Source organism: Papaver somniferum, unplaced genomic scaffold (assembly GCF_003573695.1).
Source record: "Papaver somniferum cultivar HN1 unplaced genomic scaffold, ASM357369v1 unplaced-scaffold_107, whole genome shotgun sequence".
Lineage (NCBI taxonomy): Eukaryota > Viridiplantae > Streptophyta > Magnoliopsida > Ranunculales > Papaveraceae > Papaver > Papaver somniferum.
The window spans coordinates 10,888,322-10,960,410 of NW_020619603.1; the positions used below are offsets into that span (position 1 = coordinate 10,888,322).

The 72,089-nt window shown below is 38.1% G+C and overlaps 2 protein-coding genes, 1 long non-coding RNA gene and 1 pseudogene across 6 annotated transcripts; 1 reads left to right on the top strand and 3 right to left on the bottom strand.

Annotated features, from left to right (window-relative positions):
* Positions 1-2,579: 2,579 nt before the first annotated feature.
* Positions 2,580-44,632, bottom strand: LOC113328051 (annotated as a pseudogene).
* LOC113328177 lies at positions 7,365-11,497 on the bottom strand. Its single transcript, XR_003349287.1, has 5 exons — positions 11,081-11,497; positions 10,401-10,510; positions 10,013-10,116; positions 8,866-9,569; positions 7,365-8,200 (listed from the first exon to the last, which is right to left on the bottom strand). It is a non-coding gene; the product is annotated as an uncharacterized LOC113328177 (long non-coding RNA).
* A 3,552-nt stretch (positions 44,633-48,184) lies between the features above and the next one.
* LOC113327848 (uncharacterized mitochondrial protein AtMg00810-like) lies at positions 48,185-56,256 on the bottom strand. Of its 4 annotated transcripts, XM_026574968.1 has the most exons (7): positions 56,074-56,256; positions 55,736-55,801; positions 55,077-55,430; positions 54,456-54,609; positions 53,787-54,128; positions 51,972-53,042; positions 48,185-49,333 (listed from the first exon to the last, which is right to left on the bottom strand). In XM_026574968.1, exons 6-7 carry the CDS (start codon positions 51,995-51,997, stop codon positions 48,223-48,225), a joined length of 1,137 nt encoding a protein of 378 aa, XP_026430753.1. In that variant the 5' UTR covers positions 51,998-53,042; positions 53,787-54,128; positions 54,456-54,609; positions 55,077-55,430; positions 55,736-55,801; positions 56,074-56,256; the 3' UTR covers positions 48,185-48,222. The 4 variants fall into 4 exon arrangements, with proteins under 4 accessions (XP_026430753.1, XP_026430752.1, XP_026430754.1 ...); XM_026574967.1 differs by lacking the exon at positions 55,736-55,801; XM_026574969.1 differs by lacking the exons at positions 55,077-55,430; positions 55,736-55,801.
* A 3,091-nt stretch (positions 56,257-59,347) lies between these two features.
* On the top strand, positions 59,348-60,218 carry LOC113328052. Its single transcript, XM_026575144.1, has 2 exons — positions 59,348-59,632; positions 60,060-60,218. Exons 1-2 carry the CDS (start codon positions 59,348-59,350, stop codon positions 60,216-60,218), a joined length of 444 nt encoding a protein of 147 aa, XP_026430929.1.
* The last annotated feature ends 11,871 nt before the right edge of the window (positions 60,219-72,089 follow it).

A 72,089-nucleotide genomic window follows, 5' to 3' on the forward strand; every position in this document is an offset into this window, starting at 1 on the left:
ATCGAAGTTCATCTCTCAACTAATGGAGAATCATAAAAATAAGCTCGACGGTGAATCCGAAGTGGAACCCAGAACTCTAGCGATGTGGCCAGTATCTCACCACGGTCGTCCTTTCGACTTCCATGCTTGTTTCAACATTCTTAGGGTGCTCATCAAATACGATCCCTACATCGCCCTAGGAATTCTACCACCCGCCAAGAACTGACGCCGCCTATGTAGTAGTTGTTTTAATCTGATGTATTTCTTTTATTCTCATGTATGGTGTGGTTGTTCGATGCATTATGTTTTTATTTATGAAACTGATGGTGCAATGTTTGATGGAGGAAAAATTTAAATTACTTGATATTGATGGTTTTAGATAATCGTAATAACACAAAATAAACAACAAATTAAATAACATAATACAATAGTGAGTATATTTGTCCTACAACTTCAATCAGCCCACTCCACCAAAAAACACCTGGGACATTCCCAGAAATGCCTTCCATATGTGTCTTCTTCGGAAGAAGTCCGCAAATGCATAAAAGTCCTGCAACTGGGCTTTGGGCATGAACTGATTCGCTGTGAACAATGTTTGTATTCGTGATCTCCATATCCACAATGCTTGCAGTGTAATAACTCCTTCTTCAATTTGGATTTAAGTTTGAAGTTTTTGCAGAGTGTTGCAATATTTTCTTCTTCTTCTTCTTCTTTAATCTTCATAGCATCATCTAGATATGTGGTTCCTATGGACAATTGGGATCTTGACATTGCAAATACCTGATCTTTTCCGGTTGTGATTCAATCACCATTCTGATGCGTGAACAACCTTCCCGCGGACACTTTGAATACATCCAAGGACATTTCATAAGACTGTGGTTATCCATGAAACATAATGGAAAAACCTCTTTTGCTTCGACACATAATATTTTCTTCGCTTTGCCTTTAGAAACACATGGTGGATGATGACAAAGAAATCGGTTGGTTTGGTTTAGAATAAAACCTAGTGATCAATTTGATCAAAATAGTGTAGGAATCTAGAGTTTAATAAGAGGAACATGTCATCAATATATTGGGTTCAAATTTATTATCATTTGGACTCTAATTTTTTTTGGGTCCAATCTTGCATGGATAGTGCACAACTGTACATATAAAATTATCAATGGGTCCTCCATGACATTATCAAAATTATCAAGAATTCTTCAATTCTATAATTTTGGGTTCAAATCAAAATTATCAATGTGTCTATCAATTCTATAGATTTGTCTACAAAAATGCCTACATCCCACTAATCTGCAAGAATTCTTCAATTCTATAATTTTATAATCGGTCTTCAAAATTTAGGGAAATGTTAATGGTTCCCTCATTAGTTAGTTACGTTCGTTATAATTCGGTTAACATAAAAGTCATGATCTTTTTTGGAAATTTTGATAGCGGTACCCCAACTTTCGGCAGCTAAAACAAAATCCCTAAACGATGGTGATGATCCAAAATAGGGAACTTCGGTATGAGTTGTAATAATTGAGAATCTTCATCCCAACTACAACTCCGACTAGGTGGTTGAATCTCTATGTTGTATCAGTTTTTTTTTTGATCAGAATGTTGGCATTCTAAATCTTTTCTAAGCCCTTATGATTTCCAGTCATGTCTGTCTGCATCTACAAATAAATAAATAGAACCCAAGAATTTAAACATAACGGCCTTGTTTGGTAAAATTTATGATTATGTATTTACGATTATAGATAATCATAAATAGATAAATGATTTTGACATAATCATTTTTAAAATAAATTTTCTCAAATAATTGATTATCTTAGAATGGTGATCTCAAAAAGGAGAGGAAACAACAATGGTCTACCATTTTTTTTATTCCTATGTAGTTTTTGTGTCTCTATCTTAACCGTTTAGAAAAAATAAAAAGAAAAAATTCATCTTGAATTTGTTGGAAAAAATAATTGATTATAATAAATTTTCAAAACAACTTTTTTCTGCTTATGGAAATAATGGATTTTTTCAATTATAATTATTATAATGGTTACCACACACGTATAGAATCCATTATAATCTGCATAATGGATTATGGGCTGATAATCCATTAAAATAATGGTTACCAAACAGCCCCACAAAAATCAGAACAAGGAAACCCGTGAAAGAAAAGAGACTTACAATCGTAATCCTTTCTAGGGTTTCAAAAACAAAGCTTGATTTTCACAAGGTATTTGTTCGGTACTTGGGATCCATGTCTTACCACTCCTTAGCAATGGAAGAGCTGAAGTTGAGGTGGTGTTGCTGTAGGAGAAGCAGCGGCCGTGATGATTTATATTTGATTCTCGGCGAGCTTTTTAGTCTAAAATAAGGTTGGATAACCCTACATCAAATTCTATGTATAATCAAAACAAGAAAATGATATCCCAAAATTTTATTTTATAGGGCTTTTTTTTTATTTTGAAAAACAAGCAATGATCCGTCTATTCAATACTTTGAGCAGCATTTTTCATGACGATTTTCTGTTAATTTGGGGTACAAAGTTAACGAGTAATGGGATTTCTTGCGATAAACCTATCCACGCTGCAGTTTCCTATTCCGTAGTTGCCGCTGTATAACGCCGATGGATAAGCCGTAGTCATGGAAAGAGGACTCTGGTTAAGGCCGCGAACAATAGCGCTTTTTGAGGATGTCTGTCATCCGACTGGGTCCTTTCTTGACACAAGCTTGCCGTAATGCTGGAGCTATGGCGAATGCATAAGGGGTATCGTTAACATTTCTTGGGGGTATATAAAGGAGCGCCCTTATTAAATATTGCCATTATCATCTCTAATAGAAATCACACTGTGGAAGTCAATTGACTACTCTTTCTAATCAAATTACTTTCCATTTTTTTGGTCGGCCGTTTCATACTTAATCAACAAAACTAATTTTTTCGGCCCTTTCTAACTTGTCGGTCCTGTATTTAAGATACCGGCCCTGTCAATATCCAGGGTCCAGTCGAAACTGGAAACTCCTCAGTCCTCCCTCCCACGCTAGAATTTTCCTCCCAATTTAAATTACAATTTTGACCCCACAAGGAGAAAATTTACGATGGCGCCACCGAATCAAGATGAACATACTATACTTGGATGAATAACCACCACTGCAGATATACAACAACTCGAATTCTTCGGATTGCGTGCAATTGCCTCTCCTTCGGTGGAGTAAGAAAGATATAATGGGGTTATAAACACAGTTCCTGCCATCAGTGCCACCTTCTGCAGATATTAGAAACCGTGCTTCAGCGAGGGAGCTGATTACTTGACATATACGCTCCTCTGCCCTTCCCTTGAGCAATTGCATATCAGAATAGTATTAGTAACCGAACAAAATGTAGTTGAAGGATACATAGACTCATCATAAAGAACAAACCTAGTCGTAGAAGCATGAGCCACGATGTTTCCACCAATAGGTTTAAACTGTTGCCCACCAAACATAGCAGAACCGTCAACTTGCGCAACGACTTGGTTAGTAATAACTACAGCAACACCAAACCTACAACAACATAGCAGCAGCCCACGGTGGTTATGGTTAAGAGAAAATATTTCAAATACTAAACTGAGAAGTCCCCTGTAAAAGAAGGATGTATTTCTATTTGCAGCCAACTTCTGCAGGCTCCTTGAACATTTCGCAAGATACATTTGTCTAGCTGGCAGTTCTCCCCTTCCATAGAAACCTGTCCTATAGAGAGCTGTAGCAATATCCACAATCACGAGAGCAAACCTGTGCTCAAAAGAAAATACGTCAAGATACAGAAATTCATCTCATCTAGATAAGATTGTACGCACATTCAACTGTATAAAGTATCAGTTGATGCAGTACACCAAAGATATTAACAGCGTGTTCGTTTGGTAGAATGGGATGGACAAATAATCAAATTACAGGGTAATATGGTTCCAATAATGGGATTACAGGGAATCCATTCCTTGACTTGAGAAATTTAGTGTCCGTTTCAAGTTTTCTGCCAAAAGAATCAAGATATTATATTGTGACTTTAGCATCCTTCAAAAAAAAAAAAAAGTTTGAAAATCAGCTTTGGGTTGTTTGATCTTTAACCTCCTCAATTAAGTTTCAATAGGTTACAGTACAGATACAGGACAAGGTTTCAGAAAATTCAATTGATTCTTAAATCCCAATTGATTGGATCAAACCACAAATTGAATTGAATGTTCATCGATTGTTAAATTCTAACTTAATATATTAGTCTTGAAAGGGCATATTAGTCATTTTCCAGTTGATTCCATTGCATGCATCCGATTAACAATGCAATCCAAATTTCAGTTTTGGGGGTAATCCCACTCCTAAAGAATCGGATTCTGAGATTTTACAGCGCGTTCGTTTGCGAGAATTGGTCCGGTTACTAGATTTTTAATTCTCCCAAATGAACACGTTGTAAGCTTACTTGGGAGGTTTATCTTACCCAATGAGCATAATAATATGCAATAATTAGTTCGGCTCAAGAAACTTGGTTGAACCTACGTTTGTCGTGTTACCAGTCATATGTACTCAACAGAATCTATCAAGTTTGTCTCTCACCCTAATTTGTCTCAAGTGTTGTTCAACATCATTGTTCAGAAAAATCACGAGAATGCGATCCAATACAAAAGAGTAACATACCCCGTCTCTACCATCTTCTGAGCTGGTTCAAGAAGAAGTTTTGACTGATGGGATCCAGCATACACCACATTCTCCAAAACTAAAGAACCAGAAATCTACGTTGTAAAAGGCGAGCGCCTTTGGCGCTTAACTAAGCGCTGGACTAGCGCCTAGGAAAAAAAGGCCCCCAGGCGCCAAGTTATTCTTACATTTGTTGTTTTCTAAATCTTGGGCGCTCGCCTAGGGCCTCGCCTAGCGCCTATTACAACATAGCCAGAAATATTCATGTTCATTCTTTGAAAATCCCCCAAAACCAATTTTCTGTTGTCATGACACTATATTTTAATGAATTGAGTTCGGTTTGTAAACTAATTAAAAATGCATACCTCTAACTTGCATTAATGAGTTCCCAGTGCCGGAGATTTGTGCGGTAGGCTATTTTTCATCCGGCGAATGTCATGACAAAGAAGCACCATTTCCTCTTGACTTCATTCGCATCCAAGTCTTTCGGGGGCTTTTGAAGAAAGAAATTCCTTTTCCACCACTCCTCTAGGGTTGTAAGAAAAGCATCCGCATTCTGTAAAATTTAGATCAATCCAAAATTAAGATTCGAGGGATTTCCGGTAACTATGAAAATCGTCGTGCTTAGGTAAGCCAGTTGTCAACACGATCACACCATGTCTGTATATTCAGTAACCAACATAGAACATTGAATCTCCTAAAATTGTATTCTAACAATAAATCACATACAGATAACGAAATTGAAATAGAGGATTGAGCCGGTCCACTACAAACTCATGTACTACACAAACAGAGCAAACAAACCCATTCAAAATTTTTTTTTTTGTCGGATGTAGGATTTAGAAACTACCCAAGTTTCTAAAAATCAGAAGGAAAGAAAAAAACACAACCGACTACATGAAACCAAGGAAAATTAGATCTAAACTACAACATCATCTATTTCTATAAATACGTGGACACCATCATCAAATCAACTTAACCCTAAAATCCCACCCCACCCCAGAGAGACAGAAATTGGGAATTCACAAAAAATCAAATCACCTGAAAACTGGAATACGGAAAAACACCATCTCGTCGCTTGAAATTGGTAAATCAGATAAAGATCAGAGTGCGTGATTAAACCCATCCCCATCAACTAAGCCCAATATCTCACACAAGAATCAAAAAGATCATCTCCTGGAATTGGGAAATCAGAAGAAGAACATCTCGTCTCGTGAAATTGGGAATTCTTCAAATTAGGGGTGCACCGGATTCGTGGATGAATTCACAGCAACAACGTCATCAACCAAACATCACAGGTACCTTTTTCTATCATGGGGTTCTTAAGATCGGTCTTGAAAAACCTAGGGTTTCACCAATTTACTTCTTCGTTATTACTTTCTTCAGCAAGAAAAAAATTAGGGTTTGAAGATGGGAAATTGTCATCTCTCTTTTCTTTATCCAAGTTGTTGTTTTCTTCTTCTTCGGTAAAGAAATCTACTAGCGTTTACATAGGCTCTGAGTATCCTAAAGTGGTAGAAGAAAATGATCTTTTGAGTTGCTTGTATCTCCGCAAGGACAGTAATCCAATTCCGGTTTTAACTGGATCGAAGCCGCTGTTTAATGAGAAAGTTCGTTTCACACATTAGGCTTTTTACAGAATGAATTTGACAAAACCCCAATACTGGCCTCCACCACCGGTAACACCAGAAAACGAAAAGTACATTGTTACTCATCGCCCATCCAAGAAAAACTGGTACAGATTAACTACTAACACATCCTTATCCAAGAAGAAGGAAGATCCAACTCCATCTCGTCGAAAAGTAGTTCCCAGGGCAGGGTGTGGATGGATAGTTAGAAACTGTTCTTTGGAACCAGTTTGCACTGGCGAACACATGGTATCCGATGACCCAACAGAAGAGATCGATTTCTATGAGTTGTTAACAGTTGAAAGAGCTTCTCAAGAGATGGGGTCAGATTGGCTACCACTTGAAATTTCAACCGATAATAGGTTCGTGATAAAAATATTGGATGACGATAGACTACGACCTCACATACATGACATGGATGCCCTACTACAATTGAACTTGTATGAGAAGAAATATCTGGTCCTATACCAAACCATTATGAAATCTATTGACGCGCAGATCGTAAGCTCAAATGGGAGACGGAACTGGGATCATCACATCATTTGAGCTTACGAAGCTTGAAGCTGATGTGATGATCCCAGTTCCGTCTCCCATTTGAGCTTATGATCTGCGCGTCAATAGATTTCATAATGCTTTGGTATAGGACCAGATATTTCTTCTCATACAAGTTCAACTGTAGTAGGGCATCCATGTCATGTATGTGAGGTCGTAGTCTATCGTCATCCAATATTTTTATCACGAACTTATTATCGGTTGAAAGTTCAAGTGGTAGCCAATCTGGCCCCATCTCTTGAAAAGCTCTTTCAACCGTTAACAACTCATAGAAATCGATCTCTTCTATTGGGTCATCGGATACCATGTGTTCGCCAGTGCAAACTGGTTCCAAAGAACTGTTTCTAACTATCCATCCACACCCTGCCCTGGGAACTACTTTTCGACGAGATGGAGTTGGATCTTCCTTCTTCTTGGATAAGGATGCGTCAGTAGCTAATCTGTACCAGTTTTTCTTGGCTGGGCGATGAGTAACAATGTATTTTTCGTTTTCTGGTGTTACTGGTGGTGGAGGCCAGTATTGGGGCTTTGTCAAATTCATTTTGTAAAAAGCCCAATGTGTGAAACGAACTTTCTCATTAAACAGCGGCTTCGATCCAGTTAAAACCGGAATTGGATTACTGTCCTTGCGGAGATACAAGCAACTCAAAAGATCATTTTCTTCTACCACTTTAGGATACTCAGAGCCTATGTAAACGCTAGTAGATTTCTTCACCGAAGAAGAAGAAAACAACAACTTGGATAAAGAAAAAAGAGATGACAATTTCCCATCTTCAAACCCTAATTTTTTTCTTGCTGAAGAAAGTAATAACGAAGAAGTAAATTGGTGAAACCCTAGGTTTTTCAAGACCGATCTTAAGAACCCCATGATAGAAAAAGGTACCTGTGATGTTTGGTTGATGATGTTGTTGCTGTGAATTCATCCACGAATCCGGTGCACCCCTAATTTGAAGAATTCCCAATTTCACGAGACGAGAAGTTCTTCTTCTGATTTCCCAATTCCAGGAGATGATCTTTTTGATTCTTGTGTGGGATATTGGGTTTAGTTGATGGGGATGGATTTAATCACGCACTCTGATCTTTATCTGATTTACCAATTTCAAGCGACGAGATGGTATTTTTCCGTATTCCAGTTTTCAGGTGATTTGATTTTTTGTGAATTCCCAATTTCTCTCTCTCTCTGGGGTGGGACTTGCAAAATCACCAGGCCCAGGGAGAACATGTCGATTATCGACCCAGATCAGCTTCATTTCTTGCTTAACCACATTTTAGGCAAGGACCGCACTGACGGATTCGTAAAGATGGATCATAAAGCTGCAGTGCAACGTTCTGATTTCGCCAAGAGGTTGAAGACAGCAGCGTTGAAGATAAATGAGGTTCCTCCTGAACCCAGAAAACTACAAGCACAGAAGTGAAATGAGTTTCCACATCTAGCAGAAGATGAAGTAACACTACAAGGAAGTTTCACCCTCAGCTATGGTGGAAGCTATTGATTTTGCACTAAGGAAACTAAACTCTAGTGCTATTAGATTCGCTCACATATCTAGTCACTCTACTTTACTTCAAAACTTAAATTGGAAAGTTCCTAACCTTCAACTTAAATTGGAAAGTTCCTAACCTTCAACTGCTTTTTGGATGCCTTACCGGTCTATTCATATTCCCACTGTTAAGGATAACTAGAAATAACATTCATCAAACTTTGGGGGTCCATCATGGTGCTAGATATGCCCAGATGGCCACCTGTTGTACCAGTGAGTCTGTTGCTCTGTTGAGCACTTTCTCTGTTTTTCTATTAAAAACAAGGTCACTCTTAGAATATTATTAGTATAATTGTTTCCTAATCTACATCTAGCTGAATGATTGTAATGTGTTTCCTTCTCTACTAGATATACCGTGTTGTCATTCCTAGAATATTATTAGTGTAATTGTTACAATGTAGAAACTTCTAAGCTTCGAATGGCGAATTCTACTAGAATAAGCGAATCAAAATTTAGTGAATGCTGTTGAATTTGAGTTACTCGTTCGATGTTAGACTTAGTATAAAAAACAGTGAAAAAGATACCTGATAGACACCCAAAAATTTTGCCAGCCAAGTTGGGCTTCTTGCACTGATTGAATCTGCTGCCACTTCACGCTTAATTTCCAATATCATACTCCCTGGCATGTTTTCACCACTCCATGCTGCATCAAGGTTCAGTACAATCGGGAACTGACTTTCTCAATTTGCCCTCCGCACATGTATTCCAGGTTCCAAAGGATCGGCCTGGGCATTTAAACTTAAGCTAGATAAAAGATGTGGCCCTGGGGTGTTATGATTTGGAATGAATCCACCTGCTCACCACTTCCTTCCAGCTTGCAATTTTTTATCACATCTTGATCTGCAAGTACGGAGTCAAAACTGGGAGAATCTTTACCACCTTGCCTGGAAGTTGAGTTTGTTGATACAAGCTTATCTGCAGTACTTATAGACTCCTCCATATATTCTTGTATAGAGCTGTTGAGCCCTTCCTGGTGTCTGTTGTCTATAATTTTGCTGCAGGAATCAGTCGCTGGTCCCACACATACGAATGGAAGAGCAACTGCACTCTCAATCGATTAATTTCAAGTATATTCGTCGCTATCTCGGTTTGTAGTCACTGAACCAGATTGACCTCTTTCTTTACCCATTCTGGATTTCCGTAGCTGAAATCAAGTTTTGAGGGTGGAAGGTCTACTGAGTGAACGTCAATCAACGCATATCGAAACCAAGCGACAATGTTATGGAACCTGCGTGTGCACAATATAGTGGAACTGGGTGAATGAGGATCAGTGTGAGAAAACACCAAACTTCTCTTGGGAAAAGTTACATTTTATCCAACTGCTTTATCTACTCATAAAGATCTTAAAATAGTATGTCCACTCAATATTCAGTCAATAGAATCTAACATATTTTAGAAAATTCAAAAAGCATCATCCTACAGGCATGAATGTGAAAACTAATGCACCCGTCAAAGAAAAATTTCGGCTCCATAATGCGTCCATATAAAAAAGATCCTATCACTAATCCAGATCAAAGGTATATATACCCTATCAGATTGACAGATTCCAGTGAATGGGTATAGGCAATTTAGATGTGCTACGCTCAAGTTGTGGATTGCATTGAAGTCTACAAGACTACAAGACCCAGACAATATTCTGACAAATTAAGAAAATAGAGTTATAGAACTTACAGTACAACCCAATGACTTGGGGCACTCTTGAAAGAACATAAGTGTCTTCACCTATTTCCTTACTCCCTGCCCAACACTCCCATGTGCTTCAAATGAAATGTTTCCTGTATAAAAGAAGTGAGAAAATAAGAAGAAAAGTTCAAGGAAAACAAAGAAAAACCCCGTCCATATCTACGAAATATGGATCTAAACATGTGCCTCATTATCCAAATTCCAACACAGGTATGAAATGTTAGACACAGTATCTGCAGATACTGACAATCCATGATGAAATGTTTGGTTTGAGTTTAATTTTATCTTTTTAAATTACTTTAGAAGGTATATTAAAGATCTTTCCTCCCATGTACGTTAAACTGATGAGTGATAGCAGAATGTAAACGGTAACAACCTGCTGCCATATGAGCTCCTCCGAGGATAAGAAAATGGGGCTTCTCAATTTTAGAAATCATCCACCGGCTGGAAACATTTTTCTTACAAGTAACTCCTTTAACAACAATACTAGAAGAAAGAAAGGAAAAGGTAATGTCAGTGTAAAATAAAACAGAAATTCTTCTTATTCTTATTTGTGTATATCATCATATGGGAAATTTTAGATTCTAGTAGTTGCGGAAAAATGAGTTTGGCAATGGACAAAGGTATGTTTTTTAGTAAGTTTGCCATCAAATGTCTAATGTGAATATTTTACAATAATTTGCACTTAGTGTCTGAAATGAAATATGGAATCTCATTATACATAAACACGATCTCCTCTAAAACAGCCTTGCATTTGAAGCTAATTCCTAATTCATACGCTTATGCACCTACCTATCTAGGCCGTCTGGGCTACAATTCAAAAAAAAAAATAAAAAATTACAAAGAAAACTCATTTTTCCATAACTACTAGCTCAGTTGTTTTTCACTAGTTAAAGGGCATTCTGATACAATCAAATCAACTACATAAGCTCATCGACTAATGTCTACTCCGAATTGATCATAAAATTGCATTCCCAAATTCTACCAGAAACATCTCAGAATCCAAAATCAAAATTCATACATATCAAAAATCACCACTACAGATCAAATTCATACCTGACAAACCAAAAATCACTAGTCTTTTAAGTGGAGAATCTTCACACTACCAATCAAATTTGATAATTTTAAAATTCATCTCCATACATCAGATTCAGCTTCACATCTCACACGATCTTCTTCGTAAACACAGATTTCAGTTCAATTCGACTGCACTTATATGTCCATTCAAACGATCTGAGCTTGTCTTCTCAGATCTTCTTCAATATCATCTCCATTTACTGAACAATTTTCATTTTGGCTATCATTGATTTCCAAGCATATTTCTCTGGCAGATGGTTTTTGTGATTAGATAGGCGTACGTTGAGATCGAGTAATCCTCCTGGGGTATTGATTTGGAGTAGGTATGCCATTTCAGACGGCGGTGGTGGTGGCGGCGGCACGGGAATGTTTTTTGAGTGAAAAGGCAGAGAAGAGGATAAGTCGAGGGTGGTGGAGAGAGAGAGAGAGTAACGTAGATGTAAACCACAGAAGATGAACTGAAATTACTCATTTACCCTTTAGAAGGCAGCATTCAAACCCGTTCCTCGAGGACCTTCCAGGCCTGTGTGAGTGAGGCACCGAGGCCTTGGCCCAAGTTTGCTATTCTCAACATCACCTCAAAATGAGAATTGTTTTGTTTCAAGAAAAATGGTACTTCCAGAAAGTATGTTATGTGAGGAAGGCGAAACAGACAACACGTAGAAAGAAACTGCAAGTTGGATCCGATAATTAGAAGTGGAAGTATTTTTTTTTTCTCAAAGGAGAAAGGACTCTACAGAGTCCATGTTATTAAACTACCTCGGATATTGAGGTTTGCAATGATATAAAAGGGTGGAAAATTTTCATCCCACCAGTTATTTACATGGTTGTGCATTGTATATTGGCACAAAGAATGCGCCAAACTGTTAGCACTCTTCGGGACATATTGGAACTTTACATTTACAAAAGGCTAAACAACATCTTTAATCTGTAAAACCACATATAATATACTCCATGGGATGTTCCCTTGTGTCACCTAGAACAGCATCAGTCACGTTGGAAGCATCACCTTCTATTATAATGTTGCTGAAATGTAGACGTTTTCCCAACTCCATTCCCAACCTACAAGCATTAGTTTCAGCGAACGACGGAGATGCGGCATCAAAAATGATTGTGCCACATCCTATTGTGATCCCTCGCCACAGCACCTGCCGCACCATTATTTGGGATAAAAGCAGCATATACATTAATTTAAATGTAATTTATATCTGGAGGAGTCCAAATGTCGTTCCTACAAGGCTGGATATTGATACTTCTGTTTTTCTCGACTTCAGTCAAACACATAACACATATTGAGATCATGATACGCATTCTTTATTATCAGTGTCTCCGAGAAAGTTTCTATTGAGAATACAATGTCATTTATCATCTTCCACAGGTTCCAGATAATACATAATCTGAAAATGAAACTATTTTCTATATCTTCTTCCATCCAACTTTGAAGAATATGTTTAATGTTGACCTCATCAGAATTATAAGACAAATCCAATTGGAATCTATTAAATAACATTCTTGTTCTTGGTCAATCAAATAATATATGGGAGATAGTTTCCTCTTGAACATGACAGAAAGTGCATGTGTATCAATATTGAGAATGAACCTGTTGATATTGTGTTTCACCGCTATTCCATTATTAATCACCTTCCATAAATAGATATGAATCTTCGAAATCAGATTAAAATAAGACCAAAACCTTGTGATGGTCCATAGAGGTGAAGCGGGCCATCAAGGAAAAGAAAGACCGCTTCAAAAAGGCGTAGGTCCTAACGAGCGAAGAAAACCTCCAGAATTAAAAGGCTACCATAAAGCATGCAAATAAAATTGTGGCACACATGAATGGAAGGGCCTATGAGGACTTCTACCGAAACCTAGGCACAGAAGAGGTGGAGAAGGAAATCTACAAGATTTTCCGTATGCGGGAAAATAAAACACGAGACTTACTCAAGGTCAAATGCGTTAAGGCGGCTGACGGTCGAGTTTTGGTGGAAGATGCGGAGATAAAGGTATGATGGAAGGACTATTTCGCCGAACTCTTCAATGCGGGTGGCGACAACCCAACTGTAAACCTGGAGGACCATGGTGAACCCGTAGACCCGTCCAAGGAGTTCATCCGTCCCATCTATGAAATTGAAATCAAAAAGGCGCTAAAAGGAACAAAGAGGGGGGAGGCGCTGGGACCTTGGACAAACCTTTCAGATTGTGAATCAATGTTCATAACTTGAGCGGAGGTTACTTTGGATATGGAAAACCAAGCTTCTTTAGCGGAGGTTAGTTTGGATGTGGCAAACCTGTCAGATTGTGAATCAATGTTTGACGAGGAGCCCTGAGGTATGGATGTGGTAGAGACAACCGCGAATCCAGGTATAGTAGATATTGACCTATCAATACTGGAAGGTTTATCGGGCAAGGCAATAGTATGGGATACTTTAATGGAAGTTATGGAAGAGAGGCACCTTCATCAGCAAGAAAAGTAGTCTCCAATACCAAGTAATATGTTACAAAACACCATACTGAAGAACATGTTTAACTTTTTTTTTCCGCTCATCGCCATTGGCACCCTTTAGCAAGATCTGGAAATAAAATTTCCACTCAAATCAAACACCATTTTCAGTGAACAAAAGCTAACATATTAAATAAATTCAAAAAAGCATCATCCTAGAGGCATGAATGGGAAAACTGTTCAGTGAGTTGGAGAATTCTTTTTCAAGTACTTCACAACTATGGTTTTTAAAATTCATGGTGTCAATGGATGCAAACTCTTTTTGAATAAGATAGAATATTAGTGATGATTAATGGATGTCCACAAGGTTTCTTCTCAGTAGGTAGAGGGCTCAGACAACGAAACCCTCTGTCTTCAATTCTCTTTGCCATAATAGAAGATGTGCTTAGTAGATGCATTCATAAAATGGTGGAGGAAGGCTCATTAGATCTAATGGTGTTTAGAAGAGGTATTCATCCAACTCAATTGTTTTTTGCAGATGATGTGCTCTTTTTATGTGATGGTGCAAAGAAAATGTTACAAATCTTCTTAATTTGTTGGAGAAGTATCAGAAGGGTACAAGGAAAATTATTAACAAAAATAAAAGTAAGCTCTTTATAAATGACACTTCAACACTTAGAAGAACTCAAATAAGGGATTTAATGCAAATGGATTTGAGAGTATTCTTTCTCCTGGAAAAGTTAAAATATCTACAATATGACCTATGGTGGAAGTGTTTCAGAAGAAACTAGCAGTTTGGAAAGGGAAGTTACTATCATTCCAAGATAGACTAGTACTTGTCAAGTCAGTTTTGTGCAACATTCCAATATATAATATCAGTGTCTATAAATGGCCTTCTTCTGCAATTAAAACTTGTGAAAAGATCATAAGAAATTTTCTTTGGTCTGGGGATGTAGAAGTGAGAAAAAACAAAACTCTATCATGGAAAAAAAGTGTGTACTTCCTTTAGTGAAGTTGGTCTTGAAGTTCAAAGATTGGAATTTCATTAACAAAGCTCTTCTAATCAAGATGATGTGGAAAATCATAAATTCAGAAGATGAATGACCATTATTCATTAAGGATAAATTCAAAAATTCAAATGGACAGTGGAATGAAAATTTGCAGCTTTCTTCTATTTGGCCTGGTCTGAAGTGGGCTTGGAATGTGTTAAAAGATAACTTCAAATGGTACATTGGCAATGGTCAAAATGTGAATGTCTGGTTTGAAAATTGGATTTATGAAACTCCTCAAATAGATCAAACTGAAGTGACTCTTTATATGAGGAATAATATGAAAATGAAGGTAGCTGATCTTATACAAGATGGCAATTGGAGCATTCCTCAAGAACTGCAACAATTATTTTATTCTTTCAGCTTACCTGACATAGGAGGGGGACAAGATAAACTTTTTTAGATTGGCACTTTGAATGGTAAGTTCACCACTTCTTCAGTCATTTCTCTTTTAAGACATAAAGAACCTAAAATGCATTGTTCTACAAAAATATGGAATTCTTATCAACATCCAAGTACTTCAAGTAATATTTGGAAAATACTTCAGGGAGTCTTTATTGATGATTCAGTTATGGTTGATAGATATTATAGGTTAGCATCAAGATGGTGCATCTGTGAAAATGAACAAGATAGCATGAATCATCTTCCGTGGCATTGTAGTTTTAGTGTCAAAATCTGGAGATGGATATGCTCTATATTTGGTTTTAGTATGCCTGTTGCTTTTGATGATATTTTGACAAATGCAAGAAATTATAGTCCTCTAATTAGAGAGACTTGGATAACTGCAGCATTTTCTGTTATTAAAGAATTGTGATTTCAAAAAGAATAAAAGAATATTTGAAGATATTATATCAATTGCGAAGCAATTCAAAACCAAAATAAAGAAGATGGTTTTTGAAGGTGGATACAGAATGATTAGCAATAAGTGGAACCAGAACTATGATCTACAAATAATTGCCTTCGTTAATCTTAGTGTAAGACACAGTAAATTTCGGTGTATCAAGACTTGTTACTGGAATCCTCCTCCTTTTGAATATCTTATGTTCTGTTGTGATGGCTCATCATTAGGTAACCCAGGAGCAGCTGGTTTTAGTGTTGTAGTGAGAGATCATACATGTCAAGTGCTTGGAGTCTTATCTGGGGGTATAGGTATTGGCACAAATTACATTGCAGAAGTGTATGGAGTGGTATATGCATCAGAATTAGAAGTGGAATGGGGCTTCGAAAAAAATTGTCTTATTTTCAGATTCAAAGACAGTGATTGGGGAAAGGTTCCTTGGTTTCTTCACATCAGAATTAGAAGTGGAATGGGGCATGGAAAAAAATTGTCTTATGTTTAGATTCAAAGACAGTGATTTGGGAAAGGTTCCTTGGTTTATTCACATGAGATGGATGAAAGCAACAAATAAAATATCATATCATATATATGCATAGTTTCAGGGAAACAAATTTTTTTGCTGATTCTGCAGCTAAAAAAGATGCCAATTAGGGCTGGTGAAAGGCAAATCATCATGGGAAAACCTTCCTTCTTAAAAAGAACTGAACTACCAGGAGTGGCATACTACAGATTCTGCTGAAGGGGAGTTTCATTTTTTCCATTAAGTTTCAAATGTAATTGAATCCACAATTTTTTCTCTTTTCTGGGCCTGTACAAGTGGCTGCTTGTGGTGGGTTATTTTTGCTCTTGTAATCTCAATTTTAGAACAATTTTTTGGGGACCATGGTTTTCTTTTTGGGACCATGATTCTATTTTTAGTAAGATATTTAGAAGTAAATCTAGGTCACCCCTTATCTAGATATTTATATTAATACCTAAACTACCCTCCTGATTAATTTTGGGCAATGATTAGTGAAATCATTAGTGAAGTGATTAAGCTAAAGAAGTAGAATTATTGAGAGAGTAAAGTTAGAGAAGATGAAAAACATGGAAAATAATTTTTTTTCCAACTCACTAAGCTTGAGTATTCAAGTGATGATAGCTCATCTGATTCTTCATCTCCATCCTCTCCTAGAGTATTTGTTAATCGTCACAATAATCTAGATATGAGTTATTTCTTAGATGGTGAATGTATTCTTCCACAAACTCAATCTCAAGATGAAAATGATGGATTTTACCAACCACAACCGAAGGAAGAGTATTTGGGTACCCAAGTATGCTTCAAACTTAGATAATGGTGGTTGAATTGGTCCAAATATTCATAAAACTATAAATTTTTATAAAAAAATCATGCTAGGTTCAGGTAGTTCGGATACCAAGTGTGAAGAACAGGTAACCGAACACGGAATTCGGTTAATAAATGTCAAGAACATATAACCTAACAAAGAGTTCGGTTTCTTTCTTCAAACACGCAGGTAGCCGAACTTTAATAATAAGATTTACAGAGGTATGATGGGTTAGTTCACAAACTTCAACGCAACCAAGTTCCCAACCGAACTGCAGGTTAAAAGTAACCTAGTGTTAGAAGTTCGGTTGGTTCGCAAACTTCAACATATTTTGCGAATCAACCGAACTGGGCTTATATATGCATATATTCAATTAGGCAAACTTTCGGTTACTACGAAATATATTTCTTGGCTAATTAGGTAGAGTTTGGTTACGAAGTTTCAAAGGTAGAGTTCGGTTACAAAGAAAACTTAACATTTTTGCGAACGGACCGAACTTTTGGACTTCTCATTATTTTCGTAAAATAAAGTTCGGTGATATTATTTTGCGAAGGAACCGAACTTATGGACTTGTGTTCTTCTAATACAAGGAGTTCGGTTAAAAGTATTTTTGCGAATCAACCGAACTCTAAGTTCGGTTAAGAACAAATTAATTCGTGATAACCGAACTTTTTGCGACGAAACCGAACGTTTTGCGACGTAACCGAACTAAAAGTTCGGCTGAGACTTGTTTTTTGCTACGTAACCGAACTTTTCTCTGAAAAAAACCTCCATTAACCCTCTCTGCAACTTCCATTTTCAACTCATTTTGATGATTACTTCTCATTTATTCAACAAAAAACGAATGACAAGTAATGGGTTTGTGTGAATATCTTTGTTAATGTTTTAAATTAAGCTATATATATAGAGGTGGTGGTAATCGGAGGTGGTGGTGCTAATCGGTGGTTGGTGGTGGTTATAATCGGAGGTGGTGGTGGTAATCGGGCGTGGTGGGCGGTGGTGGTGGGAGGAGGTGGTGGTAATCGGTGGTTGGTGGTGGTGATAATCGGAGGTGGTGGTGGTAATCGGCGGTGGTTGGCGGCTGTGGTGTGAGGAGATGGTCGTTATATATATATAGGTGGTTATTAAATAGGTTTTAAATTAAATTAGATTAAGGGTAGGTTAGTCATTTCAACACTTTAGGACACCCCTTATAACTCTATGGGGAAGGTGGCCTAATAAAACCATAGTCCCCTTAAAAAAACCACGGTCCCTAAAAAATCATTCCAATTTTAATATCAATGAAATGTGATTCGGAAAAGGAAAAAAAAAATAATGGGAAAACTGATGCACACGTCACAGAAAAATTTCGTCTCAATATTGCATTTCAATACAAAATCTATCATTAATCCTGATCAAAGTATATAAACCCCATCAAAGATTCCAATGGTTGTAGGCTCTTTAGATGAGGCTCAATTTATGAATTGGATTGAAGTCTACAAGACCCAGACAATATTTTGATAAATTAAGAAAAATGAACTGTAATGAGTTACAGGACTTACAGTACAACCCAATAGCTTGGGTCTCCCTTCAGAAACATAGGTGTCTTCACCAATTTCTTTTCTCCCTACCCAGCACTCCCATGTGTTTCAAAGAACATCTCCACCTTGAATTCTTCACAATAACCCAGATTTTGAGACGAAAGATGATCAATCGAAGGAACTATTTGTGCACCTGTGCAGCGTGCTATACGTTCTAACAAAGGCCTCTTGATAGTGAGCACGAGAGATATGTCTTTTTCGTAGAGGTATTCTTGAGCGATAATGAAACTGATTTTTCTAACAATAAGAGGTTGAGATGATGAGCAACTATTTTTGCTACTGCAAACTTCAAATGATCTGTTTACTATATTAAAAAAGTGAGAAACTAAGAACAAAATTTCAAGGAAAGAAAAAACAAAACAGTCCATATCCATGAAATATGGATCTAAACATGTGTCTCGTTTTCCAAATTGCAACACACATATGAAGTGTTGGACACAATATCTTCAGATACTAAATATCATCATATAGCTAACTGTGTACTTCAAGTTCAGTTTCTAGTCCATATAATCTATAAAGGCTTGCCATCAAAATGTGTAATGTGAATTTACTGCAACTCACACTTAGTGTCTGAAAAGTTAAATCTCATTTACTTCAAAATCTCCTCTAAATCCTACACCCATAAACTTAGGCCGTCCGGGAGGATGTGTTGGTATTCTTGCACAGATCATACCATACAAACCAGAAAACTTGAATTACAAAAAACAAAACAAAACAAAAAAAAATACTCTGTATCATTTTACCTCTTTTCTTTTTAAAGGTTCGGTATTGAACATTGATTAATGTAACCCTGCAACCAAAAGTACTTGTGATATTCGTGTTCATTTGTTATGAATGTACAAATCGCATAACGAATTTTCTCAAAATATTTCAAAGATGAACCCCATGTTTAGTGTTCTTTCTTACTGCCATTTACAACAAAACTATCTTCAGGTTGACGTTTCCATAAGAAATTGGCAGCCTCAATCCAACTTGGGAGAACCAAAAATTTATTATGCTTCACAGCCCAGCGAGATTTTTCTGTCCCCGAATCAGTAGCGACAACGTGTGTGACAGATGCATCGAGCTCTTTACAGCAGATCATTAGCAGAAGCAGCAGATGAAAATCATCCACTTGTTATTGCTTTAAGGAAGAAATTGCGCACAACAAGGTCACCTTCATGGGATGAATTCCCAAGGCAAATCATTGTAGAGCCTGATAAAGATAATCCTGGTAAGGAAGTGGTTGTCCTTTATGGTGAATGTCATCATTGTCATAAGTAGGTACCTGCTTGTAGTGAACAAGGAACTAGACGCTTGGCTCAACATCTAAAAACCTGCCCCAAGAAGCCTGAAAACAAGCCAGGCCAAATGAAGCTTACTACTGCAGTTAAAAAAGCAGGTACTAACCAAGTTAAATTACTTAATTACAAGTATGATCCTATAGTTACTAGGAACTGCCTTGCTAAAATGATTTCTATTTTAGAGAGTTTGTCAAGTCTTTGAACCCTGCTGCAAGAATGCCATGTAGGAATACAAGTAAAGCTGGTGTGTTGAGGTGTTATGCTGAAATGAAAGATGGATTGCAATTACAATTAGGGAATTTGACTTCCAAATGCAGTTTCACAACTGATATGTGGACTTCCAAACACACTAAAGATGGTTATTCTTGTGTTACATGCCATTTTATAGATGATGAGTGGAATTTGATTGCCAAGACCTTCGCTTACATTGTAGTTCCATCACTGCATACAGGAGATATTCTCTCAGATTTTATTAAAACTTGCACATTGGAATGGAACATTGATAGGATTTTTTTTGCATTGACTGTTGATAATGCTCCAGCTAATAGGGTTATGATGAGAAATCTTATTAAGTGGCTAGATGGTAAGAATTGTTTGTTGTTTCAAGGAAAATTGTTTCACATGAGGTATAGAACCACATACTGCATTTGATTGTATTGAACGGCATGAAAGTAGTTGCTGAGTTTATAGAGGGTATTAGAGATTGTGTTAAGTATGTAAAGGGTTCACAAGCTAGAAAAGAGAAGTTTGAAACAACACTGACACAATGTAGATTGTCTGGAGAAGTTAGTTTAGATGTGGACACAAGGTGGAACTCCACTTTTACGATGCTTAAGAATGCAATTAAACTGCGAGAAGGTTTTGAAAGACTTACTGAGTTCGATTCTGACTTTGGTATTCTGCCATCAAGTGAGAAGTGGGAACAAGGAATAGAAATTTGTAATTGTTTGGAGGCTTTTAATGATATTTCAACTGAGTTTGCAGGGATTAAGTATTCAACTGCAAATTTTTATTATAATGGGGTATATAAAATTAATCAAAGAATCAAAAGTTGGGAAGATAGTACTTTTGGGTATGTCAGAGAAATGGGGTTGAAAATGAGACAAAATTTTAATACATACTGGAGTGAATGTAATTTGATTATGAGAATTGGAGTGGTTCTAGATCCAAGGTACAAGGCAAGATGGGTAAGGTTCACATATAAGATAATTTTTTGGGATAATGAACTTGCAGCAGTTGAGTATGAGAAATTCAGAACAGACTTGACCAAAATCTTCAAGGCATATGAATCTCAAAACAAAACTTCAGCTCCTGCTTTTTTTAGCAACTCTGTCTCTCGCAAGGATGTAAGAGGCCCAGGTACAAGTAAGTTAAGTAACCCAGATTATGCTACTTTTTTGTTGGAAAATGATGAATATGATGGTCAGAAATCTGAGTTAGAGACATACTTAGAAGAACCAATTCTTCCAAATGTGTCACCCCAAGATGAATACAATTTTGATATATTGAGTTGGTGGAAGCTAAGTGCCGCTAAGTACCCAATTCTATCAAAGATAGCAAGGGATGTGTTGGCTGTTCCGGTGACCAATGTAGCATCAGAGTCCATGTTCAGCGATGGTGGAAGGTTTCTAACTACACACAGAACTTCATTAAGTCCAGAATTAATCCAAGCATTGGTATGCTTAAGTGATTGGATGCCAGACTTCTTTGATGCAGGTAAATCTTCTTTTCCTTTGATTAGTTCTTTTCCTTTGCTTAGTTCTTTGTTAAAAATTGAGACTAGATATCGATTTTTTGAGTGAAAGCCTATGTATTTTGCTTGTTTACACTCTTCATAGTAGTGGTATATCAGGTGATTCAGTTCCTTATAATAGTGAGAATGACCTTAAGGTTCCCATGACTTGGGATTTGCTGTTGCAGAACCCCAAATGTGAAAGCTTGAAAATCTGAACCCCATAGAGTTGACCCTTGGGTAGATTTGAAAGGCATATGAAGTTCATTTTTAACTGGATAGACCTTGTGTTGCACTGATAATGGTGAAAGCTTTGAGAAATGTTGGATGTCAGAATTTTCTTATCAAATGATTCTTTGTGATTTGTGAATGCAGAAATGGAAATCGTCGACTGAAGTGAAGTTGATGCAATGATACAACATGGAAATCGTGGACTGAAGTGAAGTTGATGCAATTTTCTTATCCTATGTGATTGTTAGACATTGTTTTTTTCTTTCTTGGATTTGTTGTAGCATGTTGTGTACTTTCTTTTGCATTGACTAGACTTGGAGTAGACTCTTTAACTCTAGACATTGTGCTTGTGTGGGTTTGTACTTCTCACTGAACATTTTGAACTTAAAAAGAAAAAGTGTCTGTTCTTTTTTCAAGCTTTGAGTTTTTTTCCTAGTTATCGGATTTTAACGGATAAAAATCCGATATCCGATAATCCTTAACCTTATCGGAACTTCGAATATCCGTCGGATATCTATCCGTTGCCAGCCCTACCCACAGAGTTTTGGTATACGTCTTCTTATAATTGGATTGATTCTCATTTATTTTCAATTGGTCTACAATGCATTAGAAAATCTATTTCATTTTAGTTCTTAATGGTTAGGTTATGTCTCAATAAACATTTGCATTGGACTTCCACATTGTTACTCTCTTAATCGTTATTGGTCAATATTTTTAGGTGAATACAAGTTCTCAAAAAGTAAGGGAAAAAAAACATGAAGGAAAGCCAATTGGAATTGGAATAGCCTTTCGTTCCAAGATAGAGGTGTATAGAGGAGTAATGTGGTATTCATGTAGTATATGCTTAAGTTGTAGACAGATGAAGATCGAACAACTTTGGGACATACATCAGTCAAAACCAGTTCAAGATATTCCAAAATGATTGGAAGTGGTTTAAGCAGTAATTTTATTCCAAAATGATTGTAATCTACAATTCTTTTAATATCATCGGGATACATTAGCTAAATTTATACATCATGTATTTGTTTTGGTTGTTCTCATAGGGCTTAAGAAAACTTTTATGCAATCTATTTTTCAGTAAAATCATAAGTATAAAAAGCTTTCCATGATTAAGAAAATAAAACCAGTTCAAGATTTTCCCCATGAGTCGCATGTTGAATACAAAAAGCTTATTGGGCCTGAGGGGAGGAATCGGGAACAGAATACACTACATTTCATTGAATGCAAATTCGATATCAGCAAAACAGTTCATTTCAAGGTATCAAATTACCAGTTAACAAAAAAATTACCAGGAAACAGTCCCGTGCGTAGCACGGGTGACAACCTAGTAAGATTAGAGAACGAGTTTGGGAGAAAAGCTGAAATAAACATATGATTTTATTACGGGTATGCAATAACCCGGATTTCAGTGGAAAGATCTCTACCGTGTGTGCATTAGTATCCAACGGCAACATGAGGCTGTCAAAACATGTCAAAGGGAGCCTGTCAATGGATCGCTCCTCATTTAGTTTTATTAAATAAATAATAAATTTATTAATAATCACATACGAAATTAGGGATGACCAAGGTGGTGTTGAGATTGGAGATACATGGAGCCGGTAACGATAGTGATGGTGGTGGAAAAGGTAGTGGTAAATAGTGGTTTTGGTGGTGGGTTGCCGTATGAAATGGCTCACGTTCAGAAATCAATGACGTAGACTGTCTGAGAGTTTTCAAGAATTTGAGATATATGTTTTCTGAGTCGAATGGGTTTCCATCTGAAATGTCTCAATGATATAGTAGCTTAGGTAAGTGAATTAGTATTTATTTGTGTTATTCCAATATAAGAACATGTGATGTAATATGTACTGTAGAGTCCATTCAGAGTTTTAATCTTTTTGAACCATTTTAGAATGGGACAAAATAAACAAGGATTCTGAGCTTATGGGACACAATTATTTATAGGAAGAATGAGTTTGAGTGATGTAATTTTGTTTTATTCTACATAGTTCGATGTTGGTTTTGCGCGATTACTAAAATAAGGGAGATGTAGAAGGGAAATACCATTTCAAACGATCGATAATATGTTTTTGTCTTTGCAAACTATAAACATATCAAATATCGTTGGTTTTGTTGTGAATGAGGGCAAGAATAAACATTATTTGGGAGAATGTCAAAATATCAAAAATACTGGAAAGAAATCATATATGAGTACATGATAAAAGATTTGTGGACTGAAGAGTAAAAATATATATTGGTTTTGTCTTCGTTTTTGTAATCATAAGGAGAGTAAACTCGATAATTAACAAATATTAAATTTAATATCTAGATAAAAATTATGCCCATGCCATTTCAGCACGGGTTAAGCGCTAGATAAATTTACGCCGAACTAAAGGCTATGTATAGTAGTGGCCAAAATTTGTCTAGGAAGAAGATAAATCCACGGTCTTGGTTTGCTCAGCTAAACTATTATAAATGTTTTATTAATTAGTATCCCATTAGTTTCTCATAATAAATTATTAATTAATTTTTCATCATAAATGTCCACTTAATTGATCTAATAAATACATATTTTTATTAGTAAATAATAATTTTATTAAAAACTATATTAATAAATATTAATGGTGGTATTGGATGAAGTAGTGGGAGGTAGAGATATTAAAGACACAAAAATACTATGGTGGGTGTTGGTCTTTCTCTGGTGGTGGGAGAAGTAGTGTCGATGGCTGTTTTTAATGGTGGTGGGTGTTGGTGAATAATAGTGAACAATAATATTTTTGAGTCTTTACAAACGCACAACATTATATTGTGAAAGATACAGTTAGCTATTTTTTCCGTACGATTGGTAAGGAAAAAAAACCAAATATTTCGTGAATGATACCAGATCTTATAAGGAAATATCATCATATACCACTGATCACCCAAATAATACCCGATCAAACAAATCATGACTTTTCGTGTTAAATAAAATTGATTACAATATAAAAAAGAATTTAATAAAAACAACCAATGGAATAAAAAAAAAAGTGCAATAAATTAATTGACGACTTAAGTTTGTTCAATATAAACTTTTCTCATGACGTCTGTGATAAAAAATTAAAAAGCACGTCCAGTGGTTGGGGGTGGAAGCAACGGCGATGTGGGGGAAAGAAGTGGTATCAAGTGGTATTTTGGAATGGTGGGTGTTGGTGAAAGTAATATATTTTGTTAATAATATTTCGCCACAAATTGGTTAACCTTATTGATCGATTAAAGTAATAACTGCAAACGAAGGGTACGAATCAAAATCAATACACAATAAATTAACTTATTACTAAGTCGCACGGTTATGGCACGAGTTATATCATATCTAGGTGATATTTTTTTCATGTTTCTTTGTTCTGTATTATAAAACAAAGTTTAACTAAGTTAACATAAAGAGAGATCTATATTTTCCCTCCCGATTGATAAATCCACCTTCGTGGTTGATCCCATGAATACACGCTTTAATTGGGAAATAATGCGTTACATATTATTTTTTTGCTATCCCAAAAATCAAAAGCAAAGTGGAGAAATTTGATAGACTAAAATAACAAACCTACATTCCCATAAAACTAAACAATTGATTTCCTCACTCACATCCATAAGGAGGAGTGGATTTAAAACGTTAGTTCCCCACTTTTGAGCAAACCTACATCAGAAATAAATTTGGGAATTAGAGATACACTAAAGAGACAAAAGAAATTAAATTAAAGAACATAATTTCGCTCAACCTTATTTCCTTGATGATTTGGTATTATCCTCGAAATCTTTAGTGCCTTAACTTACCAATTGTTTTCAGTATCATCCTCAAGATTTGTTTAGGGAGAAGATAAATCAATGATTTAAGTAAGTGTTTATAAGTGACGTCTACGATTGAAAGTTAGAAAATCATATCTAACGGTCTTAATCTGTGCACATCATTATTATCTCATTAATTTCTCATAGTAAAATATTTTATTAATGTCTCATCATAAATGTCTTATTAATTATCTAAATGAATATATACTCCCACTCAATAGATAACAACTGCGTTAATAATTACATCAATATATATTATGGGTAATCAGGGTGATATTTGTAAGTGGCGGTGCATGGAGCCCGTGGCGACAATGCTGCTGGTGAAAAAGGTAGTTGTAATGGGTGGTTCTGGTGGTTGTATCACAATTAGTCAATATAGCAATATAGTAAGTGCGCAATTTTTATTCGACGTCGTTATGACACAGATAACATTATATTTTACAAGTTGTGCTTGATTTTTTAGGTGTTAAAATAAGCTCGGTCAAATACAAAAGAAAAAATAATAATCAAAATGTATGAAGAACAATTATCACTTTAATAGTAACAGCAAATGAATAACACCGGTCAAAATAATTGTTTTCACTTATTTTCGTGGCCGTGCCGTTACGGCACGAGCTAAGATCTAGTGTTAGTATAAAAAACAGTGTAGTTACCTTCACCAGGCAGGCAAGTTGGGTTTCTTCTGCCGATTGATTCAGATATATAGATACTTAAAATACTCTGGTGCAAACTTGATAAATGACTCAATTTCTGTATGGGATACGCTTTCCCTTGCCGTCATAAATTGGCACAATAGTTTCATGTGTACCAATAGGAACACTAAACCAGACCCCGCATGGCGTTCCGATACAGGATTATAATCATTGAGGGGCTCAAGCTTTGAAGTTTTGTTCTCTGAAGAACTCGACAGAGGTTCATGAAGGGCATCCATAACCAGGTCTTCGACACGTTTTCCAAACTTTAGCATCTCCATATCAGTTTCGCCTTTGGTCAATGAACCTACTTCCATTCAAATGATGAAAACTCATCTGATTCTTCATCTCCATCCTCTCCTAGAATATTTGTTAATCTTCAAAATGATCCGGATTTGAACTGGATTTTGAACAGTTCGGTTACTTTATATGAAGAAAAAGTAACCGAACTCATTTGAAGTTGTAGTTCGGTTGCCCCGTGAGATGAACAAGTAACCGAACTCATCTGAAAGTGTAGTTCGGTTACTTGTTCCAAACACGCAGGTTACCGAACTCTCTAATAATAAAATTTCTAGGAGTTACAACGTTATGTTCGGTTGGTTCTCAAACTACATGCACTTTTGATCTAACCGAACTTTACGTAATATAAGAGTATATAAGTTTGAAAAGTTCGGTTCTTTCGCAAACTTGAACCTAACAGCTAACCAAACGAACTTTGAGTTCGGTTTCTGCGATAAAATTGTGAAGTTACCGAACTTAACAAACAAAAAAAATGTGAAGTTCCGGCGTCTATTGGCTAAGTTCGGTTACTTTGTAGTTTTAAAATTTTTTACGAAAAAACCGAACTCTATTGGCTAAGTTCGGTTATTTTGGAACTCAACATAGTGGCCACAACAACACAGTTCGGTTAGACTGAATTTGTTTTTTTTTTTCGGTTCTAAAGGTGGAGTTCGGTTACTTTGTAGTTTTAAAATTTTTTGTGAAACAACCGAACAGAGAGTTCGGTGACTTAGTTTTAAATCCAATAGAATCGAACTGTTCTTCGTGTTCTTCATTTTCAAGAAGTTCGGTTAGTAAACTAGGGTTTTTTGGAAAATCGGCCTAGCCGAACATGGCTCTGTAACTCCTATTAAAACCCTATTTTGATGATTTATATTCGTTTGAAGCAATCAAAATCAAATTAAAGTGAAGGGTTTGTTGGAAAATACCTCCGGAGTGGTCCCATGGAAGAATCAGGCTGCGACTGACGTCTTTTATACTCGATAAAATTATAATGTAACAGAACTTAATTGTGATTGCATTGATGTTGTTACATTTCTTAAATAGGCGGTGGTGGTGGGAGGAGGTGGTGGTGGTAATTGGTGGATGGTGGAGGTGATAATCGGAGGTGGTGGTGGGCGGTGGTGGGCGGTGGTGGGCGGCGGAGGCGGTGGTGGTAATCGGTGGTTGGTGGTGGTGATAATCGGAGGTGGTGGTAATCGGCGGTGGTGGTGGGAGGAGGTGGTGGTTATATATATAGGTGGTTATTAGGTTGGTTTTAAATTAAATTAGGTTAAGGTGGTGGTGGGAGGAGGTGGTGGTTATATATATAGGTGGTTATTAGGTTTGGTTTTAAATTAAATTAGGCTAAGGGTAGGTTAGTCATTTCAACATTTTAGGACACCCCTTATCACTATAGGGAACATGGCCTAATAAAACCATGGTTCCCTCAAAAAAAGCATGGTCCCTAAAAAATCATTCTTACAGATTGTCATCTCTGCCTCCTAGTTCATCTATTTCTATCTCAATCTCTGCTCTACCTCTCTTGACGGTCAACCGACCATTGGAGGATGTAATTTTCATGGACTGCTCAGATAAGGAGCTACCAGAAACTATTATTGACAAGTTACAAGTCCCCATAGATGATCAACCGAATCAGCAATTACAACTAGAATACTATACAGATATTGACGATGGTTTGAGCAACGGAGAAGAAGATGATGATGAAGAACAGTTTTTAGATCCTTTGGATGAGGATTCCTCACAGACAAGGAAGGAAGTTGAACCAAACAAAACGATACAACAGCAAAGTTTTTTCGACTATCAGAAACAAGCAATGCATAGAGCAGTAGCATCAGTCGCTTCCATCATGGGTCTACCAGCTGCAGGTCAACAATCCTTCTTTGAAGATAGAATTTCGAAAGTCATTACAACAACGCCTAGGCCTCTTCAAACGAGATCTGGAGCAAAAGTGGGAGGGATTTCAGATGATTCTTTAGAGGGGGTAAAGATTCTTCTCGCTGAAAAGGATGAAGAAAGTGACAAAGACGGGCAAGACACTACTTCTACAACCCCGAAGGGAAATGATGGTAAGAATAACAGAGAACTATAAAGAATATCATCATCGCTACAACAAATTGAGCCATCAAGTACCAAGGATGAGAGAAGGAAAAAGGCCAGGGCAAGTAAGTTAAAATGATACGCAACATTATTTCGTGGAATTTAAGGGGTTTAATTCAGTTCTCTTAAAGTGGCGGCCAGATGTAGTCTTGCTCCAAGAAACAAAGTTAGAAATCATCACAGATCAGTTGGTAAGGGAGATATGGAGTAAGCAAGATGTGGGCTATCATTATTTTCCTTCTCAAGGAGCATCAGGGGGCATGTGTATTCTTTGGGATAAAAAAAAGTTAGAAGTTTTTGACACTCTTGAGGCCAGTCACACCTTTGCTTGTGCTTTTATATCAAGAACCAATCAGTCTGAGTGTTTTGTTGCATTGGTTTATGGTCCTCAAGAAAGGAAGGAAAGAAGAAATCTTTGGAGAGAACTTGGGGATGTCATGTCTCTGTGGGATATGCCTGGTGTTATTGGAGGAGATTTCAACGCAACCAGGTTAGTGGAAGACAGAAATAGAGGTAATCGTATTACTAAAGCAATGAATGAGTTTAACAGGTTCATCAAAAATTGGAATCTAGTAGACTTTCCACTTACTGGGGCAAAGTACACTTGGTCCAATTTTCAGGAGTTTCCTACTTGTAGCCGTATTGATAGGCTGATTATTAACAATAAGTGGGATGAGTATTATCCAGATCCCATCAAATTGCGAAACCTCGCCCAATTTCTGATCATACTCCTATTCAACTCTCAACATTAGCAATAAACAATTGTCCTAGGCCTAAAGGATTTGAGCTAATGTGGCTTGAAGACGAAACCATTAAAGAGAAAATGCAACAACGGTGGCAGGAGCAGCACTTCACAGGGAATCCAGGCTACATATTCTGCAAAAAGTTACAAGCTGTGAAACGATTGTTGGGAGATTGGAACAAGCATACGTTTGGAAGAGTAGATAAGATTAGAGATGAACTCTTAGTACAAATTAAGGTGCTTGATGAGAGGGAGTCACTTGGTTTATCGACAACAGAAGATAGAATCGAAAGGGTGAATAAGAAGGCAGAATATCTGAAGTGGGCAAAACTGGAGAGCATTAGAATGAAGCAAAAAACTAAAAATAAATGGATAATGGAGGGTGACCAGAACACTTCTTTCTTTCACAGATGGGCTAACAACAGAAGAAGGCTGAACAAAATTGGGTGCGGGTGCATTAGAGTGGATGGGGAACTAACAGAAGTACAACCAGTAATAGCAAATCACATTCAACAATTATATGTAATTCTCTATAAAGAAAACTACACCAACAAACCTTTTATTGAAGATTTGGAGTTTCAATCTATCACCATGGAAGAAAGAACAGACTTGGAAGTAAGGATTACGGAAGAGGAAGTTAAACAAGCAATGGCAAATATGGATTCTAATAAGGCTCCGGGACCAGATGGTTTTCCTATAGAGTTTTATGCGTTTTTTTGGGAGGTTATTAGAGAGGATTTCATGAGGATGGTCAATCATTTCGTGGACACCGGCTTCTTAGACTGGAGAGAAAATAACACTTTCATTTCTCTTATTCCAAAAAGAGAGAATGTGGAAGATGTGAAGGATTTTAGACCAATTAGTATCATCAACATTTCTTATAAAATAATCACTAAAGTGTTGTCAACAAGATTGAAGAAGGTTCTCCCTAAGATTATTTCAGATACTCAAAGTGCTTTTGTGGCAGAAAAAAGATTGTGGATAGTATATTGCTCGCCAACGAGAGCATTGATTCGAAGATTAGAGAGAGTACTAACGGCTGGATTTTTAAGATGGATGTAGAGAAGGCCTATGATAAGGTCAATTGGCATTATCTGGATCAAGTCATGGAAAAGATGGGGTTCGGTAACAAGTGGAGAAGATGGATATTATCATGTATTTCTGCAGCTCATTTCTCCATACTAATCAACGGGTCACCAGGTGAGCTCTTCACAAGTACAAGGGGGTTGCGACAAGGCGATGCTCTATCTCCCTTTCTCTTCACTATAGTTATGGAAGGGTTCAGTAAAATGATTATGAAACTTGAGTCCCAGAGAATGATTGAAGGGTTCAAGATAACAACTCACGGAACAATAGTGACTCATCTTTTGTTTGCGGATGATACGGAGATCTTCACAACAGACTCGCCCGAACATATCCATAATATTAGAGTTGTTTTCATATGTGATGAGTGCCAAATATTGTATATATTTATCCCTTTTTGTTGGCATTTAACTCATCTTTTGCGCATTAATTCTACATTTTATCCCATATTCTGCATTTTCATTGTTTTCAAGAATAAATATTTTTCTTACTTAATTTTGCATTTTTAGGTAATAAATAAAGTCTGGATAACTTGCGGAGCGGAAAAGAGCTGAAGAGTGGTGAAAAGCCGGAAGAAATTACGCAAGGAAGCCGCAAAGAATGGTGCGCACAAGACCAAAAAGCTAGGAATGGGCTCAAGAAGGAAGAATTGTTCTTAAAGAAGATATGGGCTTGGCATACCCAAGGCCCAAAACCCTTACCCAAACCCATTTTTTATATCCATACCCGCCTCCATTCTCAGCCGTTAGATTGGATCCATCTCATCATCCAATGGTCGCTTCTTCATCGTGCATCAAATCTCGATACTTTCGCTTAACACTACAACACCTAACCTAATCTCGCACCGTAGACTTCGTTGTATTTTGCATCATACGGTCACTACAAGCTGCTTCTTTCTTAGCCGTCCGATCCACCTACCATCTCCATATCCAGCGGCTTCAGCTCGTGGTACACACATCTTGATACACCCGCCTAACACACTAATACTCGAACCCTATGACCTAGCCAAACAGCTCCCTACCCTAACCCATATCGAGCTCCACCTTCTTCTTCCTCTCCCCCTCTCTGCAACAGAACCACCATACCTTGCCGTACCACCACCCTGCTACTTCCACTGCCATCGCCACCACCTACACCAACTCCACCATCTCCATCATTACCCGACACGACCCATCCCCCTAATTTGAAGCGCTTTAACCTCTCTCACCAACTGACCTAGGTGAGGGTTGATAAAACACCTCAAATTAGGGAGCAATTGTAGCGATTGGGAGCAGGAGAAGAACCGAGAGAGGCAGAGAAGACATGGGGCGACGTCAATTCAAAGTTTTGGTGAGTAAATTTCGGAAATTGAAAACCCTAATTTCAATTCTAGGGTTTCGGAAAAATTGGGTATTTGGTGATATAAATAGGGGGTGATGTAGAGGGGTAGAGGGGGATGATCTCTGGACTAGCCAGTAGAAAATTGAAACAAAATTCATGCAATTCCAAATTTCAGTTCATCTTATGCAGTTAACAGTGAAAGTTGTGCATGTTTTGATTTATTTTGAATGTTGATTATTGTGTTTAATTTATCATATATTATGAATGTTATTGTTATTATCATGTGTAGTATGAGCTAATTAGCAACAAGCTGAGGCTTTGATGAAGCCTTGGTGCACTGTCAAATGGTAAATTGCTAGGATAGGATGCCATATGCTTGTTTTTCTTGTGCATTGGGAGAGATTAGTGCTCATCTGTGTGCTTGTGATTGATTGTACTGTCAAAAGACAGTCAATGCTAGGAGCACATTAGTTGAGCAAGCTGATTTTCTTTCCATTCCAATTGTATGCATAGGACTCAACTCAACCTAGGAATATGTTATTTGATTAGGACACAAGGTGGAATCTAAGCCTTAGCTTAGCCACAATTCCTTTCTTCAGTCATTTACAATTCCTGCTCTGCTTTTATTCACTGCTTAGTTACATTCCTTTACTGTTTTGCTTAGTTCTTGCATTTTGAAGCCTATTGTGCACTGAAGTCAGTGCACAAACTCACCTCTGCCCTTGGCTTCCAAGCCTTGGTTCTTAGCTGTTTTCTTTGCTGCTTTGCTTTACCTTGCTGCTTTGGTTCTTTACTTCTACCACTTTGTATGCCATATTACTTTGTCTTGCTCACTGTCTCCATTGTTAGCTTAGGTTTCTCTTATAGTGCTCCCACTCCCTGTGGACTTTCCCCTGCTTTCCTTCTATTCTATAAACTTGGCCTTGTATACTTGCAAGTTTCTGTGTGTTTTCCATTGGCACACCAAGTTTTTGGCGCCGCTGCCGGGGAGTGGTGCTGCCATCTGTTGATTTCCTTTGCTGTCTTTCATCTACCATTGCATCTCTGTCAAGATCATTGCAGAGTTACCTGAGCTGCTGCTGCTGCTGTTGCTGCTGCTGCTGTTGCTGGTGCTGCCAAGCCAAAGCCTGTTGCTGCTGCTGCTGTTGCTGCTGTTGCTGCTTCCAAGCCAACTGGGCTGCCAACTGAAGCTGTCAACTGGGCTCGCCTATTTCTGTTGCTGCCGGGCTTGTGCACCCTCTGCTGCTGGGCTCTGTTCCAACCTTTGTTGCTGGGCTTGAACCAACTGAGCTGGGCTTAGTAACCTCAATTTCGCTGGGCTTGCAACTTCTGCTCCTGGGCTTGCCTTTTCTGCTGGGCTTCGCTGCAGATTCTGCTGGGCCTGTGTTGCTGAGTCACTTCAATTGCTGCTGGGCTTGAACGTGAGCTGCTTAGGACGATCCTAAAGCCCAACTGGGCTGTGCAACTAAAAGGGGACTAAAAGCCTATTTTTGGGCTTCCCTCCAAAAAACAAGTAAGCCTAACCCATGAGTTAACCCACTTGGGTCTCATTTAAATTCAAATTCGGACTTGTAATAATTAATTTAATTATTTATTTGGGATTGTAATAATTTTTATTTATTTTCTTTTTTCTTTTTTTTTTTAATATTTGAGACTGTAATTATTTTTTTTGTTTTTTTTTTATTTTTCTTTTATTTTTCTTTTTCTTTTATAGGCTTGTCTTAATTATTATTATTGTTTTTATTTTCTTTTATGAGTTGTGCTAATTTATGCTAGGTTTAGTTCAAAAAAATTTTCCAAAGCCCAATTTTAAACCAAAACCCCTTGTTAGTCCAACACCCATTCAAAACCAAATCTTCATAACCCTTGTGGGCCAATTTGTTTCCGATTTCTCTGTCTGACCAACATGTTAGTTAAGGTACCTACTAGGACATAGTTGTGACCTACAGAGACCAAACAAACAGACTTGTTAGAATTAACCCAGACGAACCTATCGAAATTCTAAGTTCTGAGGGAGACAGTCCAGATCAACCAGAAACAATGGGAGAACCCCGTACCCTCAAGGATTATATGTACCCAACTAGAGCCAGTCAACCTTCTTGTATTGTGCTACCCGAGGCTAATGGCCATTATGAGCTGAAATCAAGCACAATACAGATGCTTCCTATTTTCAGAGGTGTTGAGAATGAAAACCCGTACCACCACGTGAGAGAATTCGAGGAAATTTGTGGAACTCTGCGTTTCACTCAAATGTCCGACGAAACCCTAAAGTTAAGGCTTTTTCCTTTCTCCCTGAAAGATAAGGCAAAGGCCTGGCTCTATGCTTTACAGCCTCAATCCATCATGACATGGGATGACCTCATAAAGGAGTTTTTCAAAAAGTTTTTCCCGAACCACAAGACTGCGACAATTCGTCAAAGTCTGAATAGCTTTGTGCAATTAGAGGGAGACCTTAGCTAGATACTTGGAGAGATTCAATGAATTATTGCTCCAATGTCCCCATCATGGTTTTGAAAAATGGAGACTTGTGCAAATTTTGTATGAAGGTCTAGATGTGTCCACCCGAACAACGGTTGAGTCGATGTGTAATGGTCTATTCGTAGACAAAACTGCTGATGCGTCTTGGGACTTCTTGATTGAAGTAGCTGAAAAGACGCAACAGTGGGAATCCATCCGTGAAACCAGAAAGACTACATCCGAAGCAAAGGCTTTTAGGATTGAAGCGGATTTCGAGGGAAGAGCAAACATGGCATCAATAGTTAGGAGATTAGAAGAGTTAGAACTACATAAAAATTCAAAACCTTCCACCACTACTCTCCGAGAACATGTCGCTTCGTCTGTTTGTGCCGCTTGTAACGATCCCAACCATCAATTCCAAAATTGTCCCGATTTGCTTGCAGTCCAGGAATCTAGGCTTGAACAGGCACATGCCATGTTTCAAAAACCAGAGCATAACCCTTATTCACAGACCTACAATCCAGGATGGAGAAACCACCCTAACTTTTCATGGTCAAAAGGACCCACTCAGGGAGGACCATCTCAACCCAATCAGAGCTATCAAAACAATCAGGGATATCAGAACAATCAAGGTTATCAACACCCGAGAAACCCTCAACAACAATCAAACTCTCAACAACAATCATATCCTCAACACAATACCGACAAGAGATTATCCACCCTAGAGGAAATGTTCCAGAGTTTGATGCAAAGTCAGAAAAATCTAGATCAAAAGATGGATCAAATGTGTGAGAGAGAAAAGGGTAAACTTCCGAGCCAACCCCAACAAAATCCAAAGAGGATATTTCAAACAGGCACAACATCCTGCACTGAAACCTCACCCGATCAAGTCCATGCCATTACCACCCTCCGAAGTGGTAAAGTCATCGAGAACAACGTGGGCGAACCTAATGAATCTGATACAAATTCCACGCTGTCTCCACAACCCCAGAAAACCAAAGAACTGAGCAAGTTGGAAAATCTGACAATTCTACTGCTGTGAATGTCCCTTTGCCAACTCATTCTCCTGTTGCCCCATTTCCTCAAAGATTGATCTATCAACAGAAAAGTACCCATTACAATGAGATGTTAGATCTGTTCAAGAGAGTCAACATCAACATTCCTTTTCTTGAAGCAATCAAGCAAATCCCTGCTTATGCCAAATTCCTCAAAGACTTGTGTACTCAAAAGCGCAAGCTCAATGTGCAAAAACGTGCTTTCTTAGCTGAGCAGGTGAGTTCCATCATTCTGAACAAAACTCCACCCAAGTTTAGGGATCCAGGATGTCCAACAATTTCTTGCACTATAGGAGAACACACGGTCAATAAAGCGTTATTAGACCTAGGTGCAAGTGTTAACCTACTGCCATATTCTGTTTATGAGCAGTTAGGTCTTGGGGAGTTGAAACCAACATCTATCACTCTACAACTGGCAGACCGATCTGTCAAGATTCCTCGTGGAGTGGTCGAAGACGTTTTGATCAAGGTTGACAAATTCTATTTTCCCGTAGACTTCATTGTCTTAGACACTCAACCTGTACAAAACCCAGACTGTCACATTCCTGTCATCTTAGGACGTCCTTTCTTGGCTACGTCCAACGCGATCATTAATTCGTAATGGAGTGTTGAAACTGTCTTTTAACATGACGGTAGAATTGAATGTGTTCGATATTAGTCAACAACCTGTGAATCTTGATGATGATGATGTGCATGAAGTTAATATGATTGAAGGATTAATGCAAGATTCGTTGACTAACATTCTATCCGTCGACCCCTTTCAAGCATGTATGGAGAACTTTAACCCAGATTCCTATGATGATGCATACTGTAGTGACGTCCTATCTCTGCTCGAATCTGTACCTCAAATGGACATCACTGAAAGGAAATATGAAGTGGAACCACCCTTACTCTCTGATTCCAAGCTTATTCCATCCATTGTTGAGCCACCCAAGCTTGAATTGAAAACATTGCCTAGTACGTTGAAGTACGCATTCCTAGGTTCTTCTGATACTTTACCCGTCATTATTTCATCATGTTTAGACACGGAACAGGAAAGTAAGCTTTTAGAAGTACTTAAGGAACACAAAGAGGCCTTAGGATGGACCATCTCAGATCTCAAAGGAATTAGTCCCACCATTTGCATGCACCACATTAACCTTGAAGAGAATGCCAAACCATCTAGGGAAATGCAAAGGAGACTTAATCCTAACATGAGAGATGTAGTCAAAGGAGAGATCCTGAAACTACTTGATGCGGGTATCATATACCCAATTCCCGATAGCAAATGGGTTAGTCCCATTCAAGTTGTGCCTAAGAAGTCAGGCATTACTGTAGTTCAGAACGACAAGAATGAATTAGTCCCTACTCGTACAACCACAGGATGGCGAGCATCGACTACAGGAAGTTGAACACAGTAACAAGGAAGGATCACTTCCCGCTCCCTTTCATTGACCAAATGCTAGAACGTGTGTCTGGACACAGTCACTACTGTTTTCTAGATGGCTTTTCCGGTTATAACCAAATTCACATTGCTCCAGAAGATCAGGAAAAAACTACATTCACGTGTCCATTTGGGACGTTTGCTTATAGACGTATGCCCTTCGGGTTGTGTAATGCACCTGCTACTTTTCAGCGTTGCATGATGAGCATTTTTTCTGACATGATAGATAGTTTTCTCGAGATCTTTATGGATGATTTCTCTGTTTTTGGTTCCTCGTTTGACGAATGTTTGAAGCATCTTGCCCTCGTGATATCCAGATGTAAAGAAAAGAACCTTGTTCTAAATTGGGAAAAATGCCATTTTATGGTGAATTCAGGAATAGTTCTAGGACACATCATCTCAGAAAAAGGAATTGAAGTGGATAAAGCTAAAGTTGACCTCATTCAACATCTACCACAACCTTGCTCTGTGAAGGAGATCAGATCATTTCTAGGTCATGCTGGTTTTTACCGGCGATTCATCAAAGATTTCAGCAAAATCTCCAGACCTCTGTGCAGTCTTCTCTCCAAAGATGTTGCCTTCAATTTCGATGCTGCTTGTGTGAAGGCATGGGAGGAATTAAAAACCCTTCTCACCACCGCTCCTATAGTCCGACCACCCGATTGGAAGCTTCCGTTCGAACTTATGTGTGATGCCTCTGATTATGCTGTTGGTGCTGTTTTAGGACAGCGAGTTGATAGACTACCATATGTGATATACTATGCTAGCAAAACCCTTAATGATGCCCAACTCAATTATTCAACTACCGAGAAGGAATTGCTTGCCGTCGTTTTCGCATTAGACAAGTTTAGATCTTATCTGATAGGGTCTAAGATCATCATATACACAGACCATGCGGCTTTGAAGTATCTTCTTTCCAAGAAGGATGCTAAAGCTCGCCTTATTCGATGGATACTCTTATTACAGGAATTCGATCTCGAAATCCGTGATAAGAAAGGTTGTGAGAATGTGGTTGCTGATCATTTGTCTAGATTAACTTTAGAGTCTATTGATGAATTGAGCTGATTAGAGAATCATTCCCAGATGAACAGCTGATGTCTATCTCAGACCTTCCTTGGTTTGCTGATATTGTTAACTACCTCGCTACAGGTAGGATGCCCTCACGTTGGTCGAGACAAGACCGCTCTAAATTCCTGGCTGAAGTTAAACATTTCCTTTGGGATGACCCATATTTGTTTAAGTACTGCCCCAGACCAAATCATTAGGAGATGTGTCCCCAACACTGAACAGAAAGATGTGATATCTTTCTGTCATGACCAAGCATGTGGAGGCCATTTCAGTGCCAAGAAAACCGCTGCAAAGATCTTGCAGTGTGGATTCTATTGGCCATCATTGTTCAAGGATTGCCATGATTATTGTGTTGCTTGTGAACGCTGTCAAAAGCTAGGAAGCATTTCGAGGAGAAACATGATGCCATTGAACCCCATTTTGATTGTGGAGATTTTTGATGTTTGGGGGATAGACTTCATGGGTCCATTTCCCATGTCTGACAGCAAGTTGTACATCCTAGTCGCAGTTGATTACGTTTCTAAGTGGGTAGAAGCCATAGCAACCAGAACAAATGACCACAAGGTGGTACTTTCATTTCTAAAGGAAAACATATTTGCACGTTTTGGTACCCCTAGAGCTATCATCAGTGACGGCGGTTCACATTTTCGTAACAAGTACTTTGAGTCTTTAGTACGCAAGTATGGCATAACTCACAAGGTTGCTACTCCGTACCACCCTCAGACGTGGACAAGTGGAAGTGTCTAATAGGGAAATTAAGCACATTCTGGAAAGACGGTCAACCCGTCCAGGAAAGATTGGTCATTGAGATTGAATGATGCTTTGTGGGCCTATAGAACAGCTTATAAGACACCAATTGGCATGTCCCCCTATCGTCTAGTGTATGGAAAGCCGTGCCATCTACCTGTGGAATTAGAACATCGTGCCTACTGGGCAATCAAAGAGCTGAACTTTCTCTGGACGAAGCTGGAATTCAAAGGAAACTTCAACTCAACGAGTTGGAAGAATTGAGAAATGAGGCTTATGATAGTGCCAAGTTATATAAGCAGAAGATGAAGATGTTTCATGACAAGCGTATTCTACGCAAATCCTTCACTCCTGGTCAGAAAGTCTTGCTGTATGACTCCCGATTACATCTTTTTCCAGGAAAACTGCGTTCCAGATGGAAGGGTCCGTACCTAGTACGCACAGTTTTTCCTCATGGAGCTGTAGAGCTGGAGGATGTCTCCAACAAGAACGTTTTCAAAGTCAACGGGCAGAGATTAAAGCCATTCCTTGAGCCATTTCCACCCGACATTGAAACAACCAACCTGGAGGACCCAGTCTATGTGGACTAAACTGGTCCACTCTTTCCCTAAATAACCAAAAAGTTTTCCAAATCTTTCCCTAAAAACCAAAATTTTTCGTTTTCCCATCAAAACCAAATGTTTCCCAACAAAACCAAATTTTTTCCAAAAAGTCCAATCCCATTAAAAACCAAATTTTCTTGTAGATAATGTGTTAGTTAAATTTCCTTTTGATATATTTTGTGCTCATCCATTGTGACTCCTAATATGATGGATTTTTGCCTTGAATAACGGAGTTTTAATCGAGCTTCGCCGTACAATCGGGTATTCTCTCTCCTTTTACTCTACTCAGCATGTTCCTCTTCATATATTGTTTTATAATTCTTTCCATATTTTGAAACATTGAGGACAATGTTTAGTTTAGGTTTGGGGGTATAGAGTAGATACCATGATAATATGCTATAATTGAAAACGAACTCCTTCTTTTTTGAAAAAAAACAAAAAAAATTCAAAAAAAATTAAAAAATGAAAAATCATAAAAATGGAGCTCATTTACCTTGAAATGTTGACTCTTGTGCAAATATGTAATTATTAGGAGTCTTAGTCTAGATATTTAGGCACCCTGATTCTAGCACAATTCACATAGTGATAAGAAATTTGCACGCGCACGATCTACCAATACATGTATGGCCTCGATCTTCAAGGTGTTTGATAGGAAGTTACGATTGCCAATCACTTTAGAATACTGAACGAAACTTGACTAGCTTGTTCTTTGGTTGGTTGGGATAGAAGGTGGAGGTTACATTAAGAAAGACAACCATCGAATTTAACTGGGTGCATCAAAAAGGGCTACCTCTTGCAAAGTGTCATGTAATCTTTTGTTTCCTTTTGTATATGTATCAAAAGTGTTTCCTTCAAAAAAAAAAAAAAAAAAAAAAAAAATGTATATATCAGAAAAAAAAAAAAAAAAAAATCAAGTATTCAATTCATTTTGTCATAAAAAAATATTCTCTCTTTTCCAAAAATAAAAGAGATAGTCAATGTAAATAAGAGCATGTAAAGCATTTTGTTGTTTCATTGTAATAAGCAAGGAGGGTGTATGCCATTGATGTACAACGCGAGTAATTGTGAAATACCTCCAACTCATTCACAATTCTCGTAAAGTCCGGACAGCTAGCTAGATTTCGACCTGGTTCTTAGCCTGAGAAACTATCTCTTGGTGATTAGTAGTCATAACTTCAGATCTTTCTTTACACATGTGTAGATACACTTTACACTCTTATCACATGTCTTTTTTGTTATCAGTGCTAGGATTGTGCCTTGATAGCTAGATTGACATCTCCATTTTGCTGTGAGCTTAAACTGTTTGCACATGTCACATTTGATGGAATCTGAGCTTATATTTTGACCTAGAACTTTGTAGGTACGTTCTAAGCAAACCTTCACGAGACTTCAACTCGTCCACTAGGGACACTTAGTGGTTTAAAAGGCTTAGTGCGCTAAATGCATTCGAGAGACCAGCGACAGTGGTATAGTAGGATTTCCTTAGTTTTGTTTTACTTGAGGACAAGTAAAATTCAGGTTTGGGGGTATTTGATGAGTGCCAAATATTGTATATTTATCCCTTTTTGTTGGCATTTAACTCATCTTTTGCGCATTAATTCTACATTTTATCCCATATTCTGTATTTTCATTGTTTTCAAGAATAAATATTTTTCTTACTTAATTTTGCATTTTTAGGTAATAAATAAAGTTTGGATGAATTGCGGAGCGAAAAGAGCTGAAGAGTAGTGAAAAGCCGGAGAATTACGCAAGGAAGCCGCAAAGAATGGTGCGCACAAGACCAAAAGCTAGAATGGGCAAGAAGGAAGAATTGTTCTTAAAGAAGATATGGGCTTGGCATACCCAAGGCCCAAAACCCTCACCCAAACCCATTTTCTATAGCCCGTCTCGGATTTCAGCCGTCAGATCGAAGCATCAGCATCCTACGGTCGCTCCTATCTGTGCATCAAATCCCGATGATTCCGCTAAACACTACAACACCTAACCTAATCTCGCACCGTAGACTTCGTTGTATTTTACATCCTACGGTCGCTACAAGCTGCTTCTTTCTTAGCCGTCCGATCCACCTACCATCTCCATATCCAGCGGCTTCAGCTCGTGGTACACACATCTTGATACACCCGCCTAACACACTAATACTCGAACCCTATGACCTAGCCAAACAGCTCCCTACCCTAACCCATATCGACCTCCACCTTTCTTCCTCTCCCCCTCTCTGCAACAGAACCACATACCTCCCCCTCCCACCACCACTGCTACTTCCATCCATCACCACCACATACACCACCACCTCACCATCATTACCCGACACGACCCATCCCCCTAATTCGAAGCGCTTTAACCTCTCTCACCAACTGACCTAGGTGAGGGTTGATAAAACACCTCAAATTAGGGAGCAATTGTAGCGATTGGGAGCAGGAGAAGAACCGAGAGAGGCAGAGAAGACATGGGGCGACGTCAATTCAAAGTTTTGGTGAGTAAATTTCGGAATTGAAAACCCTAATTTCAATTCTAGGGTTTCGGAAAAATTGGGTATTTGGTGATATAAATAGGGGGTGATGTAGAGGGGTAGAGGGGGATGATCTCTGGACTAGCCAGTAGAAATTGTGTTCATGCAATTCAAATTTCAGTTCATTATGCAGTTGACAGTGAATGTGCATGTTTTGATTTTTTTTGAATGTTGATTATGTGTTTAATTTATCATATATTATGAATGTTATTGTTATTATCATGTGTATGAGCTAATTAGCAACAAGCTAAGGCTTTGATGAAGCCTTGGTGCACTGTCAAATGGTAAATTGCTAGGATAGGATGCCATATGCTTGTTTTTCTTGTGCATTGGGAGAGATTAGTGCTCATCTGTGTGCTTGTGATTGATTGTACTGTCAAAAGACAGTCAATGCTAGGAGCACATTAGTTGAGCAAGCTGATTTTCTTTCCATTCCAATTGTATGCATAAGACTCAACTCAACCTAGGAATATGTTATTTGATTAGGACACAAGGTGGAATCTAAGCCTTAGCTTAGCCACAATTCCTTTCTTCAGTCATTTACAATTCCTGCTCTGCTTTTATTCACTGCTTAGTTACATTCCTTTACTGTTTTGCTTAGTTCTTGCATTTTGAAGCCTATTGTGCACTGAAGTCAGTGCACAAACTCACCTCTGCCCTTGGCTTCCAAGCCTTGGTTCTTAGCTGTTTTCTTTGCTGCTTTGCTTTACCTTGCTGCTTTGGTTCTTTACTTCTGCCACTTTGTATGCCATATTACTTTGTCTTGCTCACTGTCTCCATTGTTAGCTTAGGTTTCTCTTATAGTGCTCCCACTCCCTGTGGACTTTCCCCTGCTTTCCTTCTATTCTATAAACTTGGCCTTGTATACTTGCAAGTTTCTGTGTGTTTTCCATTGGCACACCAATATGTTTTGAGTTGGTTTCTAGATTGAGTGTTAACCCCTTAAAGGGTCAGGCATTTGGCATAGGTAATCCATCATCTCAAGATATAATTTCTGCAACAATGGGGTGCTCACAAGAACAACTACCTTAACTTATTTAGGAATGCCAGCAGGATCTCTTTACAGAAGAAAGGTTCATTGGGCTCCCATTATAGAAATAACAGAAAAGAATCTACAAAACTGGCAAAGGATTTGTCTCACTTATGGAGGAAGGTTAGTCCTAATTCAGTTTGTCTTGAGTACTTTAGCTATATACATGATGTCTGTCTTCTCAATGCCAGCCTCAGTAGCAAAGAAATGTTAATATATATCCTTATTTAAGGATAATATATTGTTTCCTAGTATATAAGATCTTTGCTTTATCATAATATTGGGCTCTATATATTCATGTGTTGTGTAACCAGAATTGATAAGATTATCATAATAAGAATTATCTTCTTCTTGATCCTATATTTATGAATATGGTATCTATGATCTAGGGTTCTTGAATCATGGGTAGTGATTCAGAATTATACCAAAATAAATCAAAACAAAAAGGGCAGATGGAAAACAAATTTGCTACTATTATCGTTCAATCTGAAGGTGCAGTATTCAAGCCTGGGATTGTTCTTGATGAAACAAACTACGATTTGTGGTCACAAATCATGGATCTACTTTAAATTATGACTTTAACTTCCGCCAATAAGTTGAAAATCAGCGATGGGGTATTTGATCTTTAACCTCCTCAATTAAGTTTCAATAGGTTACAGTACAGATACAGGAGAAGGTTTCAGAAAATCCAATTGATTCTAAAATCCTAACCAATTGGATTAGATCACAAATTGAATTGAATGTTTATGAGTATTAAATTCTAACTGGAAATGTTAGTCTTGAAAGGGCATGTTAGCCTTTTTACAGTTGTTTTCCCCGTAATCAGATTCCATTGCATCCGACCAACAATGCAATCCAAATTTCATTTTTGGGGGTAATCCCATACCTAAAGAATCTATTGTCTCACCCTAATTTGTCTCAAGTGCGAATCCTGAAAGATTCCAACTGTTTTTCTACATTATTGTTCAGAAAAATCACGAGAATGCGATCTTATACAAAAGAGTAGCATACCTCGTCTCTACCATCATCCGAGCTGCTTCAAGAAGAAGTTTTGACTGATGCTTAGTGTTATAGGCAGGCTCCAGCATACTCCACATTCTCCAAAACATCAGCATCATTAAGTATAAACCTGATAGCATCAGCAATTCAGCATAACTAAGCCATGGTTTATGTTAAGCTAAAATGACCACAGATACATGTCCGTAAACTACAATTTTTTGTGGCCTGGAAGTTCCCTTGGTATCAATGTACATTGCTTTTCCTTCAGCACCCCCTTGATGAATCACAAATACAAATGATTGGATTAATCATCATTGAACAGAAAAAAGTCCCTTTAAACTACTCTATTTCACTACTGGACAAGTGGCGCATAAAGAGTGACCCAACAACTGAGCCTTTCTGGAGCAGAATTCAGTAATAGAACCAGTCTCGATCCCTCAAGTCAAATTAACCATGTGAGTTCTCAAAAAAAAAAAAAAATCAAAACACTACGATTTTTCTACAGTCATGATCTACTGTAATTCCTAGTAAATAAACCAATTATCGAGTTCTCGTGATCCTGATGTTATCTGAATGATCTCTTGCTTTTCTGCATGAAGTGGAGTGGCACTAGTAAACCCCAATGGAACCAGCTTCGACTCTGCTTCAATGATCTTATCAACTTTAGCTTCAGCAATTTCTTTATGCATGAAGTAATTCTTTCCAAGGAGAGTATGCAACAGATTCAACTTGCATAAACCACCATCTTTAAGCTTCTTCAAATCAATTGAAGCTATCCTAGACGCCTGCAAAACGACATAAACAACACACACCCCAAACTAGTCAAACCTTAGAAACCTTAATTTTCAAGAAAACCACAAGATTAGTCGAAATCTAAAGAACCAGAAAGATACATATTCCGACACCAATTTCCGTTGTACAATTAAAAATGCATAGTAAACATTTTCTAGGTCACCTCTAACTTGCATTAATGAGTTCCCAGGATTTGTGTGGTAGGCTCCTTTTCATCCAGCGAATGTCATGACACCACTTCCTCTGACCATTTGCATCCAAGTCCTTTGGGGCTTTTGAAGAAAGAAATTTCTTCTTCAGCTCCTCCTCTAGAGTGGTATAAAGAGCATTGGATTCATCGAAATTTCTTTTCCTCATCCTCACATCCTGTAAAATTTAGATCAATCCAAAATTAATTTATGAAAATCATCGTGAAAACCTCCTCGTACTTGGAACATAATTATATATATAGACTATAAGTAACAAACAAATCCAAAAATGCTCTTGAATCCAACACTTAAAAGGCTTAAAGGAGTGCTACATCAAAGACCAAAATAAAAATAAAAAATAGATGACACAAAAACAAGCATTTGTTAGCCTATGCAGCATTGGAAACAAATTCAAAAGCGTCCCATGCGTAAAAGTTTTGATATTTGTACAGCTCAAACAAACAAACAGATGGGGTAATATTCGTATATTCAATAACCAATATAGGACATTGAATCTCCTGGATAAAATTGTACTCTAAAATTGAAGAATGTATAGAGCATTGAGTCAGTCCCGTCGCCGGATGTAGGAATGTATCCTAAAATTGTATTCTACCAAAGTTTCTAAAAATCACAAGGAAAGGAAAAAACACAACCGAACCAGAAACCAAGGAAAATTGGACATAAATTTCAGCATCATTTATTCTATAAATAGCTTCTGACAGAAAGTTATCATCTTTATTTTCATTACTATCAAGAAAGTTGTTTTCTTCTGCTTCGCGGCCCAAAGAAAGAACGATTTTTTGGGGACCATGGTTTTTTTTGGGACCATGATTTTATTTTGGGTAAAGACATTAGAAGTAAATCTAGGTCACCCCTTATCTGGATATTATATTAATACCTAAATTACCCTCCTGATTAATTTTGGGTGATGATTAGTTAGTGTAATGATTAGTGAGATGATTAAGTTAAAGATAATTAGTGAGATTAAAAAATAAGATGGTTTTTTTTAAAGAAGTAGAATTATTAAGAGAGTAAAGTTAGAGAAGATGAAGAAGAAAAACGATGGATTTTACCAACCACAACCGGAGGAAGGGTATTTGGGAACCCAGGTGTGCTTCAAACTTAGATAATGTTGGTTGAATTGCTCCAAACTTTCAAAAAAAATGAAATTTTTTATGTAGATTTGGGTCAGTTCGGTTACCATATGTCAAGAATATGTAACCGAACACACCTGAAAGTGTAGTTCGGTTCCGTTTTCCAAACACGCAGCTTACCGAACTCGCTCGTTAATGGAGGTTTTGGTCGTACAGTGTAATGTTCGGTTACCTGGGATAAAATGGTAGGTAACCGAACTTTGAACTTAACAATTTATTTGGGTACATCTTCTGTGTTCGGTTAGTTCGCAAACTTCAACGCAACCAAGTTCCCAACCGAACTGGAGGTTAAAAGTAACCTAGTGTTAGAAGTTCGGTTGGTTCGCAAACTTCAACATATTTTGCGAATCAACCGAACTGGGATTATATATGCATATATGCAATTAGGCAAACGTTCGGTTACTACGAAATTTATTTCTTGGCGAATTAGGTAGAGTTCGGTTACGAAGATTCAAAGGTAGAGTTCGGTTACAAAGAAAACTTCACATTTTTGCGAACGAACCGAACTTGTGGACTTCTCATTATTTTCGTAAACTAAAGTTCGGTGATATCCTTATTTTGCGAAGGAACCGAACTTATAAACTTCTGTTGTTCTAATAGAAGGAGTTCGGTTAAAAGTATTTTTTGCGAATCAACCTAACTCTATTGGCTAAGTTCGGTTACTTTGTAGTTTTAAAATTTTTTGCGAAAAAACCGAACTCTATTGGCTAAGTTCGGTTATTTTGGAACTCAAGATAGTGGCCACAACAACACAGTTCGGTTAGACTGGATTTGTTTTTTTTTCGGTTCTAAGGGTGGAGTTCGGTTACTTTGTAGTTTTAAAATTTTTTGCGAAACAACGGAACAGAGAGTTCGGTGACTTAGTTTTAAATCCAATAGAACCGAACTGTTCTTCGTGTTCTTCATTTTCAAGAAGTTCAGTTAGTAAACTAGGGTTTTTTGGAAAATCGACCTAACCGAACATGGCTCTGTAACTCCTGTTAAAACCCTATTTTGATGATTTATATTCGATTGAAGCAATCAAAATCAAATTAAAGCGAAGGGTTTGTTGGAAAATACCTCTGGAGTGGTCCCATGGCAGAATCAGGTTGCGGCTGGCGTCTTTTATACTCGATAAAATTATCATGTAACCGAACTTAATTGTGATTGCATCGATGTTGTTACATTTCTTAAATAGGCGGTGGTGGTGGTGGTGGGAGGAGGTGGTGGTGGTAATCGGTGGTTGATGGTGGTGATAATCGGAGGTGGTTGTGGTGGTAATCGGCGGTGGTGGGCGGTGGTGGTGGTTATATATATAGGTGGTTATTAGGTTGGTTTTAAATTAAATTAGGTTAAGGCTAGGTTAGTCATTTCAACGTTTTAGGACACCCTTTATCACTATAGGGAAGGTGGCCTAATAAAACCATGGTCCCCTCAAAAAAAAACCATGGTCCCTAAAAAAATCATTCCAGAGAAACTAGTTATCTATGCCTACGTAAGAACAGTAAGCCCATTAGGGTTCTCACAGGGTCCAAACCATTATTTGGTGAAAATTTTCCCTTCTCAAGTTATGTCTTTGAGAAGATGAATCTCACAAAACCCCCATATTGGATTCCGATTCCATCAATAGTAACACCTAGTAATCAGAAATACATCGTTACACACAGGCCACCTTACGAGAATTGGTTTAGATTGTGTTCGGATGCGGCACTAGTCAAGAAAGATGCAACTCCTACAGATGCTGCTAAGAAAAAAACTCAAAATGCACCTCCTAGGGCTGGAGGTGGCTTCATAGTCCGAAATTCCTCGATGGAGCCCCGGAGAAATGATGGTCACAGATGACCCAAATGAAGATATTGACTTTTATGAGTTGTTAGAAGTAGAAAGAGCAAGTCAAGAGATTGGTTACCATTACAACAGATAACAGATTTGTCATTAAGATCTTGATGGATAAAAGACTAAGACCTCACATTCATGACATGGAAGCACTAGTAAAATTGGATTTGTATGAGAAGAAATATCTAGTGTTGTATCAAAAGATAATGCAGAGGATTCAGGCACATATAACCAATTCGAATGGCCGTTGGAACTGGAATCACTTCAGCTTTTCAACTATGCCCAGACTTCCTCGCTAATACTGTCAAGTTACCAGGGGATTGCATTATTACCAGGCCCAAGGAGAACGATCTTCATCATTTGCTGAATCGTATTCTGGAGAGGGACCGCAACAGGAAAGGTTTCATCAAGACGGATCACGGGGCTTCAGTCCAGCGTTCTCTAAGTGCATTCAATTTGAAACAGGAAACCATGAAATCCAATCAAGTCCCCCCTGAAAGTACAAAGTTGCAAGCAAAGAAATGAAAATGAGTAATACTTCCAGCTACCGAAGCTTCCTTTTCTATCATGTATGTCGTATTGTCCTTGTTACTAGAATGTAGTAGTAGTATATTGTGTCAGAGTTTTGGTAATCAGTCCTCCTGTTTCTTATTCCATAAACTCATATAAGTAGAGTTTTGTATATTACAGGAAATATGGGAAAAGTCAATGCAAATCCAATATTCTCCCAGAACAGAAAGGTAACTAAATAACAGAAAGGTAACTAAATATTCTGACAATATATTGTCTATTACACCCCCTTACTCGAAACGGGGGAGGAGCAGACGTTGAGACTAGAACGGAAACGAACAAACAATACTCGAGGGAGACCCTTGGTGAAGATATCGGCGTATTGACTGTCAGAGGGGATGTGCAAAACATGGATATGACCGATACGTACCCGCTCTCGTACAAAATGAATGTCAATCTCCACATGTTTTGTGCGTTGGTGCTGAACAGGATCTCTTGACATGTAGACTGCACTAACGTTATCACAGTAGACAATAGTGGCACGTCGTAGAGGGATGTGAAGCTCGAGAAGCAAATTGCGTAACCAAGTAGTTTCAGCAACAGCATTAGCAACCCCTCTGTATTCGGCCTCTGCACTGGAACGAGAGACGATATCTTGTCGTTTGGATGACCAAGATATCAGGTTGTCTCCAAGAAAAATGCAATAGCCTGAGGTCGATCGTCGAGAATCCGGACAACCCTCCCAGTCAGCATCAGAGTAAGCAGTCAAACCAGTAATAGTAGAAGCTGATAGTGGTAGTCCGTGATCAAGGGTACCCTGAAGATACCTGAGAATGCGTTTCATAGCCTGCATATGTGATTCCCGAGGGTCATGCATAAATAGACAAACCTGCTGCACGGCATATGAAATATCGGGACGAGTGAAAGTCAGGTATTGAAGATCTCCGGCTAGACTTCTGTATAAAGTTGGATCCTGAAGTGGAGGTCCTGATGTAGTACCGAGCTTCGATTGAGTATCTACCGGAGTAGCGACTGGATTGCAGTTTGTCATCGAAGCACGAGCGATGATATCCTGCGCATATGAAGATTGTGACAGAAAGAGGCTCGAATCCGTGTGAGTCACAGTAATACCCAGAAATTGATGTAACGTGCCAAGATCAGTCATAGAAAATTCACGTTTCATCAAGGCAATAAAATGACCTAGAAGAGCATCAGTAGAAGCGGTTAAGATTATATCATCAACATATAGTAGTAGGTATGCAGTTTCCGAACCGGAGTGATAAACAAATAGGGATGGATCACAAATACTGCCACGAAAACCATAACCAGTAATAAACCGCTCAAATCGCTGAAACCATGCCCGAGGAGCCTGCTTGAGTCCATAAAGGGATCTGCGGAGGCGACAGACGTAATCGGGATGAGTAGAATCAACAAAACCCGGTGGTTGATGCATATATACAGTCTCAGCCAAATCACCATGAAGAAATGCGTTTTTGACGTCTAGTTGATGAATACGCCATGATCGTGAGGTAGCAATACTGAGCACGGTGCATATAGTTGCCGGTTTGACAACCGGACTAAACGTCTCAAAACAGTCAACACCCACCTGTTGGGATTTCCCATTCGCTAAGAGACGAGCCTTGTACCGCTGCAAGGTACCATCAGCATGAAATTTGTGACGGAACAGCCACATGGACCGGATGATGTGAGCATCGGGTGGAAGAGGAACAAGATCCCAGGTACCCGTCTCCATCAAAGCATTGTATTCGTCATGCATGGAAGGATTCCAGTTTGGGTCCCTAAGGGCATATAGATAGGAACGGGGAAGAGGGGAAATGGGAGTTGGAGTTTGAACATTTAGGTTGAGTTTTTGGATTGGTCGGAATATACCACGGGAAGCCCGCGTGGCCGGACGTGTGGGGGAGGCAGCAACAGAATGTTGTTGTTCAGGGTTGGTGTTCGGGAGCGGGGAGTGAAGTGAAGTGGGCTGAGAATTGGTGGGCTGTGTAGAAGGGAGAGATGGTAGTTGGGTATGAATAGACTGGGTAGTGGAGCAAGCCAGCAAGGAGAAGATGAGTTGGGCCGACGGTGAGGAGGCGTGTATGGAGATGGGTTGGTTGGGCCTGGGTCAGAAGGTGAGGACGCAGGAATGGAAGAAGTCGTGGGAGATGTGTTGGATGGGCTTGAGCCAGAAGATGAGGACGCAACAGGAGAGGATGGGGTAACAGAAAATGGATAGGGAGAGTAGTCTAGGAATGAGTAGGAAGGATGGATTGGTGAGTCTTGCGAAGGGGAATGACCGGAAAGAGATGGGGTTGAAAATGGGAAGACGTTTTCATCAAACGTGACATGTCTTGAAATGATGAATTTGTTTGTGGAAATGTCAAGACAACGATAACCACGATGATTAGGTGGGAAGCCAAGAAAGACACACCTAGTGGAGCGCGGGGCAAGTTTGTGTGGTGTTGTGGAAGAAAGATTAGGGTAGCAAAGACAACCAAAAATACGAAGATGATCATATGTGGGTTGGCGTCTATACAAGATGGACATCGGTGATTTGAAATGGAGAGTTTTAGTGGGGATGATATTGTGGAGGTATACGGCCATAAGAAGAGAATAGACCCAATACTTGGGAGGAATGGAGGCATGGGACATGAGAGTACGGGTGATATCATTAATTCGGCGAATCATACGTTCGGCCCTACCATTTTGAGAAGATGTATGAGGACAAGAGAAGCGAAATACTAAACCGTGTTGACTAGCAAAATTATGAAAAGAGGAATTGTCAAATTCGCGACCCATGTCACATTGGAAAGATTTAATTCGGCGTTCAAATTGAGTTTGAACAGAGGATTGAAACTCCAAAAATTTGGTGAAGACTTGGGATTTTAATTTTAGTGGAAAAACCCATAAATAATTAGTGAAATCATCCAATAGGAGAAGATAATAACGAAACCCCGTATCTATATTCAACGGAGATGTCCACAAATCACTATGAATTATATCAAAAGGAGCAACACCGGTAGAATGAGAGTCATAAAAGGGAAGACGAACATGTTTGCTAATTTGACAAGAATGACAAAGATTGGGGGAATGATCCTTATTACATTTAATAAAAGACTTTGTACGTAAAACATCTAAGACAGCCTTTACAGGGTGGCCAAGACGTCCGTGCCAAATGTCAGGTGAACAGACGGCAAGAGAAAATTGGTGAGGTGGTGATGGGAAGGAGGATGGCACGGCAGATGTAGTGATGGGATAGAGCTCCCCGGAACTATCACATCGTAGAATAGTCTTCCTCGAGCTCAAGTCTTTCACAGAAAAACCATAAGGATCAAACTCAACAGACACATGATTATCAGTGGTAAATTTACGAACAGAGATTAAGTTTTTGATGATGGAAGGAACGACTAGAGTATTTTTGAGGTGAAGAGTGTGAGATGGGAGATTTATGAACCTAGAGCCGCTAGCAGTTACCGGAATGCTATTTCCATTTCAATAAGAAAAAGTAGGCTATGTGCTTGAAGATGAAGTTGAAACAGGAAAACCCATGAAGAATACTCGTCCTGTTTGATATCTAGATTAATAGGATCAAAACTTTGATGTTAGAAACGGCGAAAGCCGGATGTAAGGATTTTTTATGTAAGGATTCTTTGTCAGAGTTTTGGTAATCAATCCTCCTGTTTCTTATTCTATAAACTCATATAAGTAGAGTTTTGTATATTACAGGAAATCTGGGAGAAGTCAATGCAAATCCAATATTCTCCCAGAACAGAAAGGTAACTAAATAACAGAAAGGTAACTAAATATTCTGACAATATATTGTCTATTATATTGTTCTTTGTTTTTCTACATCTAGCTCAACAGTGGTGTTTCTACTAGTGATGTATGTCTTTTTCCACATGCACTGTGTTGTGACTCCTAGAATGTTATTATAATGATTGTTACGATGTTCTAAGCTTCAAATACTGAGATGTCGATATTGAGCTATTTGTCCAATTTTCGTATAAAAAACAGTGAATAAGATACCTGGTAGATCCAGGCAAGTTGTGCATCTTGTTGCAATCGATTCAGATAAAAACTTCAAATACGCTGCTGCAAACTTGATAAATGACCATATTTCTCTCTTCGTTAACCCTTTAATGATAAACTGATCGTCCAGTGATTTAGTAAAATAGGTGTTGCTCTTACCACCCTGAGATTCAGGGACCTTACGAAATCTAGCTCAGATGTCCTCCTTAAGACTTCAAACCCCTTTGCACATACTTCACCTTCCAAATGGACCATTGTCACTGAATGCCACTCTAACAAGCAACTCCTTGAGCGGACTGGAATCAAAGAGCTCCAAGGACCAGACATGGATAAAATGCTACTATCCATAGACCCAAGATTTCTAAACGATTCAGAGGCTTCTGTTTCATCGAAAGAATGAAACGACTGAAGAAGATTCAATGAATCATAAACCACCCAGAGGCATCCTAATCCAACCCGTGTTGTTGTCGTCTGAGTTATCTGCTCCTTTCACGGGATGATGAGATTCAGTGACCTCAGCCATACCCAGGTCTTCGAAACGCTTTTCCAACTTTAACAACTTCATATGAGTTTTGTCTTGGGTTAATGAATCTGCTGCCACTTCACCATTAATTCCAGTATCGTACTCCCTGGCATGTTTTTACTAGTCCATGCTGCATCAAGGTTCACTACAATCGGAAACTGATCCTCTGAGATTGCCCTCCCACATGTGTTTTCAGTCTCCAAAGGATTGGTCGGGGCATTTGAACTTAAGCTTGATAAAAGATGTGGCCTGGACCCTGTGGTGTTATGATCTGTGAAGAATCCACCTGCTCACTGTTTCCATCCAGCTTGCACTTTTTATCACAGGGAGAATCTTTACCACTTTGCTTGGAATTTGAGTTTGTTGATACAAGCTTTTCTGCACCACTTGCAGACTCCTCCGTACATTTTTGTATAGACTCCTGATTGACCTCTATCTGTAACCATTCTGGATTTTCGTAGCTGAAATCAAGTTTTGAGGGTGGAAGGTATACTGAGTGAACATCCATCGATGCATATCCAAAGCAAGCGACCATTTTATTGAACCTGCAATCGTATAAAATGGTAGAACAGAGTGAATGTGGACAAGTGTGAAATAGTACCAAACTGTTCTTAACTCGTAAGAAAAGTTACCTTTTACCCAAATTCTTTATTTACCCTTTAAACATAGGAGTATTTAAATAAGAGAATACTCTATCAAAGATTCCAACGGATGGGTATAGCTTAGTCACCAGGAACGGGAACGAGGACGGGAAGGGGAGCGAGTACCGAAACGAAAATACGTGAAATACTCAAAAATGAGGAACTGGGAACGTGTGGGGAACGTAAAATATAAATCATATAGTATAAATTAAATTTCATAGATATATTAATGATACATAAAGGTTAGAAGGAGGAGAAAAAGTTATTTATATATTTATTTATCGGTTGCTAGAAGAAATATATCTAAAAAAGGAACAAAATAAATCTAGAAAATCTTCTTGCTATATCTTTACAGAAATAGATCTTTTTTTCTTCTTTGATATATCCACGATATCTTTCTTAATTGTTAAATTTATTGCAAGGTTCCTCCCTTGCTAGGAACACGTTCCCAGCGCGTTCCTCACTGAGGTACGCAAAAATGCGCTTTTCACTGAAAAACGCTCATACGCTAGGAGTTCCTGGTGACTAAGGGGTATAGGCACTTTAGATGTGTTATGCTCAAGTTATGGATTGCACTGAAGTCTACAAGGCGCAGACAATATTCCAATAAATTAAGAAAAGTGAACTGTAATGAGTTGCAGAACTTACAGTACAACCAAATGGCTTGAGGCTCCCTTCAAAAAACATAAGTGTCTTCACCAATTTCTTTCCTCCCTGCCCAGCGCTCCCATGTGCTTCAAGGAACTTCTCCATGTGGAATGCTTCACAATAACCCGGCTTTTGAGTGGAAAGATGATCAATTGAAGGAACTATTTGTGCACCTGTGCAGCGTGCCACACGCGCTCTAACAAAGGCCTCTTGATATTGAGAACAAGAGATGTTTTTTTCAAAGAGGTATTCTTGAGTGAAACGTGAACTGATTTCTACCAGTAAGATATTGGGATGATGAGCAACTATCTTTGCTACTGCCATCTTCAAATGATCTGTTTCCTATATCAAAAAAAGTGAGACAATAAGAACAAAAATTCAAGGAAACAAAGAAAAACCCAGTCCATACCAATGAAATATGGATCTAAACATGTGTCTCGCTATCCAAATTCCAACACAGGTATGAATACATGCCCATATGACTAATCCATCACGAAATGGTTTGTTTGATTTTAAATTTTATCTTTTACATATACTATTACATCATCTGGATTATACTAAGATCAAACAAAATAAAAACTAACTGAAAGAAAAAGATATTTAATAATGTAAAATCGCAATCCAATAAGTTAAACTGATGAATGATAGCAAAACGTAAAGGGTAACAACCTGCTGCAGTAGAGTATCAAAACTTGATAAATGATTAGACACCCGTTGATACTCAAGAGCTCCGCCAAGGATAAGAAAACGAGGCTTCTCAATTTTTGAAGTCACCCGCCGGTTGGAAACATTCTTCTTGCAAACAACTCCTTTAACAACAATACTAGAAGAAACAAGGTAAAAGGTAATGCCAGTGTCAGAAATTAAACACCAAAAAAATGTCAGAAATTAAACACCAAAAAAATAAAACAAAAGTGATGCTCATAGTTATTTGTGTATATCACCATATGGGAACTTTTAAAGGAAATCCCACATGATATCATCCAAGATCAGTGCTGGATCCAGGATTGAAGATACAGAAGGACCCCCAAAAGAAAGTCTCATTGGGTGGCGGCAAAAAAAGGGCAAATCTAGGGGGATTTTGATTGATAACATCTACAACCTTTAGGAGCTATTTGGCGAGTACGCTTAAAAGACCATTCTGTAGAGATCCTAGGATAAATGATTGTAATCTGGCCTAAGGTTACATTCATATGTAATATATGACATTTTACAATTTCACCTAACAATCATGGAATTTTTTTTAAATGAATACAGTACAAAACATGGTATGAAGAAGAGTACACTGACCTGTTGTTGTTTCCAGTGTGGAATAAGTTCATCAAGTGCTCTTGCTTGGTCTAAAAAGATTCCCAGATAAGATAAGATATTTGCACCAACTTGAGCACCGTTTTCAACAACACAAAAAAGCTAAGTATTTGATTCCCTGCCAAAACTGGAAATCCCTGTGTTGGTTTCAAGTTTGCTATTACATAATTCATAACCAAGACGTGACACTGCCATGTGGCTGGGACTCCACTAAGAAGAATGTACAGTATCACATCAACACTCCAGATATCAGCTTCTGCTCCGTAATGCAGTCAAAATACTTCAGGAGCCACATAATATGCACTACCATCACTTCAAAGTATTTAAATACTTCCCCTGCACCAAATTTTAAGATCATCAAAGTTAGTATCGCCAGTGACCAACCTAGAGTTGCAAAATACTTTATTCCGTAATACCAGTTGCCCTACTTAAGCTCGCTACAGAAATATAGCTGAATGCCAATTCAAGTTCAGGGACATTTCTAGAGCTCAAAATTCATGTATTTCAGTTACGTGAAAAAGATAAATTGGGCAATGGCAGAAGCAATTGACATCATTATGTGGCATTGAAATATGTTTAGTCTTGATGAACAAAACAGTCCCTAATGAAGCAAAGAAATGCACTTAAACACTGATGAGCACCAAGCATTAAGAAATCTCCTCTTCAGACTCCAGATAAGACCTCAGATTAGACGAGCCACTCAAATCCTACACACACAGGTTGGTGCTTTCTAGTCAGTTTGGCATCAAATGTCTTTTTACAATTGACACTTAGTGTCTGAAATGTTAAGTCTCATTTACTTTTTTTCGCTAGGTCAAACGCATTCTACTACATAGGCTACATTCAAATCAAGCACATAAGCTCATCAACCAATGTCTACTCCGATTTCATCATAAAATTGCATTACCAGAAACATCTTAAAATCAAAATTCACATCAACATACGTTTAAAAAATCACCACCACAAATCAAATTCATACCTGAAAAACCAAAAAATCAGTAGTCTTTTAAGTGGAGCATCTTGACAATATCAATTAAACTATAGATTCAGCTTAAAATTCATCACATCTCACACCATCTTCTTCGTAAACACAGATTTAAATTAAATTCAATTGTAGTTCTATGTCCAGTAAAACGATCTGTACTTGTCTTCTTACATCTTCTTCTTCAATATCATCTTTATTTTACTGATAATTTTCATTTGACTATCATTCATTTACAAGCATATTTCTCCTTTGCAGCTGGTTTTTATGATTTGATTGGCGTACGTTGGAATCGAGTAATCCTCCTGGAGTATTCATCTGGCTGGGGTTTGTATGGTTTTCTCCATTTCAGAGTGAGAAGGAGGAAGAAATGAAGAGGATAAGTCTACCGTAGATCTAAACCATGGAAGATGAACTTTCAAAATTACTTAGTTGCCCCTTACAACGCAGCACTTAAAACCGTTCCTCACTGGGCTGCTGAAGCTGCGAGGGTGAGGTCTTGGCCCATGTTTTTCCATTCTCAACGTCACATCGCCCCCCCCCCCCCCCAAACAAAATACTAACAAATACATTACGTCCGTAATACTCCCTCCGTCCCAAATTATTTGTATTTTGCTATTTTCAACGTCACCCGAACAAAAAAATACATTAGAACCTCCGTAATATTAATATTCTTTTCTTAGTAACGAATAAAATTATCAATATATATAGAGGTTGTTAATATAAGGAGGTTGCTATTTTCATACTCGCTTTTGAAATCCTTTACTTTCGTGAACCTGTGCGTTATTTGATCAGTTTTTTTCAAGGAGCATCACCACAAACTTATTTTAGATACGATCATGATTGAATTTCGCGGTTCTAATGGAGTGAGATAAAAATGGTGAAAATTCAACCCACCAATACATGGTTCACCATAACGGGTATTGGTACCGATACTTAGTTATACTATTATATATACAGATATAGTACATCGGTATTTGTACCAAAAATTACTTTTAGGCACAAAACACGATTGATTTGATAATGATGATTTGAAATCAGGGTTAGAAAATGAATAGAAGATAAATAAAGGTGACACGAGATCAACGTGGTTCGGTGAATTATGTTTACATCCACGTTTGGATCCCCTTGGTGACTGGTGTTTTATTGATTAGCATAATACAATGATTTTCCTCGGGTTAGAACCTAAAAATGAGGGAGGACCCATGGATAATTTTATATGTACAGTTGTGCACTATCCATGCAAGATTGGACCCAAAAAGAATTAGAGTCCAAATGATAATAAATTTGAACCCAATATATTGATGACATGTTCCTCTTATTAAACTCTAGATTCCTACACTATTTTGATCAAATTGATCACTAGGTTTTATTCTAAACCAAACCAACCGATTTCTTTGTCATCATCCACCATGTGTTTCTAAAGGCAAATCGAAGAAAATATTATGTGTCGAAGAAAAAGAGGTTTTTCCATTATGTTTCATGGATAACCACAGTCTTATGCAATGTCCTTGGATGTATTCAAAGTGTCCGCGTGAAGGTTGTTCACGCATCAGAATGGTGATTGAATCACAATCGAAAAAGCTCAGGTATTTGCAATGTCAAGATCCCAATTGTCCATACGAACCACATATGCTAGATGATGCTATGAAGATTAAAAAAGAAGAAGAAGAAGAAAAGATTGCAACACTCTGCAAAAACTTCAAACTTAAATCCAAATTGAAGAAGGAGTTATTACACTGCAAGTATTGTGGATATGGAGATCACGAATGCAAACATTGTTCACAGCGAATCAGTTCATGCCCAAAGCCCAGTTGCAGGACTTTTATGCATTTGCGGACTTCTTCTGAAGAAGACACATATGGAAGGCATTTCTGGGAATGTCCCATGTGTTTTTTGGTGGAGTGGGCTGATTGAAGTTGTAGGACAAATAGACTCACTATGGTATTATGTTATTTAATTTGTTGTTTATTTTGTGTTATTACGATTATCTAAAACCATCAATATCAAGTAATTTAAATTTTTCCTCCATCAAACATTGCACCATCAGTTTCATAAATAAAAACATAATGCATCGAACAACCACACCATACATGAGAATAAAAGAAATACATCAGATTAAAACAACTACTACATAGGCGGCGTCAGTTCTTGGCGGGTGGTAGAATTCCTAGGGCGATGTAGGGATCGTATTTGATGAGCACCCTAAGAATGTTGAAACAAGCATGGAAGTCGAAAGGACGACCGTGGTGAGATACTGGCCACATCGCTAGAGTTCTGGGTTCCACTTCGGATTCACCGTCGAGCTTATTTTTGTGATTCCATTAGTTGAGAGATGAACTTCGATACATTACAACTAATTACACTAAAACGATGCGTTAATCCGTGACAATCACTCCTATTAATGTTCATCGTTTCAGCAACGAACATTTCAAAAACTTTCTGCCAGAACGTTGATTGTGATACATTCCTACCGTAGCAACATCAGCGGCAACATCTTGTGTTTGAAAAACGTAGGCTCTGCAAATAGCTAAATCCTCTTGTTGAGTGAATCTAACAAAACGAACTCTGGGAGGCATTTTTGTAGATGATTTGAGAGGAAAGAATGTGTAGAATGTATGAATTTAGAGTTGAAATGAGGAGTATTTATAGATTTAAAAAAATGTATCGTTGGACCAAAGGTTTTTGCAGCCGTTCAGATTGAGCCGTTCGCGCCATTGGGTCCGACACTGGCGTTCTTGATACGGACGCGGGTGCTATAATTAAACACACGCATTGTAAGTACACACGCTGGCTTTATTTCTTCATACGCCAGCATTGGTAGCAAGGACACCCGTCTTTAACACAGACGCGCGCTAGATGTTCCGACTCAATGTTCAAAGCAACATATTTGTTGATTTGAACATCCATTTTTCATGTTTGTTCGTTCCATAGTGGAGGAAAATGAAGAAACTCTGAGTTTGTTCATTCCATAGGAACTGCTCTAAGTTAAAAGATGGATCCGTAAAATTTTTACTACTAAATCTGATCGTTGGCTGCCCTTATCATATATAAAGTGACCATAATAACCATCTTATCTTTTTTTGGGCCGGACGAACTTAAAAAAGGAGATCCAGATCCATATCCATCCATTTGACGAGCAAATCGAAGTCGGTAAAACCAATCCCTAAAATCCTCCTCCGTTTGTATCATCAAATCAATCTAAGACCTAACTTTATGTAGAGAAAAAAAAATGTGGAGATTTCTGATGCCTGCAAATTAATGAATCAAAATGCCGAGAATCATCAAGAAAGCGATAACCCCGGTGTTACTGGCGTATTCGAGGAGGACTGCTCGTAGAAATTACAGCTCTTCTTCTTCCATCTTCATCACCCAACAATTGAAGAACAGCAGCAGTACCAATATCAGCCATAGTAGTAGCAGTTTAATTTATCAAATTCGGACTCCAACTCGTGACTTCTCTTCTTCTTCTTCTTCTACCGGTAAGAAGGGACCGTCTGGATCTGATAAAATCACAGGTACCGGTGAGGAAGCTGCTGAACATCTTCTTAAAAAGGTATGTTTGTTTTTGTAAAATTCTATCTTTCGAACCTACCTTGTTACGTTATTCATCTTTAGGGTCCAACAAAAACACACAATTTGAACATCACTCCACTCTACTCATTCCAATTTTGCTGTCTGCTTCATCAAGCAGCCTTAGGGAGATACTGATCATTCTCTAATAACTACCAGTTGATTTATCTAAGACACTGCTAGAGATATACTGTGGTTGTCAAATTGGAAGATTTTCTATTCTTTAGCCGGAAAGAGTGATTAATTGAAATAGAATTGACTATAGCCGTGATGAGATATGACACGCCACTTAATATATCTCCTCGTATTAGAGTTACAAGTGGGTGTTGCACACCACAAACTGCTTTGCAATAGTTATCAAGCTGTAATCAAGATTTTTATGTAAAGTTATGTCTTGATGTGTTGGGCAGGTTGTGGAGACACCAAGTGAGTTTCCTTTCAAAATTGAAGATAAACCATGGGAGCAAACCATAACATTGATTGGAGACTACGGCGGTGATGAGATCAAAGTCATAGTTCACATGCCTACAGATCATTCCTCTACTATCGAGGAAACCGGTGATGACTAGAATCATGTCCAAAACAAGGATAGCGCTAGTGATCCACAGTCCAGCATTCGCTTAGTTGTAACTCAAACGAATTTTCTCGGGACTACTTTGGAGTACGGTGTCATTGCTTATCCAGATGACTTTTCGATAGACAGTTTCTGTGTCAAATATGCAAGGATTCCAGAAGAAAATATCTATTACAGAGGACCTGACTACGCGTAAGTACTGGAATTATATAGGTAGTTCTATTTCTATCAGTTGTTGCACTCGTTCTATATTGTAACTTTATTTTTTCTTGAAGGAAATTGGATAACAACTTGCGGAGAGAATTTCAGAGACGTTTGAAGATCAGAGGAATCAACCCAGTACCACCAGATTCTTACATGAGTACATGGCTAACAGAGACATCTGCTCATCAGATTCATCCAATTCTCCTACTCCTACTCCTACTCCTGATGGTCTACTCCTGAATCTGTAGAAACAACAGTGTTTAATGATGAAGGATTTCCTGTCGACCCTGACATAGGTAATACTGTTTGATGTTTCGATTTTGTTGGACGAGTATATGTATTGATTCTTACTGAATTATATGGTTTACACAGAAATACACAGACAAAGAGGACATCCACTTGTCAGGTATTATTCTCAGCTTATTGTCATCATCTTTTTATTTTTCATCATGCGTAAAGGCATCTCCCATGCTAGGGTCAAAAAAATTTACCTGATATTTGGTATAAACAAGCTAGAAATAAAAAGAAAAACACTATGGATAAAAACAAATGGAAATAGAATTTTGCCGAAAAAATGTATCTTCAATGGTAAGGATGGATCTCCATAATTTTTTAGTCTAGATCAGAGTCACGAAGGAAGTCTTGATGTGACTTCAATTTAACCTTTTTCCCTGTATTCAAAATGTTTTATTAACCACTCACAAATTTTATTGTTTTCAGTGAAAAAACCTTATCATCCTATGTTTTCAAAATTTTAAAAATGATGCTCACGTTCTAATTGTTTGTTGTTATTAATTAGTGTTTTTTTTTTGGGGTTTTATTAATGGCAGTGCTGAGGATATCCGCAACAGTGGAAAGAACCCGAAGACTTCGTTTGGATTCCATATCCATATACTCGGTATTAGATATTACCTAGTTTTTCTTCTTCTCGTTGTTTTGTTGTTATAATGAGTATAATTATTTCTCCAATCGTGGTGAGAAATGTGCACCGTCATCATGTGGGGTGCACAAAATTGGACTTGTTTGTTATCATTCGCGTGCGTTCAACTAGTAAGAAAGGTTGTTGTTAACTTGTGCTGCATATAAGACTCAACAAAAATGGGGTGTTTTAACCATTGAGACACGGTAACTGCCATTTTTGAAGGTGCAAGCTTTTGTGAATGCTTCATAAGAGTTAGTCTTAGTCAGCCTAACAGTGTTGCGAACTTACAATACTAACTTCTATTATTTTATTATCATTTTGGTGTTCTTAATCAATTAAAGTATTTTGTTTTTGTGACAATAGTAGTGAGAAGCTATTGTGGATTGAAATTCCCAGAGAGGTTTTCTACGCTTATGAAAGGTATTATTGTTAATACTATTTTTTTTTATTCTTTCTATCCCAGTTGGCCAGTGGCCAAACTCTGATACTTAAGGTTAGAAGTTTGAGTTCCCGCGCTGACCATCTGCAAAAAAATAAAAAAAAATACAAATTATTAACTAGTTTGATGTTTACTAATGGCAGTGAATCGGAATATTTTGATGATGAATACTGGAGGAGTGATAATTCTGACGTATTCCTTGATGGCGAAGCTTTCAATGAGAATCCTTATAGAAGTTTACCTCCCAAATTATTTGGGGACCCACTGTTATCTCGGAAGAGATGGATAAGATATTGTATCCTGATCCCATACATGTTAATGATCCTGAAAAAGCTTGGGAAGAACTTGGCATGGCCCTAAGAGCACACAATGATGTGATGAATAAGATGTTCTTTAATGGACCACCTATTGATTCAGATCTTGAACATCATCAAGGATATTGTACTCCCCATGTTCCAATTCCCTCTGTTCCAATTTAGATGATGTTTTAAAGATTCAGATCTTGAATATCATCAAGGATATTGTACTCCCTCTGTTTCAATCCCCTCTTTAGATGATGTCTTAAAGTTTTTCACGCAATAATTTTTTTTTCTTCTAAATCTGCCTATGTTTTCCTAAAAATTTAAACTTCCTAGTTTTTTGTTTCTGGATTATGAACTGGATGTAATTCCACTTGGGATGACCAAATATCTCAACCCAAGATAATAGAGAATATATTTAAAATTTTAAATTAAGTGAATTATTTATGACCGATAACAAAAACAATGAATGTCACGTTGATCCCAAAGCTGGGGTAAATCAGTGAGAACTTGGAGAAAATAGTTGAATCCTCGTCTATTTTGGAAAAAAAAAACAAAAAAAACCCTAAAACATCATCTAATGTGGAATGGAGGGAGCATGTTAAATTTGAGATTGCTCTAAATTTTTATTACTATCTCCGTCCAGCATACAAAGGCATGATTTTGAATTTTAGTCCACCAGTTTTTGTTTAGAGTCTGAACGACAATTAATTTAAAGCTAATGTTTTGTTTGATGAGGCAGTTGTATTTTGATGTTGTGGTATATTTTCCGTTTTTGGCAAAAAGCCATATAATCCTGTTTGGTTGGCTGTTCCATGTGATGTGAATGCTGACGATTCGTCGAACTATGGGTTGGGGAAATAGATACATCCTATCATGATTTCAATTCCTTGTTAACCAGGGCATGATGTTAGCAGCCGATGTGGGATAACATAGGTTCGGTTAATGTTGTTATTGAATTATGGAATCTAGTTTGCTTGGATATGAGAATTTTATCCATCTCCAATTTTATGAAAGAGATGATGTTTGAAGGTTTGTATGAGCAATTTCGGCTGTCTCCATTGTGGCGGAGAGATGACGGGAGGGGAGGGATGTTTTCGAAGATGGGGTTCTATTTGAGGTACATTACTTTATATAATTTTCAAAGATGGGGTTCTCTTTGAGGTATTTTGTATTATATAATTTGGTTAATACTGAGGTGGGTTTTTCGTGAATTTTCCAGATCCGTTTCATGTCCTAGTGCTTTGTTGTGGTCCTTGCTGCTTCAGGTGCCCAGTTCTCCCTGAGTTTTAGGTTTGTGTAGCTTGTCCCTTTTTAACAAGCAGAGCTTTTTGATGGGAGAGTCATGGTCGTAGAAGAAATTTTTCATGATACGATCCATTTTTTTGTGGATGTGTGTATGAAGAGTTTGTTTTTGCATGATTTGAGCTATAACAAGTGACGAAATCACTATTCTGTGTAAAAATTGTAGAAAAAATGCTATAAAATTGACCTAGATCGACCCCCTCAATGATACCGTGACAAAGTTAATGAAAATATGTGGATGTAATGTTATTACAGAGTAATGATCTGGTATCTAATACAGACAAAGACGAGAGGTATTAACACTGACTGACAAACAGAGTATGACTTGACTATACATGACTTTTCTTTTATATACCCAAAATTTCAAACTCTCGAATCAACCTTACAAAAACCTCAAAATCCATAACCAAACCACAGATGCCTTTCACTCAACCTCCTTATTCTAAATCTTTTCATACTTTTTTTTTTGAAGCATGAACTTGTATTGATAAAATTAAAGTGGAATTACACGTGGGAATGTTGCTCCCATGGTGTTATTTAATACAGTTTGTTTCAAAAAACTAGGAACCGTGTACTCCCAAATTTTAGTGTGCAATACTCCCTGTTGACTATTGTGTGTCGCATGATTAGCAAGAGAGTCCGCTGCCTGATTTGCTTCCCTGTAAATGTGAAAAATTTTGTAATGAGGAATTTCTTCCAGTCTTTTGGTGATCTCAGCAAGCATGCATGTCTCTCAGGTACCATGGAGGATCAGCCATTTTTTTGATGAAATGAACTAATGTTTGCGAATCAGATTCAATGTATATTTTAGTCCATTGGTACAGTGTGACCGTTCGTAAGGCCATTAGGAGTGCCCATGTCTCTGCTAGTAGCGTTGTTGTGATTCCTAACGGTTGGGCCATTGCAACAATAACTGAGGTTGTCGAGTCTCTGCAAATAAAACCACCTCCGGCGGGTCCTGGATGTCCGCGGGCAGCTCCATCTGTGTTGATTTTGATCCAATGCGGTTCCGGCGGTTTCCATCCAACCTGAATATTCCTTGTCAGCCGGAGTGATGAAGTGGTAGGTGTTGTAGCATTCATGCCTGGTAGGGCTGGAGGTAACACTAAATTTTCCCAATTGTATTCTTGGTGCATGTGGTTTGCTGGTTTGACTATATCGGAAGGCGATTTATGTTTTCGTCCATAAACTAGCTCATTCCTGGCCAACCAAAGTGCCCACAAGATGAAGCAAAAGGAGGTTGTTGCAGCTGTGGATTGTCTGAGTTGTAGTATTTGGTTCACAATAGTTGATGGAGTGAACGGTTGAGGTCTTTGGTGTTAAAATCCAGCTCTGCTTCATGATGGTTGAAGAGAAGGTTCCAAACTTCTCTGGCGAATTGGCAGGTGAGAAGGATATGTTCAGCAGTTTCTGGAGATAAGTTACATCTTGGACATAGGTCGGAGGTAGTAAGGTAAATTTTATATAATAGAGTGAAGGTAGGTAAGCCTTCGTTGATAGCTTTCCACAAGAAAAGATGTATTTATGGGGGGCATTTTAGTGTCCAGATGTGAGTTGAGGGTTGTAGATGATTTGTAGGGTGGGTTGCAGTGGACTGTTGGGTGAGCATACGATATCCGGAGCTAACTGTGTATTTCCCAGATTTTGTGTAAGGCCAAATAATTTTGTCGGGTGGACCATCTTAAGGGAGATGAATGTTAACGATCCCGAGAATAGCTGATTCTGGTAATTGAGACAATCGGTCATGGTTCTAAGAGTTTGAACTTGAGTCTATGAGATCTGCTACTAGAGGAAAATTTTGGCAATGGTTTTGGTTTAAAGGTGGGTGGTCGGAATCCAACTTGAGTTGGTCCGGATTGAATTTCCTGTGCCTATTTGGTGGAAAATATGAGGTGAGATACAAGGAAGAAGGGAATTGAGTTGTTGCCAAAGAGGGCTAGCCGAGTTTGGGGGGGGGGGGGGGGGATCGGTTTGATTGGAGAAAAGGTTCATTGTTGAAATATTTTTCTCTGCACATTGATGTATAAATCGAGTCAGGCTGATCATGAATTTGCCAAACTCGTTTGAGTAATAATGCTTTGTTGTGGTCTAAGATTTTTCTAATTCCCAATCCCCCTTCAGCTATTGGTTTCGATAGTTTATCCCATCCCATGGGATGCACTTTTTTGATAGATGCATCATGGCCCCAGAAAAAATTCATAGTAATTTTTTCTATTTCCTTATGAACTTGCATTGGTAAAAGGTTTGTATGCATAATGTGGTTTGCATTAGGTAGTAGATAAGTTTGAATGAGTACTAACCTTCCTTTTTGATTTAGACATTTCGTTTTCCAACCTTTCGATTTGAGAGCGATTCGTTGTATAAGTGGCCGGAAAATATGAGCTGATGTTCTTCCACTTTTGAATTGAACTCCCAAGTACAATGGTGGTGTTGATGTCGCCGGCATGTCGAAAACGCTTTGGATTTCACCGATGACGGTGGAATCAAGTCGTGGATGATGAATTATATTAGATTTTCTGGGGTTTATATGTTTTCCAGCTGAGTCGGAATAGGCATCGAGTAGCTGTTTGAGTTGAGTACAACTCAGTTGGGAAGCTTTGAACGTCAGTAGAAGGTCATCAGCATACATCAAGTGAAGTATTGGTGGTGCTTTATTGGAAATGCTCAGTCCTGTAATGTTGTTTGTGTGTTCCAGGTGTGCCAGGTTTGTTGAAAGGATCTCCGCACAGATAATAAAGACATAAGGTGATAACGGGTCTCCTTGTCTTATTCCTCGAGAAGGTGAAATATAGCCATGTGGGGTTCCATTTACGTTGATGGAGTACGTGATTGTGGAGATACATAACATGATATATTGGGTAAACTGTTCTGGGAAGCCAAGTTCGGTAAAAGTTCTCTTCACAAATCCCCAATCCAGACTGTCATAGGCTTTCTGAATATCTAGTTTAAGCCCAATTTTTGGTTCTTTAGTTAAGTGGGAGGTTCTGATGTAGTGAAAAAGTTCTCCCTCTATTGCTATATTATCTTGAATCGATCTTTGAGGTACAAATGCACTTTGGTAAATGCTTATAAGGAAAGGTAGTATTGGTCGTAATCGATTTACTAGGATTTTGGCTATGATTTTGTAGGTCACATTGCACAAACCTATAGGTCTGAATTGGGATGCAGTTGTTGGGTGATCCCCTTTTGGTATTAGTGTGAGATTTGTGTGATTCGTCAGGGGATGCATATTAAAATTCACAAATAATTCTCGGACCATTGCAATGAGTTGGAGTTTGGTGGTATCCCAGAAAACTTTGAAAAACTTACTTGTGAAACCGTCCGGTCCGGGAGCCTTTTATGACCCAATCCCCAAAGTGCCTCCTTTATTTCATCTTCAGTTACAGCTTGAGTCAGGGTAGTACACTGGTTTGCTGTCAACCGAAGGGTGATCGTGGAGAATAATTGGTCATCCAGTATGGTACTAGGCGCTGTATATTGGTTTGTGAAATGTTGTAGTAACAGGTCAATGATCTGGTTTTTTTTCAAAAACCCAATTTCCATTCTGGTCTCTCAGTTATTGAATGTTGTCGCAGCTTCGATGTATAGTTGTTGTGGTGTGGAAAAAAGATGTGTTTCTGTCACAAGATTGAAGCCACTGGATTCTTTCCCTTTGTTGCCAGTATGTTGCATGACACTGTAGTAAGGATAAATGAGTTGCACGAAGTTCTTTTTCTTGTTGTATCCACTGAGATAGTATATGACCTATCTGTATTTCACATTGATGTTATGCAAATTTTAATTGTGCTGCAGACGTTTTGATCATGTTGGGGAGGTGGCCGAAAGGTTCTTTATTCCATTGTGTCAGGATGTTTGCAGTTGTGATGAGTTTGATATGAAGATTGGTCTTCGATTCATGATCAGACGTTGTTTCCCAGGCTCCCTTGACAATGCGGTATATATTAGGGTGAGATAACCATAGGTGTTCAAATTTATAATTCCTCTCATTTCTCCAGCTTAAATGTTTGGTTCTAAGCAGTATATGAGCATGGTCTGAAGCAATGCGTGGCAGGTGTGTGACAACTGCATGAGGATTGCTGGTACGCCATCTTTGGTTTTCCATGGATCCGTCTAGCTGTTCCATGATGAAGCAATCTCTTTGTTGATGATTTCTCCACGTAAATGGGTCTCCATTAAATCCTAGATCAATCAATCTTGTTTTGTCGATCATATTTAAAAAAGGTTGAGTTTGAGCATATATTACCGGCCTACCTCGTTTCTTTTCCCATGGTAGGATAACTTCATTGAAATCTCCAATCAATACCCACGGAAGTAACGAAGGTTGGAACACATTAGAGAAGTTATTCCATAAATTCCATTTGGCATCTGGGTGAGGTGGACCATACATTCCGGTAAATAACCAAGGAAGAGCTGGAGGTTGTGGTGTAACAAGCACGTGAATGTATATCTGAGAGTGGAGTAGTATCTGTGGGTGAATTATGATCTGCCACATTAGGCAGAGGCCACCTCTATGTCCTATTCGCGGGACGGTAAAGAAATTGTCAAACCTTAAGGTCCGCTGCACTGAGGTCATATGTTGTTCAGTCGCCATAGTTTCTGAAAGGAACACAATATCCGGTCTATGCGATGAAATGAGTCCACACAACTGTCGGATCGTGGGGTCTTGGTTGATGCCTTGACAGTTCCACGCTAAAATAGAGATGTTACTAGCCATAATTTACTTGAATGAAGAAATTATAACAGCCACAAAATAACTTCGCTTGTCTGGAAAACTTGAAGCGCCAAAGCCTATTGGTATTGTAGCCCTCAGATAGTCCGAATTAATCTTCTTTGTGTGCCGATAAATCCTTTGGTTGTTGGAAAGCCGCAGTAGACGAGTCTGTAAAAGAGCCTGAATTTAATCAGGGATCAAGGATGTTGAGGGTCTCGAAAGCTCGTTCTTGAGGAGCACAAAAGGAAATATTTGAGGCCCAAAAGAGATAACGAGTAACAAGCCCGCAACAAAATCAGTTACACACCAAACTACACTTATATTACAGACAACTCACACTATTACAAATCTTATAATTAGAAAGCATACTTACTACAGGACTACTGACACCAAACTGAAACACTCACAACCAAAGTACAGAGCTATTGCAGACTAGGACTTGGTACAAGCACACTTAGTACAACCTAGTACAGTACAACCTATTACAATACTAGGGAGGCTGTTCTAGATAAACACGAACTATAAAACCCAGAAGGAAAGACACTGCAGGACAACAAGGTGAAAGACAAGAAAAAACTTGAATTGTACCTAGCTAAGAAAGAAACTGATTAAAACTTACAGTAATCAAAAAGCAAACTTCCTAATAAACTGCACTAGTTTGATTAAAACTTAAAACAAACTTCCTAAAGAACTGACACTTAGCTAAAAAGAAACTGACTGTTAGGTTTGATCAATAAAAAGAAACATAAAACGTTCTGAAAAGAGGTTGGACAACCCAAAACAAACAAGCTTCATCATTTGATCTTCAAAGAAATCTTCCATCAAGCAAAACATTTAAGAAGTATGGTTAATTCTTCACAACTCTCTTGCCTTTGTAATTACCTGGAGTTGGTGTTTCTTGTTCTTCCTTGACTGAGTCCCTAGATGCTAATGCTTGTTCTTCATATCCTAGTGATTCCCAAATTTCAGCAGGTACACTCTCTGGCATAACAGGTGGTGAATCCGGTGTCGCAGTGGTGGCAGCATGATATATGTCCACTAAAAAAGTTGGATTATTTATCGCAAGTTCCTGATATTGTTTTCTTCTCTTAGGATCAGTTTCACTAATCATCCATGCCCTGTAATCTTCAATTGTAGGCCAGAGGTGTGCTCTTGAAGAAGACGCAGCTGCAGAATCAAGATTTCCAGCTGGGAACAAGTCATTGGTATAAACTCTTCTAAATTTTCAGGGAAAAACTTGTATAGACAGTGGCTAGGGTTTGGTTCTTGGCTGATAGAGTATGAGTCGGAACCCATGTGATTTCATAAGGTTTAGGATTGATAAATGGTTCAGAGGTGTTACACTCAATGTCATCGCATTGATGAGGGTTCACAACAAATATGGGTGAATTAGGTTTAACAATCTTCATTGATGTCTCTTCATCCTCTTCATGAAATATGGCTTCATTATAGTCTCTCATGCTCCTTTCAGAATGATTGGTATTGCTTGTGTTGCTTGAAGAATCTGTATCATTGGAAAACAAACCCAGTTCATCGTCTGCATCATCTGCCAAATTTCCCATGTACACATTTTCTTGCCGGTGCACCCCTAATTTGAAGGTTCTATTTATAATTTTATACATAATCATAACATATAAGTTCCCTATTTTGGATCATCACCATCGTTTAGGGATTTTGTTTTAGCTGCCGAAATTTGGGGTACCGCTATCAAAATTTCCAAAACAAATCATGACTTTTATGTTAACCGAATTATAACTAAAGTAACTAACTAATGAGGGAACCATTAACATTTCATGGGGTATATAAAGGAACACCCTTTAATAATGCTTGTTTTCATGGATCAGCTGATTCAGCTCCTCTTTCATTTTAAGGTAGAATTGATTAGTGGGATGTATGCAATGTGTTTATCAATGTCATGGATGGTGTTTTTATGGGGATGCAAGTGATTGCAGATTCATTGCACATGCACCGGTTAGTGCAGTCCCTGCAAGTAAAATAAATTCTAGCCGGAATGAGTTTTTTCCCACCTGAGAAATTCACTCGCGTCACTGAGTCGGTAACAGAGATAAATACGGGGTACGTGTAAGGGTTGGGTGGATATAACTTCCTCTGTATAATTAATTTTTTTTTAGGTCTAGCCGATATGAAGATATAGTCAGTGAAATCAGGAACCCTTTAAGGCAGAGCCGGTCTTGAGTCTAAAAAGGCCTTGTGAGAAAGAATTTCATAGGGCCTTTTATAAAGTCAAATTTTATTTTATTTTTGACGCAAACGGTAACTCTTAATGTCCACCTACAAGAACAAAAATAACTCAAGCAAACTCAAAATATATAGCCAAAGGCAGGTGCCTGCAATAATAATATCATAAAGATTCAAAATGCATTCATGCATGGTCAGGAGCTGAAAAATATAACAAAAACAAGTAGTGGATTGAGGAACTTAACTATCTCACCCAAGGTCTCACGTTCCAGTCCTAGCAAAGGCAATGATTTTTTCATTTTTGACATGTTGGATTACTGTGCTTGGAGGGGAAAGCTATTATACACCATAGGTCAATAGGGAAAAAGGCCCCTGGCAAAGCTGGGACCCTGTGCGGTCGCACACCCTGCACGGCCTCAGGCCCGGCTCTGCTTTAAGGTATTGGTTGTATTAGATCCAAATTAAAAGCATCGATTTGATCCAGTTTCATACAATTAACGATTTTGATATTTTTCTCGTATTTTGAATGAACATGATCCGAAATTAATCGATTCTGATCGACTGAATGAGTTATTTAAACTGGCTAAATTAGGGCATATACCACTTAATTGGGGCCTATAGGTTTTTCCTTCTCACACCCCAAATTATTCTAGGCACCCAAAACTTATAAAAAATACTAATTTACCCCCACATTAATTTCTAAAACTCACTCATATAAATTCTAATCTTTCTATTTTCAGTAAATCCAAAATCTAAAACACCTAAACCTAAAAAATCTTTCCATCTCTATCATAAACTTTCCAAATTCTCAAAAGCCTAATCAATTTTTTTTTCATCCTCTACTCCGACGATCTTCGATCCAACCAAGAAGAAGGTAAATTTCCATCAACCCATCTTCTTACATTATTGATTTACATCTTTAAATCATCGTTTTTGACAAATCAAAACTCTGATTACACCCAGAATCGATATTTATTTACCTATCGAATAAACCGATTCTGGATTTTTCCGACCATGAAGAGCATGCACAGTAATTGGTTTACATTAGGATTAACATTATCCGATTGTCGAATGGAAGGTGTCTGAAGTTCATGTTTCTTTCATAATCGGATTTTATACATGTACCACATAAACCGATTTTAGAGGTCTCTTCAGAATCGGGTTACATATATTTCTTTATGTACCGATTTTTTACTTGATTTTTGTTTATTTTTTGTGCAGAATGGACTTCAGACACCTACCATTCGACAATCGCGATTTATCGTGGAGGATATCTTGAGGCAACCACAAAGAGTGTCGGTGAGGAGCCTATACAAGTTTGCATTCGGAGCTGAAACCCGGCTTGAACAAGACCTGGCATTGATTGATAAGCTTTCACTTGAAGAGCTTATTGTGGTCATCACCTTCGCCAAAATGAGGAGAAACCAAATTTCATCTGGGAGGGTGGTCCATTCAGAAATGCAAGATATGTGGGAACTAATGGTTGAAGCACAAGATGCTTCTCCTGATGGTGGTGATGCTGGTAATGCTGCTCCTGCTGATGGTGGTGCTGCTGGTGCTGGTGCTCCTGCTGATGGTGGTGATACTGGTGCTCCTGCTGATGGTGTGGATGCTGTTTAAGTTTTAGATATTAAAATTTTAAGTTTACAAGACTTGTGGTTATTTTAAGTTCTTAACACTCTTTTAAGGTTTTTATTTTGGATGATATCTGTGTTGAACTTGATGAGCTTGAAGCTTTAACTATAATTATGTGTTGCTCTATAATTCTAGCCTGACATGTCAAGAAT

Bases quoted from the DNA above. Each gene is read 5' to 3' on its own strand.
- LOC113327848 (XM_026574969.1), bottom strand. From the start codon at position 51,997: ATGCACAACTTGCCTGGATCTACCAG. The intron at 49,334-51,971 runs GTATCTTATTCA...TCGCCTCCGCAG, and splicing joins AACTTGCCTGGATCTACCAG to ATCCCTTTATGGACTCAAGC.
- LOC113328052 (XM_026575144.1), top strand. From the start codon at position 59,348: ATGCCGAGAATCATCAAGAAAGCGATAACCCCGGTGTTACTGGCGTAT. The intron at 59,633-60,059 runs GTATGTTTGTTT...TGTGTTGGGCAG, and splicing joins CTGAACATCTTCTTAAAAAG to GTTGTGGAGACACCAAGTGA.